The sequence below is a fragment of the Micromesistius poutassou genome (genome assembly GCF_964030765.1).
Source record: "Micromesistius poutassou genome assembly, chromosome: 14".
Classification (NCBI taxonomy): Eukaryota; Metazoa; Chordata; class Actinopteri; order Gadiformes; family Gadidae; genus Micromesistius; species Micromesistius poutassou.
In genome coordinates, this window is record NC_140284.1 from 1,003,093 (window position 1) to 1,075,181 (window position 72,089).

General features: G+C 47.3%; 1 protein-coding gene across 1 annotated transcript; it reads right to left on the minus strand.

Moving 5' to 3' along the window:
• Positions 1-1,276: 1,276 nt before the first annotated feature.
• col18a1a (collagen type XVIII alpha 1 chain a) lies at positions 1,277-59,198 on the minus strand (the record flags this gene model as incomplete). Its single annotated transcript, XM_084478853.1, has 43 exons — positions 1,277-1,518; positions 2,979-3,094; positions 3,863-4,060; positions 4,480-4,857; positions 5,428-5,460; positions 5,882-6,010; positions 6,603-6,667; positions 7,784-7,943; positions 9,532-9,654; positions 10,139-10,173; positions 10,270-10,314; positions 10,686-10,713; positions 11,647-11,712; positions 12,074-12,145; positions 12,330-12,383; positions 12,594-12,629; positions 12,781-12,858; positions 13,320-13,379; positions 13,972-14,007; positions 15,283-15,312; positions 16,093-16,182; positions 16,326-16,361; positions 16,472-16,570; positions 17,971-17,997; positions 18,563-18,634; positions 18,973-19,104; positions 19,994-20,038; positions 20,248-20,310; positions 20,404-20,535; positions 20,628-20,678; positions 20,918-20,995; positions 21,443-21,505; positions 21,585-21,611; positions 21,963-22,169; positions 23,533-23,559; positions 24,312-24,445; positions 27,012-27,090; positions 31,192-31,242; positions 31,987-32,070; positions 34,503-35,044; positions 43,559-44,071; positions 44,759-45,250; positions 59,096-59,198. 43 exons carry the CDS (start codon positions 59,196-59,198, stop codon positions 1,305-1,307), a joined length of 5,103 nt encoding a protein of 1,700 aa, XP_084334979.1. The 3' UTR covers positions 1,277-1,304.
• Between the last annotated feature and the right edge of the window lie 12,891 nt (positions 59,199-72,089).

The following is a 72,089-nucleotide window of genomic DNA, read 5'->3' on the forward strand; positions in this document are numbered from 1 at the left end:
TTCGTGCTGTGTTGGATTAAGTAAAAAAAAACATAGACACTATATAATAACATACTTGAGAGTGGTCCTGTGGAGAATTAGTGTATGAATTAGGGTAATTCGATTTATTTTGTTGCTAATTTTCCAAATAAAATATTATGTCCTTACATAACTTCATTTAAAAATAAATATCTATTTGCTTCTTTCATTTTTAAAATAGTATTTAAATCTTGTTCTACCCCAAAGTAAACCCACAATTCTTAAATGAAATTAAAACACAAAATGAAATAAAGAAATTTGAAAAACTTACAAAGGAATCATCAAAAGTTAAAAACAGCATCGTAACAGGAAGGATATGCAACAATTCAAAAAGTTATAACATTTATAACATTGAGGAATACAAAGAAAAATGAAACAACAAACATAATATACAGAATACAAAAAATGGATACAATTTGAAAATGTAGTTACGTTTTCTCTCTCTTTTGTGACAACCCTGGGAGTGAAAAACAAAACAAAAAACTGAATGAAATAAACAGAAAAAGAACAGAAAATGTGCCAATGTCCCCTGGACCAGGGGGCCCTTCTGCTAGACCAGTCTCTTTGGCATTCATGGAAGGGTCAGAACAAAAGAGACGCTGAACTACGTTAACGTTGGACCAGCAGTCCCTGGCCCCGTTTAGACGGACGCCACACTTTCTCACGGCTCATTTTCAGGGTACAAAAAAAACAAAAAAAATGAACAAAGATTTAATTTTAATGAGGTGCCTGCTCAAACTTGTCGTCCTATTTTTAAACCAAGATCAAAACGTAAAAAAAAAAAAAAAAACTAGAAGGAACCAGGGTGGTTGTTGGACCGGAGTGGGAGTGGGGCGGTGGTGGTGGGGTGGTGGTGGTACTGGGGTGGTGGTGGTAATGATGGTGGGAGTGGGGTGGTGGTGGTGGTGGGAGTAGGGTGGTGGTGGGAGTGGGGCGGTGGTGGTGGGGTGGTGGTGGTAATGATGGTGGGAGTGGGGTGGTGGTGGTAATGATGGTGGGAGTGGGGTGGTGGGAGTGGGGCGGTGGTGGTAGTGGGAGTAGTGGGGCGGTGGTGGTAGTGGGGTGGGGCGGTGGTGGTTGTGGTGGGAGTGGGGTGGTGGTGGTTGTGGTGGGAGTGGGGTGGTGGTGGGAGTAGGGTGGTGGTGGGGTGGGGCGGTGGTGGTTGTGGTGGTGGTGGGATGGTGGTGGTTGTGGTGGGAGTGGGGTGGTGGTGGGACTGGGGCGGTGGTGGTGGTGGTTGGGGTGGTAGTGGGGCGGTGGTGGTAGTGGTGGTTGGAGTGGAGTGTCTATTTAGCGGAGTGGGGGATGTAGCTGTTCTCGATGCAGAGGACGATGTAGGAGCTGGAGCAGCTGCTGGGGCCCTGCTGGGTGAGAGAGCCGCTCTGCAGCGAGGACGCCAGGCCGGTCACCGCGCGGTCGCTCGCCCGCCACGTCTCACAGTAGTTGTCCGTCTGCCGGTGGCCCTTGGTGCTAGAGCCATGCCACACCATCTTATCAGGCCTGGAGAGAGAGAGAGAGAGAGAGAGAGAGAGAGAGAGAGAGAGGGAGAGGGGGAGAGGGGGGGAGAGGGAGAGGTTAATATTAACCAGGTAAATAAAGCGTAACCGCTTTTTAAGTAACCAGTAGAGTGGTTAACCAGTAAAGCAGTTAACCAGTAAAGCGGTCAACGTGCGATGCGCTTGTAGCGTCTGCTTGGCCAGCCGTACCACTGTGACCGACTGGTACATGGTACTGTAACAGACTGGTACATGGTGATGTAACGGGACTGGTACATGGTGATGTAACAGACTGGTACATGGTGATGTAACGGACTGGTACATGGTACTGTAACGGACTGGTACATGGTGATGTAACGGACTGGTACATGGTGATGTAACGGACTGGTACATGGTACTGTAACAGACTGGTACATGGTACTGTAACAGACTGGTACATGGTGATGTAACGGACTGGTACATGGTACTGTAACGGACTGGTACATGGTGATGTAACGGACTGGTACATGGTGATGTAACGGACTGGTACATGGTGATGTAACGGACTGGTACATGGTGATGTAACGGACTGGTACATGGTGATGTAACGGACTGGTACATGGTGATGTAACGGACTGGTACATGGTGATGTAACGGACTGGTACATGGTGATGTAACAGACTGGTACATGGTGATGTAACAGACTGGTACATGGTGATGTAACGGACTGGTACATGGTGATGTAACGGACTGGTACATGGTACTGTAACAGACTGGTACATGGTGATGTAACGGACTGGTACATGGTGATGTAACGGACTGGTACATGGTGATGTAACGGGACTGGTACATGGTGATGTAACGGGACTGGTACATGGTACTGTAACAGACTGGTACATGGTGATGTAACGGACTGGTACATGGTGATGTAACAGACTGGTACATGGTAACGGGACTGGTACATGGTGATGTAACGGGACTGGTACATGGTGATGTAACGGGACTGGTACATGGTGATGTAAGGGGACTGGTACATGGTAACGGACTGGTACATGGTAACGGACTGGTACATGGTAACAGACTGGTACATGGTGATGTCTAGTGTTGACACAGTTTCCCCCTTTTCACTAAAAATCCAAACTTTCGCCCAGGTCTACGCTGACCTCTCAAAGGGCGTCCAATCAGATCACAGCTTTGTTTGATGTTCTAGAAACGGATCCAAACCCCAGCGGCCTCCTCCATCATTAGACCTCAGTGCACGCCTGGTGAGCTAGTGGGCCCCCGGCCGTTAGCCTAGCGCCCTCGGAGCAGCCAGCGCCCTCCTCTCACTTCCTCCTGGCTGCTCCTCATGTGTTGATTGCTTGCGGCTGGCGGCCCGGCGCGTGGAGGGGATTGTTTAATTGAATGAGATGATGCAATCAGGTGTCTGCGGACTGAAACATGTTCTCCGCTGTTCTCCAGACGACGCAGAGGAGCGGGACCCACCATGCGCTGTCTCTGAGGATGTCTCTGCCGTCGAAGGAGTAGAGGGGAACGCCGGACCGCATGGTGCCCGCCACGTCCCCGAACAGAGCGTCCCAGCTGCTGAACAGCTCCTGGTCCTAGGGGGGGAGAGAGCAGCATCAGGCCCCCTGCTGCTACAGGACCAGCCACGCGCTGAGCTAACGCTGCTGCTGCTGGGACACTTTGGGAACCATTCTTTTTTTTTTTTTGGGATCCATTTAGAAGACATTTTAATGCAAAATGAATCTCGGTATATGAATCTCTCTCTTATGTCATCTCGCTCAGGGATGCCTACAGGTAATAATTAGAATAATAATTATACTAATTAAAAACTAACGCTTTTGTAAATAGTCAAGCACTTCACACAGAACATACAGAGTAACACTGTTTGAAATGGAAATGTATAAATATAAGACAGTTAGGTAGGACCAATGCATTGGTGTTTGAGCCCAACCTATTCAGATGGAGGGTCATCCACCACCTAACCACTGACTAGCCCACCCTAAAGGCCATGAACACAACCTCCCATCACTTCATAACACATCTCCTTATTTCTATGATAAACATGTGCTATTGTCAACGTGCTGTGTACACATGACCTCAGTGATGACTCTTCACCGTCATCACTGTGTACACATGACCTCAGTGATGACTCTTCATCGTCATCACTGTGTACATATGACCTCAGTGATGACTCTTCATCGTCATCACTGTGTACATATGACCTCAGTGATGACTCTTCATCGTCATCACTGTGTACATATGACCTCAGTGATGACTCTTCATCGTCATCACTGTGTACATATGACCTCAGTGATGACTCTTCATCGTCTGGCCCTCGTCCCTTTGAGCAGCAGCAGACCCACCTTGAGGTTGACGATGGGCAGGCCGCCCCTGTCCGACTTGCGGACGATGCTGTACAGGTCCTGCAGCTTGGAGGACAGGAACGCCCGGAAGGTTCCCTTCAGGCCCACGGCCCGGGCCTGCTGGAAGCACAGGAAGTCGGAGCCGCGGATCCCTCGCATGTTGCCGGTCTGCGGCGCGTTCAGGGCGATGAGGTGGAGCTGGAGAGGAGGGAGTGAAAGAAGAAGTGTCCTTTAAAACACCACAACTAAAGGAGGGCTCTGATATTATGGTTGAATTTTCACAACTTGTCATTTGTGCCACAGGAGCAGGCGGCGACGGGGCGTCTGTCTCAAGGACTCCTGCTGGTCCCTGGCTGTGAGTGGAACACCCAGCGACTGTTAACTCTATCCAGCCCATGTCCGGGTAGGGGTAAGGGGGCCAGGGCGTGGTGCTGATCCCTTACAGGTAGACAGCTGACATTGGGAGGTCGACCCCAGAACCTTCCGGCTGTGGAGTCAACCCCCCCCCCCCCCCCCTGTGCTAACAGGCTCCCCCTAGTGTATGAATGAAGGTACTGCACTCAGAAGCGGAGCTCCAGAACCAGAAGCTGTCTCCCGGGTTCTCCTCACACACTCACCCCGGGTCCTGAGGTGTGCACGTGAGCGGCGGGCTTGGGGGCGGCGGGGGGGGCGTGGGGCCTCCGGGGGGTGACCGGGGGGTGCCGGACCTCAGGCTGCTGGGGCGGCGGCGGCGGCGGGGGGGGGTGGGCCCGCTCGGCCGTCTGACCGGGGTACCTCTGGTCGGGGAAGCGGGGGTCGTAGTGCGGGGGGTAGCGGGGGTCGGGCTGGTGGTGCTGGTGGTGGTGGGGGTGGTGGGCCGGCGGCGGCGGCGGTGGGTCCACGGGCCGCGTGTCGGCCCCGCCCTGGGAGTAGTGGCCGGCCCCGTTGACCGACTGGTCCTGGGACGGCGTGTAGATGACCACGGGCGGGGGCTGCACCTCCGCCACCTCGTTCTCCTGGAGAGCCCCGAAGAAGAAGAAGAGGAGGAGGAGGAGGAGAGGAGAGGAGAGGAGGAGAGGAGGAGGAGAGGAGAGGAGGAAGAGAGGAGGAGGAGGAGGAGGAGAGAGGAGAGGAGAGGAGGAGAGGAGAGGAGAGGAGGAGGAGAGGAGAGGAGAGAAGAGGAGGAGAGGAGAGGAGAGGAGAGGAGGAGGAGAGAGGAGAGGAGAGGAGGAGGAGGAGAGGAGAGGAGGAGAGGAGGAGAGGAGAGGAGAGGAGAGGAGAGGAGGAGAGGAGAGGGTTTAGTGGTGCTGGTGAAGGGGTGAGGATGAGGATGAGGAGTGGTTTTGGTGGTGCTGGTGAAGGGGTGAGGATGAGGATGAGGAGTGGTTTTAGTGGTGCTGGTGAAGGGGTGAGGATGAGGATGAGGAGTGGTTATAGTGGTGCTGGTGAAGGGGTGAGGATGAGGGTGAGGAGTGGTTTTAGTGGTGCTGGTGAAGGGGTGAGGATGAGGATGAGGAGTGGTTTTAGTGGTGCTGGTGAAGGGGTGAGGATGAGGGTTGGATCAGTGATTGGTTTCATCAACGTACCGAGTCTCTGTAGAAGGGATTGTATTCTCCGAGCTGTGGAAGAAATGGATACATTATAAAGATGAAACATTATGAAGTGTGTACACCAGGAGGACGTGTATCACTAGATGTAACAGGCAAACAGCATAATGATTGTATTTTACCGATTCGATACAAATTCAGACTTTTTGCCGTTTTTTACGCTCTCAAAATAAACACACACACAGGAACATGAAGCACATCGGTCGTTTTCATCTTTCTTATCTCTATCTACATCTCCTTCTTTCTATTTGAAAAGAGATAAGACCGCTCTCTAGGCTGGCAACACGGGTAGACCTTTACCGAGAGATAAGAACAGTCAACATGCGGCACCGTGGTTGATCCACAACATGAATACGTATCTATGTGTACATATATCTATGAATACGTAACGTCGGGCCGCGCGGCGCGGGGCACCAGTCATCATCAGCCGTACCATGACTTGGCGCAGGCCGTGGCGGACGCGGAGGTAGAGGTCGGCCTTGTCGATGACGTAGATGAGGCTGCCCTCGGCCTGGCGCCGGGCTTGGGCCAGCATGGTGTCGTAGGACTTCAGCACCGTCACCTGGAGGAGCAGCACCATCAGAGCTCACAGCCTCCTCACGCAGCACGCACCTGGCACCGCGCGGAGCTCCACCGGTCCACGTGGAAGCCATGAGACAGCGACCAGTGGGGTCAAACCGAATGGGTTGGTAGGACTTGTATTTTGCGATATGAATATTGTGAATGTTGGTCCGATTTGTATATTAACGTGTAAACCAGGTGATTAAAAGAAATAATACTTTAAATACTACATTCACAACATAAACATTTCCTTATCTACCCACGTCGGTGGCCGGTAGTGTAGCTGCATCCCTGACACCAAGGTCACTAAGGACACCAAGGTCACTAAGGACACTAAGCACACTAAGGACACCAAGGTCACTAAGGACACCAAGGTCACTAAGGTCACTAAGGACACTAAGCACACTAAGGACACCAAATACACTAAGGACACCAAGGTCACTAAGGACACCAAGGTCACTAAGGACACCAAGGTCACTAAGGACACCAAGGTCACTAAGGACACTAAGCACACTAAGGACACTAAGCACACTAAGGACACTAAGGACACTGAGTACATTGAGGTCCGGCTTCACGGCGTTGGTCACACCTACCCCAGAGGAGTGGCCCGAGGCTCCTGGGGGGCCGGGGGGCCCCGGGGGTCCGGGGACATGGAGGGCTGCACATGGTTAACAGAAACAACAGTGAGACAGAGTGAAGCAGTCCCCAGGTCGACCCTTCATCGCCACAGTAAAGGTTAGCCGCGTGCGCGCGTGTTCAGCTTTTAGCGCCCGGTCCTCGTGTGTGAGTGGGGGCCCATCGAAACCTCGTGAAGCCCCTGGAGAGACCACCGCCGCCGCCGCCATGAAGGACGCTATAAATACACTCCTCTTGATCCTCCTTGACACCCCAACGCCTGCCGCTAAAGACCTTCGCCGCGCGCCCCGCTCTGAAGCCCGCTCTGACAGGAGCCGCGCGGACCTTCCCTGAGCCGCGGTACGGCGGGTCAAGGGCGCCCGCATGGAGCTAGCTCTGGGCGCTGTCCGCTACGCTAGCCTGCTGGGACCGGACCTCCAGTAGAGGAGAGCCCTCTCTCTCTCTCTCGCGCGCTCACGAATCATAACGCCGCACGCCGGGTCAGCCCACGACCGCAGCTGGAGGCTGCAGAAAGAAAAAAAGACCAAAAGAAAAAATGACCTGTCGCTGATGTTGCTATGGCGATTCTTTGGTGGCGCGGTTCAGACAAAAAAAAAAGAGGAAACGCGTCAGCGATTCCATTACTGTTATTCGTGTTGAATAACAAAAAATCAATTATCTGAGAATGCGTCGTTGTGCTCTGAGATCCTCCGACACGCTCCACTCACTCCCATTACCTCCCGGAATTTATTACCAAGGTGTACGGCGTGGATGGAGTCGGACCGGGCCTTCCCCCTGTCCGTTAGAAACATCCCGGAGACAAACAAACGTTTCAGTGGTGGAGCGACAGAACCCAAACCCTTTTTTAATTTGAAACAGAAACAGTGTGTGGCTGCGGCGGACCGGGGCCTGTAGGAAGGCACCATCACGCAGATGACATTCACATGGAGTCATTTGGAATACGCTTGTATCCAAAGTGACTTACAAGTCACCTGAGGGGGCTAGGGCCCGGGCGGTGGACTGGTCGGCTGTGGCGTTTTGTGAAGAAGTAGAGAAATTCATTCAAAGACAACTAAAGCATACAAGTAATGAAGTAGGTTATAAAGACAGTAGTTTGAGAGAGTAGTGATGAGATGAGGGGCGAGGGCTCTGTGCTCACAGTGGTTGGGCCTGTAGGCCCCTGGCAGAGAGGGGGATCCAGCGGGTCCGGGAGGTCCTGGGGGGCCAGGGGCTCCGGGACGGCCGTCGTACCCGATACCCGTTGGTCCGGGGGGGCCCTGGGGTCCGGGGGGGCCCATGATGGAGTCTCCCTTCGGACCCTGGAGGCAAAGGGGTGGGGAAGACCAGCGCTGAGGAGAAACTGTGTGTGGAGTAAAGGCGCTGAGTCCTTGATGAATTAGAAACAACGTTTCTCTCAGTAATTCATAAAAACCGCTGTACAGCACTGAAGCATTAGTGAACAATGACCCGTTTTAACAGTTACAACACACTCACGACAAGTGGTAAAGTGGTGTTCTTATCGTTTCTCTCCTAACGATTAACACTGGGCACCTAAATGTTTTTTTAATGTTTATTTTATTCAGAAAAATGCATCACATTACGAGCTCCTCGAATGGCACTAGCTTATGGAGTCCATTGAAAGGACTATTTAGAAACCCTCTGCACCACAAGCTTCCACTACGGCGATATGCCTCAGCCCTCAGCCCTCAGCCCTCTCTCACAGCCTGGGACTCTTCAGAGAGAGGTCTGGATTGACGTGCAGGAATGACGAATCACCGTCTGTTCGCCAGGGAATAGTACTTTGACCAAAACAGACCTGGCATGATTTTTTTTTATAAATATCTATATTTATTACACATTTCCATACATTATCCCTTACATATATACCGGCCGACTGAATGAGTTGATGTATAAACCTGTTTGGGAAGCGCCGGAATCCTTTCGGAAGTGCAGGGGCGAAAAAGTAAAGGTTCTTTCTCCTTTGAATGCTTCTCTATTCAACACAGTGAGTGAGCCTATATAAGCAATATTACCCACTAGTCAGTTCTGTCTACTTGAGGTTGAATCATCTTTGAAGTTGAATTATTTAAAATAAAAAGAATCACATAAAGATAAACAGAATAAGCTATTTATAAAAATAAAAAAAATTTGTGGAAAGACTAGGCTGTCAACAGAAGCCCATAACTCTAGGCAGTAAGGCTGTTGTTTCACAAGCCAGAGGGAGAGTGAGCAAGAGAGTGAGAGAGAGTGAGAGTGAGGGAGAGTGAGAGTGAGGGAGAGTGAGAGTGAGCCAGAGTGAGAGTGAGCAAGAGAGAGAGAGAGTGAGATTGAAAGCGAGAAGCTATCGTACTAATTAATTATTCACGTGACTAGCCCCGCCCCCCACGATCTGTCAAATCCATTGATTTCTGTTGGAAGACTCATTGCTCGTTGACCAGAAACTGAAAGAGGGGCTGGTCGTAGTCTTTTCGCTGAGTTCTAGCCCTACTGTTGATACGGAGAACTGAGTGAAAAGACTACAAACAAACGTAGACAGCCCCATTTACGGTTCCAGTTTCGGTCCGGTTTCCGTTTCAATGGGATTTACAAAAGGCCAAATAAAACACGACAGAAACTGTATTCGGCTACGATACTTGATTTGGACCATCAACGAACACCACTCACCACTCGGTGAGTTGCACATTTCTGAAAACAAACATTTAGGGTTGTTTTAAGGACAGGTTTGTGAATGCTCATAGACAGCCATGTAGCCTGAAGCAGGCAGGGCGATTCTAAAGAGACAAATACCAGAGAGAGGACCAGTGGTCAACAGGTCGGTGTCCACCGCTCTATTACAACCTAGACAACCCAGAGAGGGGCTCAGTGTTCGCCGGACTTGTCCTTTAAATGAGTGAAGCTGGGTCTGACCTGGGGGCCCGGGCTGCCAGCGGCTCCTTGAACGCCACCGAAGCGAGGGTCATAGAAGCCTGCGGCCGGCTCGCCCTTCTCGCCCTTCACCCCGCGGTCGCCGCGCTCCCCCTTCAGCTCGCTCTGCGGACGCAACACACGGCGTCACACCGCAGTGAACGCCACGTCTACAGCTACGAGTCAAACCACCACCTGGTGTGGTGTGATCAGCCGCTACCAGCCGTTTGGAAAATCTGTCTGTTAGGACATCACAGGATGTGTGACGGACAGATGAGCAGCGTCTGCTACGGTCCACTGGGTCGGCCGGTGGACTGACCTATCAGCACACATCTAGGTGGACACGCCCACTTGTGATGTCACAAGAGGCAGATTTTCAAAACGGCTTGTACCGGCTAATCACACTCGCACCTGGTGGCGTGTCATGGGACCTTTAAGTTTTTGATCGACACGATTTATAAAGGTACAAAACGACACAATAAACATATAAAATAATTGATTAATTCACAATAAGGGATAATATAAAAACAGTGGCGATGATAATTACTATTAAATGAATCATAACAGGAATATCTATACAAAACTTGTTTGGATTCGTTAAAACTCTCACCTTGAATGCGTATAGGTCCAAGTTAGACGATGTGCCTGTAAAAGAAACAAAGGCAGATATTAACACGATGACAATGTGGGGATGTTGAGTGAAACTAGGACTGGGTGAAGCTGGGTAAGACTGGGCCTTACCTGGCAACCCGCGGTCTCCCTGCATCCCCTTCTCTCCTTTGGTCGCTGTGGAAACATAAAGAAATGGTCTATAAGTCTCCCATCCTGGTATCTGCATATCCCTCACTAAACCTGTGTTTTAAGAAGCACAGAAACTGACTCAACTCTGAACAAAAGACACTCTATCCTCTTAAAACTAAAGCTGCCAGAAACCCAAACTGATAAAAACTCCTTGGCTTCCTCACAGATAACTCTAATCTCTCTTTTTTGATTCACAAGTTGACTTTAATTTTAATCCTTCCTACTAAACAACAGAAAAGTACCATTAAGTTCCATTAACTTTGATGTATTAATTTGTTTTTTACACTATTTAAAAATAAGACACATCAGTGTGTGTGTGTGTGTGTGTGTGTGTGTGTGTGTGTGAAACTCCATACCTGGGTAGTCCACTGAAGTGTCGTAGCGCTGGTTGAACAAATGAATAACAGAGCGTTAGGACGCCGTCTGCAACACGTCAAACTCAACCATCCAGTGAATATTTTCTCATTTTAAAACAGAGGGAGCGGTATAACCCTAACTCAACAAATGAGGAAATAATACCTACTACAGAACACTTAACAGTGTGTGAGCTGTAGACCTAAATCACTCATATAGTACTGAAGCATTAGTATACAGTAATGACACACTACTGTACATCTGATCAGTTCCTTTATTCCTCTATGCTATGTAGTGGATCTGTGTGTTCCTTTATTCCTCTATGCTATGTAGTGGACCTGTGTGTTCCTTTATTCCTCTATGCTACGTAGTGGACCTGTGCGTTCCTTTATTCCTCTATGCTATGTAGTGGACCTGTGTGGATCAGTTCCTTTATTCCTCTATGCTATGTAGTGGACCCGTGTGTTCCTTTATTCCTCTATGCTATGTAGTGGACCCGTGTGTTCCTTTATTCCTCTATGCTATGTAGTGGACCCGTGTGTTCCTTTATTCCTCTATGCTATGTAGTGGACCTGTGTGTTCCTTTATTCCTCTATGCTATGTAGTGGACCTGTGTGTTCCTTTATTCCTCTATGCTATGTAGTGGACCTGTGTGTTCCTTTATTCCTCTATGCTATGTAGTGGACCCGTGTGTTCCTTTATTCCTCTATGCTATGTAGTGGACCCGTGTGTTCCTTTATTCCTCTATGCTATGTAGTGGACCCGTGTGTTCCTTTATTCCTCTATGCTATGTAGTGGACCCGTGTGTTCCTTTATTCCTCTATGCTATGTAGTGGACCTGTGTGGATCCGTTCAGTGGGCAGCGGGGCCGTGTGTCGCTGCTCATCACACAGAGCAGCTGTACACATGGCTCCTGCACCGACTGCCTCGTGTTGGACGTTGTAAAGTGTTCTCTGGACTTACGTTGAAGCGGTCCAGAGGCGTGGGCAGGCCGGGGGGCCCCGGCGGCCCAGGGGGTCCTGCGGGCCCCTGTTGAACACAAAGACCACTCAGTACAGGAGACGTGTGTGTAGGATGTGACAAACTGAATGAATACCGGACTGGCTGTGGGGGACACAGGCGCCTGCCTACAGGACATTAAACAAATACCAAGATACACAAGATACAAAACAAATACATATACACACATCATATCAGCAGTATCAATTAAATGTAGGCGCATATACGAACATATACAAATACAAATGCAAACATTATTCGAGGACGGGCGTTATTAAATATGCGGGGTGTGTGTAGGACGCCTATGAGCGTCACGGTGTGTGTGTGTATTGAGTGTGTGAGCGTTACGGTGTGTGTGTGTGTATTGAGTGTGTGCCGTGTGCGGGCGTACCGGGTAGCTGTATCCTGTCCCTCCCCCTGCGTCTCCCTTCTCTCCCTTGTATCCGTTGACACCGGGCCGGCCCTCCAGAGACACAAAGCACACGTTGAGAAATACTTCTGATTTAAAAAGTGAAGTCGTTAATTAGATTTCACAAGTGACACGGGACAAGACTTAAACAAACAAACACGCACAAACAGTTCAAACATTTCATTTGTTCAATTGTTCTACGGCCATAGATGCGTCTTAAGAGGTGGATTATACTTACAGGTCTTCCAGGCATTCCCATTTCCCCCTTGTATCCAGGAGCGCCGTAGGGCCCCTGTGGAGAAGCAGCAGTAGGTCAGACCGCTCCGTTATGTATTCACGTGACGTTCCCTTCAGGGATAAATCACCGGGCTCACTCATTGATTTGATTGGTCTCCACAACATCACCACTTTATAAACAAAAGGGCACGTTGTTTATTTGATATAAAGCTAAAAAGATTGAACAATTCCGTTTGAAAGGGTATGATATTATAAGTATACTTACGGCAGGCCCAACGGGGCCGTTGGCTCCGACGTCACCCTGTGCAGAGAGAGGGCGGGGTACACGTGAATTAACCATTAGTATGTACCACAAAGTCATAGTTAAGCTATAGTAACACTTATTATCAAAGTCATGCAACAAGATGAAGGCTAACACTGAATGCTAACGCTAGTGAGTAGCAGAGACCCACCTTGGGGCCGGCCATCCCCCCCAGGGGCAGGGGGCTTCCGTCGGGTCCGACCACCAGCCCTGCCTCCCCCTTCTCCCCCTGAGCAGCACCAGAACACACGGAGAACCACAGCCTTTAACATCAACCCCCGGCCACAACTGTAGTGTTTGTTCTTTCATTTTGATTATTCCTGGTTTTGTACGATATTGGATTAATACCAGCCAGGACAGTATGGTATTACAGCACAAAGTACAGGACTGGAATAGGGAGAGTAAGAACTAGAAAACCTAAACAGAATATATACAGTATACACACACACAGTATGAGTAGTAGCAACAATGCAAATGCCCCAAAAATATTATAAATGTAAATAAATGTAAACCTTGTGGACAGAAAGGTGGCTTTAGAGCCTTTATAAGGAGGACAGCAGACAGACAGGAAACGGAGAACGAGTGAAGCATCAAAATGGAGACCAGTGGTCATTACGAGGCGTGTGGCCGACTTGTTTAAAGCACTTGACGGTTGGGCCAGCACAGTGTTCTTTATTAAGGTTTGATTACCTTCACACCGTAGCCTGGCAGACCTGGGTCCCCACTGTCTCCTTTGGGTCCAATCGGGCCCTTTGTGGTCAGGGAGAAACTCAGTTAAAACATGTGAGACATGAACACAACAACCACAGTAACACAAGGGGGGGGTAGGAGGAAACTGTACATAATGTTTCACTGCAGAGCGAGCATGGTTACTCAAGCTGCACGGTCGCCATGTGCCATTTGTTTCCCGTTTCTGTTTTCAGAACTGCTGAGCGGGGCGTTTTTAACCCAGCTGGCCCCCCCCCCACCCCCCCACCCCCCGGTCCTCCGTACAGCTACCTGAAGCTGTGAAGGTGGAGGGGTGACCTAGATGTACACGCTTACCATATCCAGTATGCTCACAGAGCAGGTAAGTCATGGCTGAGTGAACCAAACTCAACTGGCTATGGAGAGGTTTGGTTGAGATGTTGTAGTGGGGGAACAAACATGTTCACCATTAACTCATGCTGGGTTGTGGTGCTTGGGGAACTCCAAATGGAGTTTGTCTGGTTTTCTGCATGTTGTTAACCCAGGTTGGAGGACAACTGAACATGGACAATTATGTGATAGAATATCAATCTTTTATTATAATATAACGTTAACGTGGTTATGATTAGACGTTGTAGAAAGATTTCTGACTTACAGGGAATCCAGCCTGGCCAGGCGATCCGTGAGGTCCCTGTTGAGGACAGAGGACAGAGGACATGGTGAGTATGGATTCAGTGGTATTGTCGACTATGTAATACATTTAGAACAAAACACTAAAGTACCTCAACTAGATTCCAACAATTGCATAATAAGTGCATTTTCATGTTAACACATTTTTGTACATAATATTCAGATCTTTACTGACATCCACGATAATACATCTGGTGCCGCAGCAAATATTTATTACATGATGCACTACAGCTACGTGAGTATAGAGGTGGAACCTGTGCAGGTAACAGGTTTAGTCAGGGCCAAATGGGCGTTTCTAAGGTATAAAAAAAAGGCTTTCCGTCTACAACAATTTCCATTCCGTGTGGAGTGAAGGTATGTCACTGACATTAATAACACATTAGAATGGAAACAGATGTTCTGCTACCATATACTTTAAAGGGGCTCGTAAGAATTCAGACATTGGCTTCATCCAACGGTGTCAGAGAGCCTTAAATCAATCTGGTAGTAAAGGTTGCTTCTAAATATGTGTTCTTGTATCAAATTAAATTATTGGCAATGTTCCATCATGCTCACCCCATTGTCAAGCTGAGTGCCTAGAATTACTAAACAAAACTGTAATTATATTATTCTTATACATTTTAAACAGTCCACTAGCGAATAATATTATTATTAAAAGTTGGCAAATTCATTCTTACAAAACAATAAAATGTAACATTTTCATATTTCTAGAAAGCCAGAATAGGACCATAAGTGAATAACTAATCCATTGGGTTGTGCCCCTTTTGTTTACAAATACAAAGGCCTAAGCATGAATAAACGAGGAGTGTTCAGCATAAGACGGTATTAACACGCTCCGTTGATCCCCTGAGGAAGTCTTCCATTAGCACAGTGTGGACATGGCCACGCCCCCCGTGGAGAAGGGAGATAGAGATCTCTCCCCCGACATCTAAAGGTGGGATTATACTTTGTGGGATAGCTGCCGTAGGTACTCAGTGGGTCTCCACGTGTCTGTTGCTAAAAGTCACACATTCAGATCTGGTGATCTGAGTGAAGGCGACGTTCTACAAACGAACATGCATGGGTCAGCCTGTACCAGCCCCTTCCACTAGTCCCTCTGGGAGCAGGGGCCACCTGTCGGCCTGACCGACTCTGGCGGTTTGAACACGTAACCCACATGGCAGCGACTTCACAGTCGACACAGCCCGTGGCGGTTATTGGAAGCAGAAGAATAACTTAGCGTTATGGCGTGGTATCGTACGATCTGTGTTTCACGTGTGACAGAGCGAGCCCTCACCTGAGGCCCAACCACTCCGGTCGTGCCGTCCTGCGGTGAAAGGAAAACAGATTTAAACATGCGTGTTACTAACATGATAACGGAGGTTCAAGGTTATCTGTTCACTTTGTTGTACTGTTTGAATTGCTTCTAAACCCTTCCAATATTGGCAATATATATATAAATATAAATAAACAGGAATATGAATATAATATTATCGATGTGTTGTAGAATGTGTTTCTCAAGGGCAACTCTAAATCAACTCTGGATTTCCTCTAAAGTCTGTTATTAACTGCTGACTGTGGCTGTCAATCTTCAGTCCCAATGCTTACGCAAGCACTTGTTTTTCTTCTCTCAAAATAATCAAAAATAAAGAAATAAATCACTACCGATACATTTTTAGAGCAAAAATGTCACTTGTCATCATACAAACTGCCGGTCCAAAAAAAAGCAGTTTTGTCTATTGAAAAGGAAAGTGAGAAACGCCGCTCATACCTAAACCCCGAACCCTAATATAGTTAACTAAGCAGATACAGCTAAACGCGCTCACACAGCTAATAAGGGCTAACTCAGCCTAAACCACTAACACAGCTCTAACACAGCTGGTTAAGAGGGCTTTCTGATGCCGTATCGGTCACTAAACCACTAACACAGCTCTAACACAGCTGGTTAAGAGGGCTTTCTGATGCCGTATCGGTCACTAAACCACTAACACAGCTCTAACACAGCTGGTTAAGAGGGCTTTCTGATGCCGTATCGGTCACTAAACCACTAACACAGCTCTAACGCAGCTGGTTAAGAAGGCTTTCTGATGCCGTATCGGTCACTAACGTTTCCAGGTGTTTGGTAGATGATCTGCCCGGGCGCTCCGGGTGGGCCCGGAGGTCCAGGGAGTCCAGTGCCATCTCTGCCCGCATGACCCTAAGAGAAGAAGGACACCTTCAACAAGACGCACCTCATAGACACTCTATTGTCATAGACACTGTATTCTATATTCTGATGATGCAGCAAGAAAGAAAGAAATAAAGAATAAACAGCGATAGACAGTAAATAAAGAAACTGACCATCTCTCCTTTGTCGCCGAGGGCACCCTTTGGTCCCTACGATATACCAACAAAGAAACACAAAGAAGCATTATTGAGTTAAGTACAATACTATGTCAGATAATAATTAACGTAAGTAAGACCAACAGATGAAAGTGAGTTTGTACCTGAGGGCCAGGGAAACCGTCCAGTCCTGGCTTCCCATCTCGTCCTTGAGCTCCTTCACTGCCCTTCTGCCCGTGGATGCCCGGGAGACCAGCCCTACCCTGCAACGCACCGTTTATATCACTTACACATGGTACAATTAAGGCCCTTCAACACAATGTTACTGGTACAGTAAGGTCCCTTCAACATCATGTTACTGGTACAGTAAGGTCCCTTCAACATCATGTTACTGGTACAGTAAGGTCCCTTCAACATCATGTTACTGGTACAGTAAGGTCCCTTCAACATCATGTTACTGGTACAGTAAGGTCCCTTCAACATCATGTTACTGTTACAGTAAGGTCCCTTCAACATCATGTTACTGGTACAGTAAGGTCCCTTCAACATCATGTTACTGGTACAGTAAGGTCCCTTCAACATCATGTTACTGGTACAGTAAGGTCCCTTCAACATCATGTTACTGGTACAGTAAGGTCCCTTCAACATCATGTTACTGGTACAGTAAGGTCCCTTCAACATCATGTTACTGGTACAGTAAGGTCCCTTCAACATCATGTTACTGGTACAGTAAGGTCCCTTCAACATCATGTTACTGGTACAGTAAGGTCCCTTCAACATCATGTTACTGGTACAGTAAGGTCCCTTCAACATCATGTTACTGGTACAGTAAGGTCCCTTCAACATCATGTTACTGTTACAGTAAGGTCCCTTCAACATCATGTTACTGGTACAGTAAGGTCCCTTCAACATCATGTTACTGGTACAGTAAGGTCCCTTCAACATCATGTTACTGGTACAGCAAGGTCCCTTCAACATCATGTTACTGGTACAGTAAGGTCCCTTCAACATCATGTTACTGGTACAGTAAGGTCCCTTCAACATCATGTTACTGGTACAGTAAGGTCCCTTCAACATCATGTTACTGGTACAGTAAGGTCCCTTCAACATCATGTTACTGGTACAGTAAGGTCCCTTCAACATCATGTTACTGGTACAGTAAGGTCCCTTCAACATCATGTTACTGGTACAGTAAGGTCCCTTCAACATCATGTTACCGGTACAGTAAGGTCCCTTCAACATCATGTTACCGGTACAGTAAGGTCCCTTCAACATCATGTTACCGGTACAGTAAGGTCCCTTCAAGATTTCGGTCACTTCCACGTGATATTATCGGTAGATTCACCTCACCCTGATGTTTATGGTACATATAGGTCCCAACATTAGGTTAGCTGTACATTTACTGGTGCATTAAGGTAATTTCAAACACAATACCGTAATAGGCAATTAAGTAGCAATTTCAGTTCACTATTCGGGAGTATTGGGAAAAATTGCTGCGGTTATTTACAATAAGTTCTTGAAGCGATCTTCAGCAATATCCCCACGTAAACCAGGGTTATGAAAGTTACAATTAACAGGGGAAAATATATATAAATCGACTTGAAACAATTGGTAAATAACTTAATCACTATAAATACATAGAGAAGGACTCTTTAATACTTACAGGGAAACCAGGTACACCAGCCGGCCCCTGTGAACAACACACCTTGGTTATAGACAAGCTCAGAAATGTCAAGGGCATACATTTATAGAAACAAAGTATAACTGATATCCTGTTACGAGGAACCTTTTACATTTGGCAACAACCACATATCATATGGACTATTTCTATCATAACAACGGACACTCTGCATTCTCGCTACATGACTGCCACGATTTGCAACAGAGAACAATATTTTTCAACCTGATGAATTGTTGACACTCCTGTTTTTCTGTGGAAATCGCAGCATTTTTGTGTGGAACTGCTGAATGGCCACATATAAGTTGGGCTTTAGGCAAGCCTGCTTCCGAATCCCTGCTGTGAATTAGCTATTGGCTTAGTGCATTATACCCTGCATGAAATATCTGTCAAATGTAATCTAAGGCGGGCGTATAAATAGAAAATATGACATATGTATGAGCTACAAGGGACACACATCATGTTTTTTGGAGCACAGGAATTAAAAACCAAATGAATTGGTACAGAGGCCGACAGCCTCAGTGAAGCACAACGGATGTTCCTCACAAAGTCGTCATCGTTCAGAACTCTCACTAACCTGTCTTCCTTCAGGTCCGCTAACGCCCGGAAGTCCATTGGACATGATTCCACCTGAACCCTCCATGTCGTCCTTTGAAAGGGTGCAACGATATTAGAACCAACACGCACATATATGTACACATATCCTAAAACCTCTTACTGTTAAACACCATTTTCCCAAACAAACATCTCTCATGTTATAATGAATAAGGATATAATAGAATTTTAATTATTAGTTTCATTATTGAATCATATTATATCATTTTTGAATCGTGTTATAGTATACTCCTTCCTATTATATTCTAATTCCTTCCTATTATAATTCCTTCCTATTGTATGATTCTTCCAATTGAAACATAACTTTATCCATCCCAGGTTCTGCCGATGCTTCTACGACCAGAGCATAAACATCATGAGAGAAGAACTCACAAATCCAACTCGACCAGCACCACCGGGGGGCCCCGGGGGCCCGGGCTGTCCCACCGGTCCCATTGGCCCAGGCAGGCCGGCGAATCCGCCTTCCCCTGGTTGGCCCGGCAACCCTGGCTGTCCTGCAGAACCCTGTGGGGGGGGGGGGAGGGGGGGGGGCACCAGAGGGGAGGAGGACAGGTCTGTTTATATGGACCACAGACACGACCGTCTTCAGAGGGAGGGATTGAGCCGAGCTACTGTACGGCCGTGAGGACCAGCGGCCAAAGGGTCACAGCAGAGTGTGTTTCTTACACACTTTGCAACGCTGGTTAAAACCAAAAATGCCATGCTTCCCTTTATATTGATAGCAAGTTCTGCTAAAAGTGTGTCTTATTTCCACATTGACATTCAATGTGGAACAACGCTGATTGATTCAACAAAACAAACCCAGGTAGAAGGACAGAAGAGGAGCTCTCCATTAATCGTTATGCTACTCAATTCACAAGCGTGAACAAATTAACAAATACACACACACACACACACATGCAAATGATTCATATTCTATATTAGCGTCAAGTGGGGAACGACAGCATGTGGTTTAGCATTGAGCTAAAGAGCACTAATCCAGCTGATGGAAGCATGATGAAGGAGAGTTACCTGCAGGTGGGCAAGCTTAGAGAGGGAAGCAGAAGAGGAAGAGAGAGGCAGCAGATTGGAGAGAAAGGAGAAGAAAGAGAGTGGCTGGAGGAGTGAAGGGAGAAGGTAGAGGCTTTAGATCAGCGCCCGGCCTTCATTAGTCCCTCACTAATGCAGGATGAGATACGGTTCACATCTTCAGACTACTTTAAAGTGGGAAAAGATTTGGAGGGATATAGGAATGGAATGGATCTTGTGATGATAGCCAAGCTTCATAAAATAGGCCATTACTTTAGAAAGGGGAGTATGCAGTGAGACTGAAGCTGGATTGGACGTTGTTGATTTCAATGGGTTAGGGTCAGGGTTAGGTGGTTAGGGTTAGGGTTAGGTGGTGAAACATTACCTTCTCTCCGATCGCTCCGGGAAGACCCAACTCGCCGGGTTCTCCCTGTAGTGGAAGAGGGACGATCAAAACAAAGAATGTGAACCAGATCAAAGCTCAACAGATCTCACGGCACATTGGAATGTTTTTTTTTTTAGATCTCATCAAGTCATTTTATAATTATAAGTTTGTACTTCCCACTGATTACACAAAACAAGTTCAGTTTGGCACATCAACCACATAGTTAGGATGAAAGACCCTTCGCACGACGGTACCTTAGCTCCCAGCGGACCGGGAGGCCCTGCCACGCCATCCGTACCCGGGAGTCCAGGAAGTCCCTGTGGGTCAAAGGTCAGAAGATTTGCTCAAAACAATGACTTTGAATTTTGGTAGTAGTAGTGGTTTTAGTGGTTTAAGTAGTGGTCACGTACAGATTTACCGGGTGCTCCATCCTTTCCTGGGGGTCCAAAGGCCCCGGAGCTTGTGGCTGTTCCCGCACCGACATCTGTAGAGGGCCCTGGAGGTCCAGGGGGCCCTGGGGGGCCAGGTATTCCAGGCATACCCTGATATCAAGGAAAAAATATATAAGAATTCAAGTTGGGTTCATGCATTTGTAGGCCTTTAGATTTGCCCTTTAAAGAACCCCCTCACTCACCCGGATAGAGTCCAGGTCGGTAAAACCTGAGCCTTCCATGTCCACAAAGGTCTGAGAGACAAACAGAAACATGTATGTAAGAAAACACAAGCAAATACAGGGCATGGAGCCTGACCAGCGCAACGCTGCTCTGTGAGGGGAAAGCTTCCATCCAAAGGGACCTACAGTGCAGTCAGATACATATCGTTATGAGCTGTGAGGTTGGTGAGGGCAACGTTTCTGGGGTCCGTACACACACACACACACACACGTTGTGGTCTATACAGTAGAGGGTGAAGGGTCAGACTTACTGATCTGGATCCGATTGCTGGTGGGCCAGGGGGTCCGGGGGGTCCCCTTGGACCAGGGACAGCCTCTCCACGGTCTCCCTTTGTGGGATAGCACACATCATGTTCACACACATTCTTTATAAACACACACTTTTAAATATCCTGTGGTGAAGAGTCTACGAGAGGCTGTTGATCGTATCTCCAGGTCACATACCCCTGTGCTGCAAGCAACAGAATTGTATATTGTTCACCTTTGTTGAAACAATTCAGTCCCCCTGCAAGATTCACTCATTTTTCTTCACCCTTTGTCATTCTTTATGCAAGGACTTCTCAAACTGTGTTCAATAGTGGAGGGGGAGACCTTGGGCCCTCTAGTGGTCATGCATATATGAATGCCCCTTTAACAATTAATTATACAACTTTACAATATATATATTTTGATGTTCCCCCCTCTATTGAAGGTTCATTTGAATAATGAATCGATGATAAACACATGGTGCTTATTTAACTGTTCTAAAGTCTAAAGTCGTGGTTGGTATGTCGTACCTTTTCTCCTTTAACTCCCGCATCACCAGGGGTTCCTGGAAATCCTGAAGGTCCAACAGGGCCCTAGAATCAAACAACAAGTTTAAAATATGTACCAACAAATACAGCCCATAATAAACAGCAGACAGAAAAAAACACGTACTGCCTTGCCGTCTTCACCAGGGTCACCCTATGGGACACAAATAAAATCAATCGTTAAAGAAAATAGAGAAAGAGAGATATACTTTATATGACTATATTCCAATGCTAGTGTGTTTACTTAAGGAGGGAAATCCCATTTTAAGACGGACACTTGCAAATAATTTAAAAAAGGCCGGACTGGATGAATAGATGTATGACTAATTCTTTAATATCTCATCAGACCAATGACAATGAAGTATTCATCCAGACCATGTTATAATTAGATATACATGGTGTCTTAATCTCATGTGGTCATTAGCAGATGCTTTTATTCTGAGTGACTCTCAATAAAAAAATCAACACCGTATTTTAGTTGGTTTGTTTTTGTTGTTTTGCTCACCGGTTCTCCATCGGTTCCTGCGGGTCCCTGGGCCCCTGAGGGCCCCGGGGGCCCAGCGGGCCCCGGCGGGCCGGCCCCCCGCTCCACCACAGAGCCGGGGGTGCGCTCCAGCAGCTCGGCCGTGGGGCCGGCGGCCCCGGCGGGGCCCGGCGGCCCGGGGGGCCCGCTGTCGCCCTTCTTCCCCGGGTAGCCGAACCCGGCACTGCCCTGGAGGAGAGGGAGCGGGTCAGAGCGGTGGAGGAGAGGGAGCGGGTCAGAGCGGTGGAGGAGAGGGAGCGGGTCAGAGCGGTGGAGGAGAGGGAGCGGGTCAGAGCGGTGGAGGAGAGGGAGCGGGTCAGAGCGGTGGAGGAGAGGGAGCGGGTCAGAGCGGCGGAGGAGAGGGAGCGGGTCAGAGCGGTGGAGGAGAGGGAGCGGGTCAGAGCGGTGGAGGAGAGGGAGCGGGTCAGAGCGGCGGAGGAGAGGGAGCGGGTCAGAGCGGTGGAGGAGAGGGAGCGGGTCAGAGCGGTGGAGGAGAGGGAGCGGGTCAGAGCGGTGGAGGAGAGGGAGCGGGTCAGAGCGGTGGAGGAGAGGGAGCGGGTCAGAGCGGTGGAGGAGAGGGAGCGGGTCAGAGCGGTGGAGGAGAGGGAGCGGGTCAGAGCGGTGGAGGAGAGGGAGCGGGTCAGAGCGGTGGAGGAGAGGGAGCGGGTCAGAGCGGTGGAGGAGAGGGAGCGGGTCAGAGCGGTGGAGGAGAGGGAGCGGGTCAGAGCGGTGGAGGAGAGGGAGCGGGTCAGAGCGGTGGAGGAGAGGGAGCGGGTCAGAGCGGTGGAGGAGAGGGAGCGGGTCAGAGCGGTGGAGGAGAGGGAGCGGGTCAGAGCGGTGGAGGAGAGGGAGCGGGTCAGAGCGGTGGAGGAGAGGGAGCGGGTCAGAGCGGTGGAGGAGAGGGAGCGGGTCAGAGCGGTGGAGGAGAGGGAGCGGGTCAGAGCGGTGGAGGAGAGGGAGCGGGTCAGAGCGGCGGAGGAGAGGGAGCGGGTCAGAGCGGTGGAGGAGAGGGAGCGGGTCAGAGCGGTGGAGGAGAGGGAGCGGGTCAGAGCGGTGGAGGAGAGGGAGCGGGTCAGAGCGCGGCTCCTGATGCTTGACTCAAATAGATTATAACTGTCATTTATTCACCTTACTGTTAATGTCAGAATATAGGAAGAAAATAGGACTGAAAGTGCATTAACCCTCAACGTACGGCCCTCTGAGAATCCCCCCCAAAATATGAATGTGATTAAGTGGCATCCATTCTGGCAAATGATGAGGTAATCCGGCAGAGTTTCTCATTTATTATTTAAAAGACAAACGGGGAAATGTATGTAATTGACATGTATTTGTGAATCACCTGTGAATTGGGGCTTCAAACAAACGTAGCAAAAACGAATTAGATGAGGATTTAAAGATTGAATGCGTGTTGGCTATTCTGCCCAAGGATCATGTAGCCTACTGCATAAACACACACTGCTTATGAAGCTAAAAGAAAACATATTTCAAGAAAACAAACACAGCAATATGAATTCATGAATAATTTAATAATAGCAAGACATGTTTTCCTTACCTTGAGTCCTTTCTCTCCTGGTTCTCCCTGGAAAAGAAGTCAATAAGATCAATAAACCTTTTTGTTCAATGAATAAGTTGATATTAACCGTGGCTGAATTGAACCAGAGACGATGAAACGGACCATGCTTTATGGCGGTGCCGCTTTGAGCAACTAAAGAAATTAATTTATAATAAATCTCTGGCAGATATTATATGGATGATGAATATTACAGCCAAACCTGGGCTGTTCTGTTGCACGTTATTAAATGCTCCATACTTGCAACAGTAGATAGAACATAAATACGTGCCTTATATGAAAATGAAAGATTTGCCTCAAGAAAATAGTACTTAAATAAATATTTTCATTTGTATTCCTGTAGCACAACAGATTGATACAGTAATGCAAAGAAGGCTGGCTTTTGACTGTATTTGAGTACACCGCCCTCTGGTGGTGAAATCCCCCAACTGTTTAAACTGGCTTTGGCAACACTGGGAGGTTGCACCTTCTCTTGACCCTACGATCTATCTAAATATTCCTCTTTCTTAGCCAGAACCTAGATACATATGGTTCATCTCTCCTACATCTCTGTGTTTACCTACAGGGCCACACCGGTCTAGATAAGAATCATTACAGGAAAAACAGACCTCTCCATTACCACAAAGAAACCCTTAAGTCTCCTATCTTGTGTGTATAGCTCAGCCAGTGACAACAGCTCTGAATCAGCCCTGTGTGGGCACTCGACCCTTTGACCCCTGGGGTCAGATCACATGTCACAGTCTGAGGAAAAGGGTCCAGACCTTCTCTCCCCGCACTCCTCCTCGCGAGCTGCTGGAGCCGGATCCCTGCTCGCCCTGGGGCCCGATGGGGCCCCTGTCGCCCTTCTCCCCCTGGTCCCCGCGCTCACCTTTCACCCCCCTGCTGCCGCCGGAGCCTGGCAAGGAGACACAGAAGAAGAGGAGGAGGAGGAGGAGGAGGAGGGGAGGAGGAGGAGAGGAGGAGGGGAGGAAGAGGAGGAGGAGGAGAGGAGGAGGAGAGGAGGAGGGGGAGGAGGAGAGGGGAGGAGGAGGAGGACGAGGAGGAGAGGGGGAGAGGGGAGGAGGAGAGGAGGAGGATGAGGGGAGGAGGGGGAGGAGGGGAGGAGGATGAGGGGAGGAGGGGAGGAGGATGAGGGGAGGAGGGGAGGAGGAGGGGAGGAGGGGAGGAGGAGGAGGAGGAGGAGAGGAGGAGGATGAGGGAGGAGGAGGAGGAGGGGAGGAGGGGGAGGAGGGGGAGGAGGAGGGGAGGAGGGGGAGGAGGAGGAGAGGAGGAGGAGGAGGAGGAGGAGAGGAGGAGGGGAGGAGGGGAGGAGGGGGAGGAGGGGAGGAGGAGGAGGAGGGGGAGGAGGGGAGGAGGATGAGGGGAGGAGGGGAGGAGGATGAGGGGAGGAGGGGAGGAGGAGGGGAGGAGGGGAGGAGGAGGAGGAGGAGGAGAGGAGGAGGATGAGGGAGGAGGAGGAGGAGGGGAGGAGGGGGAGGAGGGGGAGGAGGAGGGGAGGAGGGGGAGGAGGAGGAGAGGAGGAGGAGGAGGAGGAGGAGAGGAGGAGGGGAGGAGGGGAGGAGGGGGAGGAGGGGAGGAGGAGGAGGAGGAGAGGAGGAGGAGGAGGAGGAGGAGGAGGAGGGGAGGAGGGGAGGAGGGGAGGCGTTAGTAAGAGATTCCATTCAAATGATGGACGACCAGCATCATGAATCCAGCAGAACAGCACCAGGACCCGCGGCCCCTGAGGAATAAGGAAATGGCTCTTTTGTTGTTGTTGTTGTTTGCCGAGGAGAGAGATGGAGAGAAAGCCCAGAGTTTGGCGGTGGAAATTTATCGTCAGGAGAAGACTTGGAGGTCAAAGCTATTATTACATCCCCGCTCGCACACCTGCATGCACCGGGCTGCACAGACAAAGCTCCCCCACTCGTTTTCCCGCTTCTCCACGGAAAACTCCACAGCTGCACACAAGCCGGTGTCAGAGCTTAAGAGGACCAGCAGCGCTGTGATTCACATCCTATGCAGATCAGTCAATTATCTCAAGATCCAATCACGTTTACTCGACATGCGAAAGTCAATTTGCACCTGGAAGTACTTTGGTTCAAGAACCGCCTTCCCAACTGTAATGTGTTACAAACTATGTATTTGGTATTTTAATTCAGCTGTCTAATGTCCTATTTTCCGGTATATCGAAACCATATTGTTGCTGCAATGTTATTTATATTTGATCTCATGGCCACCTGCTGAAACCCAACGAGGCAGAGGAGAGTAGAAGAGAGCATATTGGGACTACAAGCGCTCCGTATAGGAAGGGCATGAAACCAGTAGGGTGAGGACAGACAAGCAGAGCACAGGGATGCAGCCTCGCTGGTCTTTTCTCTACATGGTCTCTTCATCACCCACCTGCGGTTCCAGGGAGATGTGCGCTGGAGGCAGCCTGCACCAGGTGGGAGTCACTCGCTACACACAGCACATGGATTTATAGTTTTATATATATATATATATATATATATATACGTATTTACATATGTCAAGCATTGTGATGTTATTAAAATATTTTCTGAGGTTATTTGGTTGTGTTTCCGGGTTGTACAAATTAGGAATCCAAAATCTGCGTTGTATTTTTGCCATGATGGTTTTGCATAAAAATTCAAAGAAAATAAACCTTTTGCGGAGGTAAAGGGTCTATTGGTGGATGATAGGGTGAGGAGATTGACGGCAGATGAAACGCTTGTTTTTAACTTTTTTACTCAATGTATATTATTGTAATTTAAGGTATGAGGTAGTTTTGGTCAAAGTTGTGCTTTTTGTTAAATATACTGTATGCATTAAGTATTATCAATACCATACTATAGTGATGTTGGGGTTACATTAAATGAACACAGAGGAACATTCAACATTTGGAAGAAACAATGGAAATCATCCAAAATCACACGGTTTGCTTTGTTCACACCTGCCATGGCAGTAAGGATCATTCAGTATACTATAACTGAAGTTGTCCACTAGATGGTGCCACACGCACGCACGCACGCGCACACACACACACACACACACACACACACACACACACACACACACACACACACACACACACACAGACACACACACACACACACACACACACACACACACACACACACACACACACACACACACACACACACACACATTTTATAATCCAAAATTAAGCCTTTTTTCAGACTTTCTCATGGGTAAACATTCATCAAATAGGCCATGTAATAACAGTCATGTGTACTGTGTGTGTGTGTGTGTGTGTGCGTGCGTGCGTGCGTGCGTGCGTGCGTGCGTGCGTGCATGCGTGTGTGCGTGTGTGTGTGTGTGTGTGCGTGCCTGTGTGTGTGCAGATAATGCACACACAGGTACAGTATAGAGTGTAGATCTATATATTTTCTGTCAGTTTGTTGTCTTTGGTTGATCAGCTATACAAACACCAGCGTTTGTCATTTTGACGTTGATTCACTCACCGGTCTGTCTCTCTACCAACACCTCCTGTTGCCTAGTGACGGGGGGCTGCTGGATGGGGACGGAGGCCGGCGGGGTGGCCTGGAGGAAAGAACCAAATATACACACAAACAAGACGGAGAAAAACTATTAGCTTAAACACCAAGAAATGGGATTTTCTATTGGACCCTATTTCACATAAACAACAGGGTCTCTAAACACAGCAAAGTGTCTACATTCCGGCATTTTATTACGCACTTGTACCTAGTGTGACGTCCAGAGTTAAACTCATGTGCAATGTGGCCTGAGGACATTTGCACTGAAGTCTGAAGTCTGCAGTCTGGGTTCACTAACCCACACTGTTACTTTTTGTTCTTCAACCACTTTCGTAACTAATGAATATGCATCTCTCTGCGGTTTAAATCTGCCCTAGCGCCCAATAGTCTGTTTGTCGTTTTGTCTGAATGAACATGTGCAATAAAACCAACCCAGCATGCATTGAGGGAAGCAACACTTGAATGTGTGGATTAGTTATTGGTCCTCAGCTCTCGTTGGGCTCATCGCTGGCAGACCCCTTAGCTCCCCCGCCCCAGTGTGTGACTTCCCTTTGTCTGCATGACTTTGACAGGCTCCTTAGGAACAAATGACATTGATGAACACACATACATATATATATACTGTATATATTAATATATATATATATATATGTATATATAAATCTCTGTGCTAGAACTTGACTAATCGAAAAAAGCAACTCCCGAAAAAAGTGCATCCAAGTTTTCATGTGGGTCACATGATGTCAGGCGTCAGGAAAGGGACGGGGGGTTCTGTGTGTGTGTGCGTGGGTGTGTTTGTGTGTGGCTGTCCACGGTCTCAAAGAAAGACAAACAAATCAGATGACATTCAGCCATAACAAAAAAACACAGCTGGAGAGACAGCATGAGAAAGAGAATGAGAGAGAGAGAGAGAAAAAAACAGTTACTCGTGACTTTGTGAATTAACTCATGAATGAATGAATGAATGAATGAATGATTGAAGGAGGAGAAGGAGGAGGAGGGGTGACCCTGGTGGGAGAAGGGGGAGGGGCCACGCATAACCCCCTTGTTGACCTCATTCCCCAGCGACCCACCTCTCTTTGTTACCTGAGGAATCTCGGACTGGGGGGGGGAGAGTGAAATGTGAGAGGGGAGGGGGGAGAGAGAGTTAATAATTAACTAGGTCCCTCTACGGGGGAGGGGGCTCCTCGCTATTGTGTTGTGTGACCCGGACTATGCAAAGAATTTGGAGGGACCGTCCCAGGCGGACTGTGCTGGGGTGTGTGTGTGTGTGTGCGTGTGTGTGTGTTGTTGGGGGGAGCTGTGGTAACTACGGTGTCGTGATGCATTCATCCATAGATCAGAGAGGGAGAGGGATGGCACCATCCTGAATACCAAGTGTTGATGGAGTTAAACCTCTTTCATTTCTGTAACAGAAGTTGTGCTTGTTACTCGTTGGACGGTAAGGAGGTCGTTTCTAGGGAGGAATGATGTGTTTTATTTCTTTATATATTAGTAGGAAAATCTGTCGACCACTGTGACGACATTAATTGTTCATGAACAACTGTTAGGAAGACAATGTCTAGAAGATGGGAACTGTCAGCAACTGTCAGCAACACTACATAATGCCAGACAACATTCCAGTTTCACACCAGAAATGACACAAAAACAAAGATAAAGAGCTTATCATCCAGATCAGTTTGGCTCCATCGCTCGCAGGTAACATGATATTTGGGGTGTTGGATCTGCAGACCCAAACGCTCCGACAGCTGATTTGAGGCTGAGGTGAATAACACCTTTGTGTTCTTACCTCCCTCTGAGATTAAAAGATATTTCTAATATAAAAAAAATATTTCTAATATGATCAAATATAAAATACACGATGAACTATTGATCAAATGCCATGTTGACATGTACTGACACTTTAACAGCTTCACAAAACCTTTAATTAGTGTATTTCCCTGGACTCCCCTAATCCCCTCAGTATGTGGATCATCCCCTGCTCTAGCGTCCCCTCCCAGGTGGAGGGCTGCCAGTGGAAAGATAAGACACTCAGGACGGTCCTGTCCGTCACCACCGCCTCCCCTTGTGGCTACAGCACACTGACGAACCCTCTCCCAGGGGACTCTGCCCGGACCTGCCTTCAGAGCGCAGCCACTACAGACCTGCTCAGCCCGTGGGTCTGATCCCCCCCGGGCCACAAAACACCGTGAGAGGGAAACAGGAGATAGCTGGTTGTTGGATTCCAGCTGTTTCCTGTTTACAGCGCTGTTTTCAGATGCCCTAAATGTCTGTGGTGGGAAGATGGAAAGTCCTGTTGAATGACGTGATGGAGCTGATGGCCCCCCCTCCTGTGGGTGTAATAAGGTTAGAACTTTCCTGTACCCTTTTCGTTCCGTGCGTTCAGTCTCGTCTCCGCTCTATCGGGGGTTATCCTTGAGGTAAGGAGCTGCTACTGGCTGTTAACGCCACCGAGCCCAGCGCCCCGTCATCACTCGTGATTCATTGGCCAGGTGTGCTCCGATATGTTGGACGGTGGTTTGATGGTGATTGGAGAAACAGCGAAGTGAATACAATTAAGGAAACAGATTTGAAACGCTGGCCACAGGCCTGGCTTGGATAGACTGTAAGCCAAACCCCACTGAACCTCCGTTTTAACCCAATGTACGGACGATATAGTCATCTAACAGATGCCTTTATACAAGATGCCCTGTTAGGGGATTTATTTTGAACCATACAGGTAGGGGTAGGGGTTTGTGCAGCTTGCTAAAGGATGCCTACAGCTTACTGTGGACAGTGGGCTTCAAACCCAGAACCCTTCCACCCTAGCCACTACAGTATTCTGCCTTCTAGTCGACAGAACACAGGCCAAGAGTTCTCCTGTTGGATGGAAACGGCAACAGGCCTCACTAACAATCTGTTTAGGGACGCCAAGGAAAAGAAGAGAGTAAATGGAAATAGGAAAAAATTAAATCAGTGGGAAGTTAAACAGATGACGAACAAAGAGGAAGATTAGGAGATAGAAGGTACAGAGGAGGAGGAGCTATATGCTAGAGACGCACGATGGCCTTTCATCCGTACGGTGAGAAACATGCTAGGCATCTGGCAGCGTCATAGAATAAGTCCCGCCGTGTGATTGGTCCTTATCATGGTCGGTCTAAACGTCTCGCTCACCACAGAACCCCCCCTAACAGCCCATACCTTCCACTGAACTTCCTTTCATCGTGTGTTATAATTGTGTCTATATATGGCGTCAGTCACATGCCTCAGGGTAATGTGGTCATACAGCGTTCCTCTAGTCTGTCTGCTGGGCTTCACTCCAGCTCTTCAGAAGATCACCGTGATCTATAGACAGCTTCTCACTCATTGACCAATCACAACAAAACCCATGTGTGAAAACTTTATCTTGACATTAATTAGTATTTTAATATAGAAGTTCTCTAGATATATTAAGAGTAGATTTAGCTTAAGGTTGGCCCCAGCTGCTGAGGGTCAAGCACTACTGGGCCCTGGCTGAAAGTTTTACAAAGGCCGCCAAATATGAAACACAGATAAGTGCACACACACACACACACACACACACACACACACACACACAATGAAGGTACAAAGTGTCTGTTCAATGTCTAGCGAGGTTCCCTGCGTTCCTCAAGCGGCGGGGCCGTTTCCTACGGAGGATGTCAAGGGGATACTCTTTGCAACTCTCAGGGATAATTTCTGCCTACTTGCATATGAACCAGATCCGTTTTTCACTGTTCCAGACATCCACACGCAGCGCTTTCTAATCCCCTTGGAGGCCGGGGAGATCGGGCGCAGGGTAAGTCATGTTCCCAAGTGTCCCCATGTCCTCAAATTAATTCAACTGTCATGTTGATGGAATACAAAGAGCTGATTTATAAACGGTGTGTGTGTTTGTTGTGTCTGTTTCCAAAATGTTGCAACAAACATTGAGCAAGCAATGCTAATGACCTGTCTCAAAGGGACAATTAATATCAATTCAAAATGATGTCTTGAAAAGTAGCATATCCCCAATGATTTGGTCAAATGATTACAGATGTGAATGTTATGTGAACTGATAATATATTTATATATATATATTTTTATTATTATTATTTTTTTTTGCAAACTGCAAACTTAATATCAATTTGTATATAACATGGGTTCCTACCGTTGGGGAACTTCTTTCAGCCTCTCCGTAGCCACTTCCAAACCCTGAAGCCTGAGAACAAGAAACAACAGTTTTAGCATTTAAAAACGGTGTATATGATGCTACGATGGTGCTATGCTAAACACACAATATACAGTCCATATAGCCTAGAAAACCAGCGTGGATAACGACATGAATTAAGATTTAAGGGGCATGACCCTTAATGTTTCTTCTGCTTTTTAATAAAAACAGCTTGTGCAGATCACGATGTGGAGAAAGGTCCAACATCGTTAGACTTTGATCAGTTAGTCATGAAGGCCTTCTGGTGTTGGGCGGGTTTAGCGGCCGACAGCTGCTGGGCTAAGCTTTGTGGAGTCAACTGTTGTTGTTTGGTGCACCTGTGTTTGCTTGTAATTGTGTCTTTGTGTTTGGAGTGGACTTTTTTTTATTTCAGTAGACTGTTTTTCTTTTCTTCATTTTTTGTGTGTTTATCCATGTATATATATATATATATATATATATATATATATATAGGAGATTCAACTGTAACCTAATGTTTCACGATTACTCTAGAGGACGTGATGATGGATTGAATGTGACATGTCTCTATTTGTACCCCTCTAGTTCACATACTGTATATTTTGGAGTGTGACAATGACATTATTGGATACAAAACGTTGAGTTGTTTTTGCAGAACTATTTTTCTGATTCAACACCATTTATATTCAGTTAATATTTGTGCACAATATGTGCCCCCAGTATCACATGATAAACCTGTAATCTGTAATCTGTCAGTTCAGCCTTCAGACCACTCACCACGTCCGTGTCGTCCTCGTCTTCCTCACAGAGCCTCTCGGCAGCGCGGGGGTCTCCTACCACTCGGAGCTCGCCCAGCACCCCCTGAACACACACATTATCAACAACAGAACCAACGCATTGTGAAAGATGTACAGTGGATATCACATTGCACATTCTATCCGATAACTACGCTCACACACGCACGTAGTCAATCGCTCATTCCTAACACAGACGTCTTACTGACAGTATGTACACAGTGTCTCAGGAGCACATTCCAGTGGTACATGCCTGCTACTTTGTTACTCAACACGTGGAGAGGGCTTCAGTCATGTCCACAGTTTACAGACAGAAGGCAGCGGCAGAGCCCGGGCGACGCCACAGGTCATCACTGCACAGGTTTCATGGTAGTCTCTTAACGGGAAACCCCCACGCCCAATTACATGCCTTAATGCAATCTGCCGCCCAATCAGATTGTGGACATTGTGGCGGGATGCCAATGCTTCCCAGGGTGATTAGTTGGAGCCGCTTGTCGGAGGTCATCCATGTTAACATCATGAGACAACGCTTGAAGAGGACTTTCATCATCAACAGGGAGGCCTAAATGACCCGAGTTTTCAATCATCTGACTTGGACTCAAATTCATCATTTTTTTAATTGAAGAGAAAGAATTGTGTGGTGCGATGTTCTTTATTAATCCCAGATGGGAAATGTGGGAAGTTGTAGTAGTAGGGTTGTAGTGCGAGGGGATTTACATACGCTGTTTAAAGGATGACCAGAAAAACAAATGGTCAAATGTGCTCTATTCTTTTTCTGTGCGCCAAAATAAAAGTCCTGACCGGAATGACTTGGCTTGTATAAATACAAAACATAAATATTTAGCCACGAAAAAGAACAACCTTCGGCCAGCCATGAAGTGATTAAGTGAAATTCAATTGACAAGACGTGACACAGTCCACGAGAGGAGGGCGACAGAGTTACAGCTGGACTCTGGGAGTCCTGGGAAGCTGGTCTGTGTGCTAAGCTCTGTGTTATTACGTACTGCGGGATTAAACTCCGGAACTTTGCATGAGAAAAACCTGGAAGCATGGACTCTATAGGGCACGTCGGGTCAACGAGGTTATAAACAAGAGCTAAGAGCAAACCTAATATAAAGAAGGAGATGTTGGCTCCTGCAGTTTGGTAGATCCTGTTTAGCTCTGGGGTGGGATTCAAGCAAGTTTAAAGTCCAGATGACTAATAATCACGGGTTATAGAATATTTGTAAGACAATACGAGAACAAATAAGTACCAGCATTAAATACATTTACTTTCAATCTTAAAACTACTGGTATATGTAACAGCCTCAATAATACCATTTAGTGATTAATGTGAGTTAGAGGTTAGGGATTTATTAAGTATATCTTAACTAACGAAATATTTAAAAATTACGCATATTTTTGGCATTCACACGTGAGGGGCACATGTACAGTGCTGGTGGGCACAGAGAGGTTTTAGTGCGATCACTAATTCCACCAGGGCTTTGGGGCATTCCACCAGCAACGGGCTGACATCATGGTGGGGACTATGGTACCATGGAATGGAACGAGGTTCAAACAACATAACATATCAAGGAACAGCATGCGAGTGCGCTACATGCGCAGGCAAAATAACTTTGGCATTAGTGTTGGAGCAAATACAGTTTTCACTCTACAGCTTGTAGGCATCTCATCGTCTTGGTTTCATAATACTGCTGCTTCTGTTCTACACAATCTAATTGGTTGTCTGGTTCGTTTTAGAATCCAGTCCAGTCTAACGTTACCCCGGGGGTATTCTGCCAATAGGTCTGTCCACCCAGGGGTCATGGAGCACCTGTCTCCCTGAGTTTACAACTCACAGACCAGGTCAAAGGTGGTCGGGGTCAGCTCCTGGTCTGGACAGCAGTCAGAGCAGCAGGGGATAATTGCAGCCCACACTGTGAGAGCTAGCAATTAGTTTGAGTCTACTCAAACCACTAGGAGATAGCAGCAAATCACCTTTTTTTTTTACATAGTTATCATTCAGGTGCTGGCAATTTATGAGATGAAATCCTGCATCGCTTCTTAACCACTCTGAAGACCGACAAACCGATTTATTTAACCATATACGTCCCAAAAAAGAATTTCCTTTTCCATTTTTGTTACATTCCTCTATATATACATAAACATGTATATAAAGATGTTTAGATAATATTATATCCCATATGAAACATGTCAATTTTGAACCCAATCATTTGACTATCTTTGACTCACCAACGCAAATTGGTCAATCATTAATTAATTCACATATTAAATCATTTGGATAAAACCTTTTTATCCAAAGTAATTAGTGAATAATGGTTAAGTTACATGTCCTTAAGGGGGCCGTTGGGGTAAGGGGATCCTGCTTAAGGCAGACAGAGACAGCAGACATCGGGTTGTGAACCCAGAACCTACTCAGCATCAACACCCTAACCACTAGGCCATCGAGTGCCGTCACCGCGTCGTAACCCAACACTCAAACACATTCAAACCCCGTACCAAGAACTTATCGGGGTCGGCGCCCCCGGCCTGGCCCACGAACACGCCGGCGCCGGCCTCCAGCTCCATGCCGTCGGGGGACCTCTCGAAGCGCACCACCTGGGGCTCCATGTCGCAGTTGAGGTAGAAGGTGACCTTCTCGTCCTGCACGGCCAGGGAGAAGCGCGTCCACGTGTCCCGCATGGACGCCACGGTGAAGCGGGCCGCCTCGTACGACTCCTCCGAGTCGGGCTCCGTGTAGTACAGCACCACGCTCTGCCGGCCCCCCTGCACCGCCGACAGCTTCACCCCCACGTACATGACCTGCTGCGAGGCGTCGGTGATGGAGAACACCACGCCGCCGCGCTCCGAGCTGGGCTTCAGGTGGAAGCTGAGGGAGAAGTCGCGGTAGAAGGGGCTGGGGAAGTGGGCGCGCGCCAGCTGGCCCGTGTTGGCGTCGGGGCCGAAGACGTAGCTGGGGTTGTTGTCGGGGCCCGGGACCTGGGTGATGGCGTCGGGGGGGGGGTCCCCGATGAGCTGCAGCAGGGTCACCCCGCTTTCGTCTGGAGGAGGAGGAGGAGGAGGAGCAGGAGGTGAGAACGTGGATCAGGGGGGGATCAGGGGTGATGAAGGTTTATTACAGGGAGGGCTGCATCTCAGGGAATGATGTTAGTCCCCCCGTCTGTATTAGTCTGTGGGTGTGTGAGCACTTGGGTGACTGGAGTGGGTGATTGTTGTCACAAGGTCACTGTTGTAACACAAGGTCACTGTGTATCACAAGGTCACTGTGTAACACAAGGTCACTGTTGTAACACAAGGTCACTGTGTATCACAAGGTCACTGTGTATCACAAGGTCACTGTGTAACACAAGGTCACTGTGTATCACAAGGTCACTGTGTAACACAAGGTCACTGTGTAACACAAGGTCACTGTTGTAACACAAGGTCAGGTGCAGGTCAGAAGAATGTTTTTCAAGACATTTTCTAATCAAAGGATCTGTGTTTAATCACTTGATAACCATCATGAAAAACACAAAACATAATCCACAGATATTTTTGCAACTGTGAATTCACACAGCATACAGAACAGAACAAAACAGATATGTCATGATTTGATGAACACATATGAAGTTACTTCATTACTTTTGGAAGGCTAGCCATCAGAGAAACAAAGAGGACTAAATGCAAACAGCCCAAAAAATCAGCTGACACAAAAAAACACAGTCTTGGCTATCAAACATACAAAAATGTCTCCAAACGTGGAGAAAAAACACCATGAACGATGCCTTTCCTGGGACTAACAAAAGCAGATCGCTATAGCTGGAGGTATCAATTTCATGGAAAGGAAAGGAAAAAAAACTTTTACAGCTCGTGTCTCACCTCCTCTTACCCACCCACCCGAAACCCACAGCAATGAGCCATAACTGACAAGGGAGATGAGGGGGATTCCAGCCCAGGACCGATTCAAACACAATTATCATCGTATGTAGGCTGAAAAATGCAGTTTGTTGAGCTCAAAGAACCTAGTGTTGACATTTTGCAGTGACCGCCTGATATCTGATCAAGTATGATTGCACAAGTCCCAAACACATTGAGTATACAAGTCTAGTGTAGTCCAGTCTGCAGAAATTGGCCGATTGATTTGAATTAACATGGAAATTGACTTAACTTCCACTTAACTGCTCAACATTCATGTACACTAAATACTCAATAAAAACCACTGTGACGCAATCAATTGACCTAAACATGTTACTAATAACACGCTCATGTCCATTTATAAACCGTACATGAGCCAACCGCACTACAAGGAACAACCTGTAGTAAGCCCAGCATATTCAATTCTCATGCTGCATTCCCTACAGCCTGAGTCATTGCTCTCCACGACATCTGCTGAGCGTGGTCCGTCCAGGGACACAGGGGCCAGCAGATGGGTCCCTCTGAATGCCCTCCTTGAGGCTCGGGTTACCCTGGACGACCCCTACCAAGGACCTGCTCCAAGTACTCAGAAATGTTTTGGAAATACACAGAGGACAAAGAGCCAAAGTGTAACGACAAATACTGTTGTATGGGTTTTCCATTTGTTTCAACAAAAGGACGAAACTGTCCAGGTGAAATACGTCACGGGCCTTTGAAGTGATGCTGCAGTACGATGACTGATCAAGCAGCTCAACTGCTTTGTTCAAAGCTATCGCAGACGGATGTGAGTGGTCAGATCTCCATGTGCTACAGGTGGCTTTGTTTAGAGACAAACACTCAAATATACTGACCTGGACCTGTAGGCCCGGGGGGCCTCTTTGTGAACAGCTTTAAAATAAACAGCATCAAATATTTCCTCAAGATTTCTGTACATTTTTTCGTCCCTGGGAACAGAGGGCAAACTCAAGATACATACTGAGTATATAATCTGTGTATCATAAATATAATTTTCCGACCATTATAAAAAGTAAATACTACTCCAGAAGATGCCTCTCTTCACTCTGTGGGATGTGGTAATAAATTGTGTCTTGCAGCCTTCCCACCAGATGTTGACTCCGATAAGGTAAGAATCAGGCAGCCTGGAGGGTCTTCTGACAGCTTGTAATTGGCAAGTCTACACAGGCCCCTGTGTCTTTCACCCACTCACACCCAACCACCACCCACCCACCTCCACCCCCCACAGCCTCCCCACACTCCCCTCACTCTATAATCCTGACCTGAAGAGACTTGAAAAAAAGGAAAAAGAAGACAAACTTTGACAAAAATGTAGCCACTGTCATGCGAGTCGGAAATGCCTTCCATTACGGGGAGTCATGTCCCATGCCTCGAATGTCACAGTTGACATGCCAGGCTCAACTGATCTGGAAAGAAAACGTCTGGATCAACGGTGGTTTGGTTCAACGTGTCGCAACACTGTGTGAAAACCCCGGTGAACCAACTGAACGAGAGACATCAACATCTGGATCATCTGAAATGCCAGTGCATCCCCCCCCCCCCCCTCCCCATCCGCCAAACAAACTGAAGCTGAGGCATTCTTTATAGACGCTATTACAACTGTATCTTCAGCAACACTACTAAGTCTTAACTTACTTAAGTCTTAAGTAAGTGTGACTGCTGTGTTTGTGTGTGTGAACGATTGTCTGTGTTCTAAGAATTCAAACCCACACCCCTAATTACTGAACATAGTGTACATGCTATCCAGATGTGTTGTATTGGGCTACGTTCAACATGTAATGCCTGTTGTAGGACTTCATTTAAGCGGCAATATCAAAGCAAACCAGAATAAAATGAATTAAATATTAGAGAAAGGTTTATGCCAACAAAAGACTTATACGACCTTAGTCCTCAACCTGGCACCCAGCAGGAGCTTCGAGTCTGGGGAGGAGGGGCAGGCGCAGACAGCTCTCTCTAACGTTGTGAGTTTGGACAGCAGTACCCATTGCAATTCCTCTGGGTCAATGTACCACATTGTAGCTTTGATTCATCAAAGAGCACAACGATCAAATTTGACCAGCTTCAAGACTAACAATTTTGTGGATTCCTGTGAAATTTCTTGTTGTCAAAAGTCAACAAAAGCACAACCACAAAATAACAAGTTGTTATCGACAACAAAAAAGAGTTCCAACATTAGCATTTTTAAGATCCATCTAAACTCAGCTCCTTCAAAAAGCTTTTGTTAACCAAAGACTTTCATAAAATGGTCTTCTCTGCCAATTAGAGAGAGAGGACCAAAGACGTGTCGGTGAATAGATGCTGGCTAGGTTTATGGCGCCAGCTTCTCTTGTCTGGAAAGCTATTAACCAACCAAAGAAGATATACTGCCATATTCATTCAACTCTTTGATATGTTAAGCGGTAGAGGAGTGACTTAGCTGTCTACAGAGTATAAGCAGCATAAGATATCTGACCTTGAGGCTTACTGCTGCCAAATAACTAACTTATTTTGAGCGGTATAGAAATCAGTAATCAGAAAAGAAAATCTGTAGGGCCTCCAATGCTGGCATTAGAAACGTCTGCATTGTAGGACCGGCCTTGAGAAAATGGGGAACATCTGGCGTTGGGGTGAAGGACCTGGTGGTTTGTAATGGCTAGTTGGTCACATATCAAAATGACAAGGTAAACAACAAGGGCAATAGTCCCTTCTCTGACATTAAAAGTATTGGTCTTGACCTGTGTTTCTGTGTTTTCTTTGGTGACTGTTCATTACTGCACACCAAAGTTGAATAACTATCCCATAGTTGAATAACACTTGAAACATGTGCAGTGCCCGAAGCCTGTCAGCACCTAAAACAAAGGGATTCTTTTCGAGTAGAGACCATTACGTTTAGTCACAAGATGACTTAGCTTGCTCTTGGCATGTTCCCCATTAAAATTATAAATAACATTTTTTTATCCCGCTTACAAGGTTAGGAGGAATCATCTCGATTGGGGTCAGTTGATATGGTGAAAGCCGATTAGAGCTGACCATGTTTTATAGCGTAGAGCCACAGTCAGCACTGAACACTGACCTCACTGAACTTTGGTTCTCAGGGAATCTTTCAGCACAAATATGCAGGCGGTAAACAGTCTGAACATTTTAGTAAGACTTTAAATGAATACCTTCTGTGCATGGAAGCAGGGTATTTGTTTGATTACAATTGAAGTCTCTGGATAACAATAAAAGTGTATTGAAATATCTCTATGCTTAGAAATATGAAAGTGTCTCTAATAAAACAACACAAAACAAGCAAACATAACTCAGTGTTCAAAGAGAAAATCTGTGCTGACTTTAAGCCCATCTGAGGCCTTGGAAGTGCCTTGGAAGAAAATATCCCAGCTGTGGAGATTTAATCTCAAGGACAAAGTGCTTAACTCATCTACACTCAATTTCTCCAACAATTAAGAAGTTCCACAACACACAGCCTAAACCTTCCCTCCCAAGAAGTACCAAGAAGGGCATGAAGAAGAAGGCTGTTCTACATACCAAACCAATACATATGCTTACAGATAGGCCTAGTCAGGATGAAAAGAAGCCTATGGGTGAGAACATGGTATTAATCAAACAAAGCAGCAATATAGAGACTCAAAGGAAGCTTTGTTAGGACTTATTCCTTCTCGTTCTGCCGCATTACCAAACACCAGGGAATGGAGGATTGCAATGGGTTTCTGGCCCAGAAGAACTTGAGAGTACTTTGTGTCCATAATTGGGATTGCCGGTCTGCCAACAGATTGTTTGTCTGGCAGAACTCTCCCGCAGGCGTGGCGGTGCCAGCGTGGGGTTTAGATGTCATGAGATGTAATAGCAACACTCACTCTTTGGGAGACCAGGTTGAGATAATCAGTGGTGAGGGAGTAAGTACACTGATACAAACTCACTGTGTACACTGCTTAAGACTATAACGAGACCGGCACAAGAAAGCCATGATTTTTCGCTTTACTCAATTGCTCTATTGTGTTTTTTCCAGACAGCCTGGTTGGTGCTATATTTTTTTTGCATTTCATAAACAAAGGCAGAGATTTCCTTTTGAATTCATCTCATTCCGACAGCGGGTAATGGTGCATGCTAAATAGCCCACTGTGTTTCTATTCATCACCATAATAACAGATACCCAGATGTATCCCATTACACTTCATATTTCACAGACAGGATTGGCAACCATGGATATAAGTATAAAAAAATACATAATTAAAAGGGCTATTGTCTGCTAACAATCCTCTGTCATGCCAGCAGGGTGCCCCCCGCCCCGTCCCTTCCCTATTGTAAGAGCTCAAGCATCTCAAAGACCTCTCACTAAGCACTCAATATCGTCCCCATCTTCCCACGGACAGGAACTAACCCCCGCAAATGCACATGTATATTATGGGATGTATCTGCAATGAGCCATAAAGTGCACTGGAATAGCCTTGCCATTACAAATTGTTAAATGATGGACACACATGTGGACCCTAAAAATCTTTTGAGTAAAGATTATAACTCAAGCCCAATGATTGGTGGGTCATGAATGAAGAGGTGGGATTGGTACTCAAAACATTAGGGTGGGGGTTATGCGTCATAAATAGAAAAAGACCTTTGTCCTACTCCAACATGAAGAAAATGTGACTTCAGATAGTGGAGAGAAGTGTCTGCTGAGCCATCCAAGGCATGGATCTGTGACTGGAGAAGGTTGTGTGTGTGTGTGTGTGTGCGTGGGTCACTCTATGTTCTTGTGTGTGCGCATGTGTGTGTGCGTGCGCGTGTCAGTGTATATGTGTGTGCGCGTGTGTGTGAAAGTGTATATGCTTGTGTGTGTGTGTGCGGGTGTACGTGTGCATGTGTGCATGTGTGCATGTGTGTGCGCGCGCGCACATATTCAGTTAGAAAGAGAGCTCTAGTCCTAGCCACCAAATCTCTTCAGATAACCTTACCAGGGCCTAACAGGCAGGGAGCAGAGCGAGCTCAACCCTAGACCAGAGTTGTGTGACACTTCAGCCCACTGAGCTGTGACCTCATTGGCCTGAATGCCAAACGCCCCCAGGCCCCCAAACCCATTACCACAGTTAAGAATTTACCGTTGTGGACACGGGTCGCTGCAGTTCACTGGACATTATGACCACACATCCTCTCTCTCTCCCACTCGCTCTGTTCATTACGTTAAACGGGTCACTCAAATAGAAACCCGGGCCTCTTTTTTGCATTTTTGCATGTGAATAGCCAACTTTAAAGTACAGCATGAAGTCAATCAGCAGAAGTCAATCAGTAGTTCCTGGTTTGGTCCGGTGGGTTTAATAAATCAGGGTCGTGTGAGAGACCCAAACAGAGGAGGGTAACCACGCAACAGAGTCAGGCCTGCTTGTAACAGAACACTTTGGCACTTTACCCAAAGCAGTTTTATGTCATTAAGGAGCAGATAGAGGATAGGCCTCAAGAAGGCCGACTGGGAAACCAGAAGCTGTAGGCTGGGACTCAAACCCTGTCCACCTCAATACTGGATACCTCATTAGATTTATTAGGCACAAAGTGAAACACTATAGCAGGCATAACTCATTTGTATCTCAAAATTTAGCTACACCTAAAATTGCCTCCGATGAAGAATACCAGATGTTTTAGAGTGGGTAGGTTTGTCAAATGATATGTTCGAGACTGGCGTAGCGTTTCCGTCTAGCCACCAGCGGTTTACAAGACGGATAACCAATGAATCCTTCACCTCGGTGTCACTGAGACCGAGCACCAAACCAGACGTACCGTGATGCCGCTGCTTGGTTCATTCTTAAGTACTTTCTCCCCCCAGGGGGTGAAGATAGGAACCGGAGCTCAGGACTTTCATCAGCCCCAGGGTTGGTGTGGTGTCGGGTGATGAATCTTCATCGACATTCCCAGAATGCTTCCCTTCACGCCTAGCTACTGCTCATACTGAACACGGTGGCTACAGCAGGTCATGTTCATAAGCCTTGTGTGTTCATTTACCCTTTGGTTGTATTGATATAGACCCACATACCCACTGACGTATGTCTGAGCGGCGGTTTATTTATTGTCCACGTAGGAGTGAGGGTTAGGCTTCCCCGACACCTATAGCATAATGCTACGGTGTGTGGAGCAGTTCATATACAACATCGATCACTATAACGCTCATACACTACGAAGGTACCAAAAAAGTATCACAAAGTTGGCTTGGGTGGTAACCATGGGGATAACACGCACACTTATTTTTTTTGAACCTAGAACCTTTTGACGGGAAGCCGAGCTGGAGTGGTTCCACCCGGCCTTGAAGGTGTCCTCACTGGACGAACAAACAAAGGCTACTCTTAGACTAATCTAAGAGCGATAGGGCGCGCTCTGTGGCCAGGCCATCCTAACCAGATATGGATTATCTGGTCCACTTTAAACTGTCAATAGCAGAGCGCTGTCACACAGCTCTAAAAAGACAACGTTTGTAATTCCATTGATAACACAGGACACAGAAAGACAGACAGACATCAAGACAGACAGAAAGACAGACTGAGCATCCAGGATTGGAAACTATAGCATGTGGTCGGTTATAGTTATGGTAAAGATTGTTTTTGTTTGCTTGCATCTTATGATAAACTGAATATTTCCCTTGATTGAGGCAAATGGATCTGTTTTCTCTTGCATCGTATCGCAGGGGAGGTCTTGGGAACAGAACCATAACAAACATCACAAGCCAAGGCGTTAGCTACACAACGTCATTAGCTTCAATTCAAGTCATCAATCAGACTTGTGTTTCCACTGTTTACATAGTAAACCACAAATGAAAACATGAATATAATCAATTCATTACAATCAACAAGAAAACGTTTACAAAGGCAAGGCAAACCATTGTCATTGAGATATGAACACTTCCATGCCAAAGGAGAGGAGATAGTGTGTAGGAAACATAAACACATCTGTCAAATAACTACTAATGTCCACATGTGCTTTTTTCTGAATAAATCATTTCCTTTTAAAGAGGCACATATATTTTGGTTCGAAAGGGGTTAACCAATTTGTTTGGAATTCCAGGGCTGCTTAACGTAATCAATTATTCAATTATTCAATTCACATCCATGAGTGCCAGGGAAAATCTGAAACGTTACCTTACTTTAAAAAGCTGCTGTCAACAAACCAACTCTCTCCACTACGGACAGCAGTAGACGCTTCTATGCATTAAAAAAATCATTCCATGCTTAGTTGAAGTAAAGCAGCATGAAATCTAGAGTCTCGATTTCATGTGTGCGTGTGTGCGTGTGTGTGCGTGTGCGTGTGCGTGTGTGTGTGTGTGTGTAAAATCGATCACGTGCAGCAAGGGAAGTACAAGGGAAACATTGACATGCTCTGAGGGTAGCCAGTGAGCACCGCAGGTAGCGCTTAGGCCATGCTTGTTAAGCTGATGTATTTTGCTCCATAAGAATGAAATACAAATGCAAAGCGTTCCCGTCTCGCCATGCAGGGAAACCCGGCTAAGAAGTATCAACTTGTGACGTTTTGGTGGGGATGAAGGAGCCGGGTGACAGAGCCAGACAAACCGGGGAGGTGTTTTTTTGGGGGTGTTTTTAGGCTTGGGGGTTGAGCGACAAACTGGTTAAACAACCTGGTTCAGAACGGACCCCTGCTCCGGACACAGGGGATCCACCCCGCCCGCGGGTTACCTTTCTGGTTACTAAGGGACAGACACCGGGACTCGGGGTCCCGGTCGTCGGGCAGAGTGTGGCACTCCACCGGGAGCCGCCCCTCGTCCAGGATGGTCCAGCAACTGTCCCGCAACACTTCACAGGAGCTCCTGCAGGGCCGTCGGGCCCCGGGGCCGCACTGCGGCACCAGCAGCAGGCAAAAGAACCACTCCAAGCTCTGGTGGCAGCGGGAGCGCAGCAGCCACGCCCAGCGGCTGACGTGGGCTCGGACCTCCTCTACGGAGCTATGGTTGAAGTGATTGGGCACTGCAAAGCTGTCCCGGCCATTGAAGGAGCAGAAAGGAAGGGTGGTTTCTGGGAACAAGCAGTGCTGGGGCGCCCCCCCCCCCGCCCCCACCGCCCCCAGCGGTGTCTCAGTCGCAGGTTTTTTGCTTTCAAGAGGAGCCAGGCTGGATACGGCTGTTGGGCTAGCAACAGGTTTCTGAGCGGCTAGGCTACGCTGGTGGCCGGTCTTTGGTGTGTGGATAGCGTCTAAAAAGGGATCGACTGAGTATGATTGATTGGTCACCAATGCCCCGCTAGTGACTGATGCCTGGGTGGGCCGTGGCGAAGGGGTCGTTCTGGATACTGGGGTTGTTATTGATCTGTCTTTAGCTTCTGTGGGTTGAAGGTTTAAGTGATTAGTTTCAGAGGTAATTGGAGTTTGATTTGTCAACATTATCTGACTGGCTTGGCTAGCACCATGTTGTTGAGAGGATGGAGATGGACTAGGAGTTAACTGAAAGGTTTGCTCTATGTGATCTACATTTTTTGTGTTGCTTGCTGTTGAGTTTTGATTCATAATTTGGGTTAGTAAATCATTAAAGACAGTGTTTTCGGTTGAGTCAATTTGGCTGATATTCAGACTAGATTGAGTTTTGTTTTTGCTAACTATTACAACATTGTTGAATTCTTCAAGAGACAGATTGTAATATTGATGGTTCCCTACTGAATCATTACGCTGTCGCTTACGTCTTTTACTGCTAATTTTTCGAGGGTCCAATTGTACAGCATTTCTCCCAGCAAGTGCACTGCCATAACTCTCAACTACAGACTCTTTATGGTAAGCAGGCATTTCCTCTCTCTGTTGTATTCTCTGTAAATCAGATTCCACTTCAGACTCATATGCAGAGGGCTTTCCTGAAAAGGTCAAAGGATCAGATGCTCCAAAACCCATACCTTCAGGTGATGAGGAACCATTACCCAGTTTCTCTGAGTCTGTTGGAACGCCAGAGGTGACATTTTCAGATCCTCCATCCTCTGGTTGAGATATCCCATCCTCTGGTTGGGAATCCTTATCCTGTGGCTGGGAAGCCTCTTTCTCCGGCTGGGAAGCCTCTTCCTGTGGTAGGGGCGTGGGCCTCACGGTGGTCAGCTGAAGCGCTTCCGTCGTCGGCTCCCAAGTCGCCACCAGTTTACGGATCCCATTTGCGACGTCGGCCACCTCTGCTCCGACACCTGTAGCGCTCTCCTCCGTTGGCTGCTCTGGTTCTTCGGTCCCGGTGGGGTTGGCAGCAGAACCCTCTGGAGGATCCAGCGTGGTGGCCGGCAGTGTGGCTGGCTCAGGCTCATTCCAGAACCACGCGTGGCCGCCGGCCGTCCACAGGGCCGCCAGCAGCAGCGCCTGGAGCTCCAGCCTCATCTCAGACGTGCTGGAACGGATCCTACCGGCTTAATGAGCAACGGGAGTGGACTCTGAACACAGCCACAAGGCCACTGCCTCTCCACACCATGCACCGGCACACACACACACACACACACACCAACACACACACGCGCACACACTTTATCCCAGCTGAGCTACAGAGTCCCGTTCTCTCCAGCACACACACACACACACACATTCACAGGGGCTCAGACACACATGCACCCGGGCCAGGCAGGGAGTAAAAGTGAAGAGGTTCTTCATTCAGGGAGAGTAGAGGAGGCACTGGGGGGGAGGTGCCCTCCTTTTGGGCTCTCCCCAGTAATATATTTTTTTCCTCCGACTCCTCCTCCTCCTCCTCCCTGATTCTCCTTTTGTCACAGCGCTGAAAAGAAGGGCTTCTTCTTCCCTTTGACTGTTTTACAGAGAGAGCAGGAGGGGGCTGTGGGCAGTTGGTTCTCCTTGACTTATTCAGTGAGTTCAAACATGATTAGAAACAAGACCCCTAGAGGGAGGAGGGCCCCGGGATCCGCATGGAGCTCTGCTCCACACACACTGAGACGGGAACCCGAGGGAATGAAGAACAAAGATAAGAAGTCACGATCGATAAGGCACAGAGCGCTGTGATGTCTGTGTCGGGGTTGGGAATGTGGAGAAATACACACAAAAGCGTTGAACAATGTTTTGCCTTCACCCCGGTGTAGACAAAACGCCCTCCCTGGGGTGGTGTCTCTCCGCCCTGGGGTGGTGTCTCTCTCCCCCAGACCGCACGGCCCTTTCATCAAATCTTTACACTTCCTCCGCACACTTCATTTTGTAGCCTGTTTGCTGTGGGCTCTCCCCCGTCTGTGGTCGGAGCGGACCATAATCCAGGGCTCAGTGTCTTGTCCCGGCGGGCTTTTCTACGCAGACCGGTTGACAGAGACCCTCGACGTCTGCTGATGGCTCGGCTTAGTGATAAAAGGACCAGGGGTCGGCGGCGAGCCGTCCTCTGATATCAGTGGGCTTAAAGAGAAAGGCCGGCGCGGTCCATCTGCGACGGCACCTGTTGATGGACAGCTTCTCTCAGTTCATTTGTGGTGGTGGTGGAGGAGGGGTGTTTAAACAGAGATGTTTCTTTGGTTCAACGGGGGGGGGGTCGGGGGTAGGGGGGGGTACGACCAGGGGGGGGTCCTCCTTTGCATAGTGTAGGGGTCACTGGGGGTCCCGGTGACCCCATTCGGAAAGATGTGGTTGTTTGTTTGGATGTCAAAGGGGAGGAGGACGAGAACATTTAGAATCAAGAACGGGAAGCTTTGGGGCGTCAGGCCCTGTGCTTTTGTTTGTAGTACAAAAGATGAAGAGCGAAATGGATGGAGAAAAGCTATGTTTAAAATGAGGCTATAGTATAATGCTATTATACTACCAGCATAAGTAGAATAATACAAAACAATACAGTGCATCGTTTTGTCAGCGAGCCAATGCCATACCAGCCAGTAATAGCTGGTTCTTGCTGCCGTTGCAGGTGAGATGTACCAGGGGAGTTGAGGAAACATCCTGCTCCAGCCGGCCCTCCCTTCTGCATCTCCGGTGGAGAGTCCCCCCCCGCACCCTGAACCCATCCCTCCTCCCTCACCCTGAACCCATCCCTCCTCCCTCACCGTGTTCCTTTCCCTCTAGTCTTTAAGTACTCGTGATATTTCAAACGCCTAACAACCCATAAAAACCAGTAATCAAAGACACTGAGTCGACGGTAAACAACAACCACCACGGCAGGCACAGGAACCGCATCATCTGGGGATTTCAACAACAGTGACAAACACAAATGAGTTATTTTGAAGAAAGGAAAAAGTCCCTGAGGGTGTCTGGGTGGAATGGAAGTCAATGAGGGGGGTAATGTTTACAGAGGTAGGCAATCTGTCAGAAAAGATTTGGGTGGCCAGGAATATCCCCACCTCGCTCTTGTCACCATGTCAAAGGAGGAGCACCAGGAAGAGGCTTGACTGTCTGTAGGAAAACCTGACAAGGGGATTGACACAAATTGGACCAGGATGGATGCTCTTTCATCTCTGTGACTTGAGTGACAAAGTCTTGGCCATTTTGACACAGCAAATCTGCTAGGATCACAATGCTGAGAAAATACCTCACAGTGTTAGGCCTCAATGTGGCATTTCATCGACCGAGCGCCCCAGCTTAACCACGGGCCCTGTGAACCTCAGGAAACACACAGACAGAGAGACAGGTCCCCGGTTTTAAACTAGCAATTACAGTCAAGACCCCTGGAAGGTATGCACACTTCACAGTGTTAAACGTATCGAAACACAAGTGATTGTACTGCAACATAGCCAACCTCTCCTTCTCTTGGTGGTTCTTGATATCCATTGTGTTACGAACACACTTCATTAAAAGCCCAGACCAGTAAACACAATGAGTTTAAGAGTTCACACACACTTAGCTCAATCGTACAGGTTGAGAGTTTGAGGCGAAATCAAAGATCTTACATGACTGTTGGCTACCGTAATGCACCCGTTGAAATCCAATGGGAACAAAAGTACCCTGAATAGAACCTGTGCACTCGATGGAAGGGTTGGCACTTCAGTGCAGGCACTCCTCTGACAAATGTATTTCTATCCATTACCCGCTTCAAATGCCAGCATACCCAATCAGTCCTTCGTTTATGCTCATTTTGTTTTATTGAAAAGATGCCAGCCACATTCTGTCCACTTGTTCATCAGCATTTAAGCCCTCGTTATCTTCTGCACTTAAGACCCTACCAACCCCCCCAGTCACCCAACACGACCTCTTGGACACACACACACACACACACACACACACACCAACCCACCCATCCCCCCAGACAGACATGCACGCATGCATGCACGCACACACACAAACCCACGTGCACAGCCACCCACACAAGGCTCCTGTGGAGGCCACTCTTTGCAGTAGTGTGTTTCTGCTGAGAGGGGACATGTCTTTATAACAAAGACCCTGCTCCGTCACATCCGTGTGCCACCCCCACAGGTCTCTGTACCTGTGTGCTCAATACAGTGATAAACAGCAGCGGTACGGAAGCTGTATCGTTTAGTACATCAGCAGAACTCCATGATGCATACTGCAGGAACCCGTTGATGGAAAATAATGTCGATGCTATAGTTACAAAAATGTGTATACCCGTAGGAATACACTGCTAGTGGTTAGGGGCGGGCGTTTAAATCTCTGCCATGGGGCAATGGGTTCAAAGCCACTTATCAGGTCTACCAGTTAGGTCTCATACAGGTAGTCTACCTAAAAATAAATAGAGACATCTTCAGTGGACGCACTGGTTAAAAGTGTTCCAAAAAGTAAATACTAGCAGTAATGTTGACAGAAAGGCGTGACGTTTATGTCATAAATAAGGTTTAAGTTAAGTTAAGGCATGAGGTTTTCGTTAAGAACAGACTAGGATTCCAGCGCCACCCTCTCCACCTCGCCACCCTGGACAACAAAAGCCAGGTAACAGAAGCCCAGGTGGACAGACTGAGAACAGTGGTCATCGTGTACAGGAAGGCTGCTGCCCAACGACAACACAGGCATTAGGCACGGAGCCTAAAGCCTCAGCTTTCTGCCCTCACTCACATGTCTCATGCTTTGTACAAGGGGGTCTCCCTTCCATTAACGTTAAATATAGCCTTTAGTACACAATCATTTATGACTGACATAGACAAGTCACATCATCCTAGTTACACATCCAGCTAGGTAGGGGGTAGGTGAATCCGGTCATACGTGAAAAGGGATTCAGACAGGCTTTTTGGGTAATTTGCTGTGTGTGTGTGTGTGTGTGTGTGTGTGTGTGTGTGTGTGTGTGTGTGTGTGTGTGTGTGTGTGTGCTCACATAGTTGTACACCTCTTGGTCATCAATTAGTGTATTAACAACTGGCAGTGGAAGTGTTCCCAGTAGCAGCCTCTAGTGGCCGTATCAGTAACTGGCATTGGAGATTTTCCGAAGGTGGAATTCCCAGGACGGATTGACTCGTGGGTTGGCGAGTTCCGACCGGCTTTCTGTCGTAGAAAGTTCCATCGTTCCATCGGGGTCCTTAAGACACGACCTTCAGGCCCAACACTGGACGGTGAAGCCTGTGGACCTGCGGCAGCGTGCGAACGGAAATGGACCTGGAGTGAACGAGAGGGGGAGGGGGCTTCTCTAGGGACCCTTCAAACAGCCAGCGGAGGTGGTGCTGCTGGTGCTGGTGCTGCTGGTGCTGGTGGTGCTGGTGGTGCTGGTGGTGCTGGTGCTGGTGGTGCTGGTGGTGGTAGGGAGGGGAAGGTGGGGGGAGGGCGGGGGCTGATGTCCTGTTGTTATTCCAGCTAGTGAGGTCGCTGACCTCTGTGTCTGAGACATAGTGTAGCCACGGTCTGGTTAAGATCAACAATCCTTAAGCTACAAGCACTCAGGGAATGGAGGGTTGGGATGTCCCCCATGCATTGACACCCCCAATAAACACACACACACACACACACACACACACACACACACACACACAGACACACACACACACACACACACACACACACACACACACACACACACACACACAGGCACACACACACACACACCTGTATCAAGTTGGAGAAAATGCACAACTTGATAATACACATATACAGCTGCACACAGATATGCGTGCACATGACCTACTAAACACACACACACACACACACACACACACATACACACACACACACACACACACACACACACACAGGACAGCATTGATGACACAGCTGAAATGCACTGTAAGCAAAGTCCCAGAGACCCAAACAGGTGTTTGATCCCACACTAGCCTGTAGCGCTGCACAGCATTGGACGCACATACACACATACAAGTACACACACATACTGGGCACGGAGGGATAGACCATCACTGAGGAAGAGAGAGAGAGAGAGAGAGAGACATACACACACACACATACAGACTGTTGATAAAGAGCTTGAAGAAAACTTATGCAAACAAAAGCCTTTGACACGGTCTGAAAGATTATACTGATAAATGCAGCGAAGAATGGTGCCTGATTCTTCAAAAGCCCTTATCTCTCCCTCCCTCTCTTTCTTCCTCTTCATGTCTCTATCTCTATCTCTTCTCTCTCAGATATGAGTGAGTGTGAGATGGGAGATGTTTTGGCTGATTTCGTTTTTTTAAGACATACCAAAACTAGAACAGCTTTGTCAGTCACATCGGTCCTGTTTTCTGATCTGACTGATTGTTCACGGGACCCAAACAATAGTGGTCTTTTTTTTTATTGCACTCAAAACGAAACTTGTTGTAGTACTTCAGTATACCAGCAGAGGACACTAAAACTTTACCTCACAAACATGAGTGACAGTAGCGGTAATAATTTGACCACGTCCACTTTAATGTTTCAAACACACGACCCAAACGACCATTAGTGATAAAAAATATGACACAAAGTAAATAAAAATTTGCCTTAAGAATTTTTATATTGTTTATTCTATTGATAAAGTGGCTTTCAGGCAGTGACGGACTGGGCGGTCTAGCATTCTGGCAAATGCTAGAGGGGCGGCGGGCTCTGGTGGGCCTTTTCAGTGACATGACTGTCACAGCCGCACGGCCCTTTCATCACAAACGGCCCCATAACATCTCGGCCCACTTTCAAGCGTCAATCATTTTCTACGACCATCCGACAGCCAAGTCCCTCCAAGTCCCTCACCTCCCTCACTGTTTCCATGAATAAAGATGAGTGTTTATACCAGAGATATGGGTCTCTATCACAGTCATGGTTACCCTCAACCTTTACATCGGTCTACATTGATTTGTAGCCACATTTCTTATTCAGATGTTAAAAAAAAATGTTTGAAATAAAACAAATGTACCTGCATTTTCGTTATTTGATTATTTGTTTGTAAAAGTTTAAATTAAGCAACGGCTTCTGGGAATTTCAAGACCGAATGGAGTAGGCCAGACCGCGTCTGCGTGATTGGGTTGGAAGTTGGAAGATACTGTGGAAGTTGGAAGTTGGAAGCTCTCCTGACGGAGAAAGAGGTCCTTATGAACTTGGATTCGATGACGTGATAGTCAGGGTTTAGCAGACGCCCCGTGGGCCGCTGCTGGGTGCCAGGGCCGTTTTTGATCCCAGTCCGTCACTGCTTTCAGGTTTGGATTGCAACAACGTCAAAAAAACTTTTCACATTTTTGTAATCGTCATTTCGAGACGTGAGTACATTTTGGTGTCTGGAGTCAAAGTGGGAACCGTAGCATACAGTACAACATGTAAAAACACGGCCATGGACACAGGCACACAGGATGAGGAGGACAGACACACGGACAGACAGAACGACAGAAGCCTGCAGCTCTGGGGGCTAGCCTGCTCAGGCAAGCAGAGACCGTCCGCCCCCGACATGAGACGCATTCCTGGGAGCAGCCTGTGGTGCCCAAACCAGACGCGTGCGTACGTATCAACGCATGCTGTGTGTGTCTGTACGGAAGGCGCGCTGATACACGTACTTACACGTATAACATGTTACATAGATGTGACAGGTGATGCAGGGTCATGGAGCATTGACGCAGGCGGTACGGATAGTTATACAGACGTGCACATTGCATGCATAGGACATGCATATACACACGCACACACGTGCACGGCCACACGCAAGCACGCACACACACACTTCATTACTTCACCTCAATCAAAGACCAAAGCTATGAATACAACTTCATATCTAATCCATTCCACCACACCACACAGTCACTGGCGTTAGTAGTCCCAATTAAAATGACGAATATGGAAAAATATTCTTAATAGACTAAACATTGTTGAGTTCAAACAGCCGTACTTGTGCTTTATGGTGGGATGCTTTGACTGGCGTTACCCATGATGAGCTGACTCAACAGTAAGTCAGGTCAAGTCGGAGTATCTGGACTCTTCCGCTGGGCTGAAGGTGGTCTGAGACGTCTGGGGGGGCTCCAGCCCACCGCTGTGACTCCAGCCCAGATGGGATGTTTATTTCGACGTATGAACATGTGACTAATCCTGCTTAGACTACTCCATTTTATCCAATTCATCTTTGGTTCAACTGTTGCGCTATAAATACAAAAACACACAAACACTACCTCATCGCTCTGATTACCAGAACTACTCCATCCTACCGATTCGCCCGCTTGCCAACGGACTGACAGGTTTTATGGAGAGATGACATCACTGCGGTGCTCCAGAAAGGAGTCGTTAAATAATAATAATGACACAGTGAGATGTTTCCACTGTTCCAGATTACCTCCAGGATACAGCTTCCCTTTCCTGTCTGTGGATCCCATCCATGTCAATGTACCCCCGTGTGTGTGTGTGTGTGTGTGTGTGTGTGTGTGTGTACGTACGTGTGTGGAAGGGTGTGTGTGGGTGTGTGTGTGGGTGTGTGTGTGTGTGTGTGTGTGTGTGTGTGTGTGTACGTACGTGTGTGTGGGTGTGTGTGTGTGTGTGTGTGTACGTACGTGTGTGGAAGGGTGTGTGTGGGTGTGTGTGTGTGTGTGTGTCTATGCGTGTCGGTGTATGTGTGTGTGTGTGTTAACGTGTGTATTAAGTGTGTGCTGATGCAGGGCCCATCAGTTAGGGCACCTGCACTGTAGGCCAAGGACGGCCACTTCTGGAGACTATTCTACACAACTGGAAGAATATCAACAAAGATGCACACACATTAACACCATGACAACACATTAACACCATGGCAACACATTAACACCATGGCAACACATTAACACACACATTAACACCATGGCAACACATTAACACCATGGCAACAAATTAACACCATGGCAACACATTAACACCATGGCAACACATTAACACCATGGCAACACATTAACACCATGACAACACATTAACACCATGACAACACATTAACACCATGGCAACACATTAACACCATGGCAACACATTAACACCATGACAACACATTAACACCATGACAACACATTAACACCATGGCAACACATTAACACCATGGCAACACATTAACACCATGGCAACAGCCCCCTGATGAGAGACTTCAGCACTAATGACCTAACTGATAAGCACGTCCAGTAACAACGACAGCAACAACAACAGCATCTGCACTGAAGAGCAGCACAAAGCCTGGACCGCCAAGTTCATATGAAGGCAAAAGAAAAAAACAATTTAATTTAATTTGGGTAAAATCCTTTGATCTAATATCAGATCAAAATGTGAATATTCCAAACGTCCGATCTGTCAAATATTTGTACAGCTACAGAGACGATACAGTTGGTTATCAAAGACACATGATGTCTAGACATCATAGAACTAGAAAAAAAACGACACAGTAAAGTGCGTTTCAGATAACAATCCCCCCCCACCCCCCCCACCCCCCCCGCCCGCCCCCCCCCGCCCGCCCCTATTTCCTGCGTTCTAGGCCAACAACGTGTCAGTGAAAAGCAAACACTTTGATACATGCAGAAAGACCATCTGTGACCGAGCAAACATGCTGTGTGTATTCAAAAGGCTGTACAACAGCCCAGAGCCCAGCACCTGCCTGCCCCCCCGGACGGCCCCCAGACGGGCCCCGGGCGGGCCCCGTGCGGGGGGGACAAACAGCCATACGTGCGCCGCCACCAATCACCACTTCCTGACATCAACGGTTCACTTAATCACCACTGAGGCGTTCAGCAGACGCCTTTATCCAGAGCGCCTTACAGTCAAATGAGCAGCTATCACTGAGGAGCAGGTAGGGGTTAGGCACCACTGAGACAGGCGGGGATCGAACCCAGTACCTTTTGGCTGGGAGCCTAACCCCATCACATTTCACGTTTCAAAATGTAGTGAATACAAACATTTCAGGGTGCTCACCAGTGCACACCAGGGCACCAACACGTCTCCCATGGGGCTTCCTGAGCGCTGAATCCCCCACCCATCAAGTCCTTATCTGACTCACTCCTTTGACCTTTTTTTTTTTCTTTTATTGTGCTTGAGATAACTTGCGGGAAAATATTCATGGCTTAGAAGCGTTCTCCTCCTCGCCAAGATGCTAGTTTCTCTTCTTGTGTCTCTGTTGAATGCCAATGCATATTGATGACGACGGGCTGAGACCTGTAGAGGTCTCAGCCCGTCGGTTGTTAACATGTTATTGTCTATGGGTGAAAGTGCAGGGATCTGTGTACATAATTACAAGTCCTCCATCGTTGTAATGCACCGTTTCGGCCAATAGAGGGAGACACTAGCTAGCACCAGGATACATCTTTGTTTATTTATGTTTGGGTAGGGAAGAAGTGTTTGTGTGTGTGTGCGCGTGTGCGTGTGCGCATGCGGGTGTGCGTGTGTGTGTGTGTGTGTGTCAGTGAGAGAGTGTGTGTTTAAAAATGTGTGTGTGTGTGTGTGTGTGTGTGTGTGTGTGTGTGTGTGGACTGGAGGGATGACCTTATTCAATTTCAGATGAGCGAATAAGATGACTATAAGGAGATCATTACAAGAGTTACACAGATATAGACATGAGCAGACAGGCAGGCAGACAGGCAGACAGGCAGGCAGACAGAGACATACAGACCCAGACAGAGAGAAACACAGACAGACAGACGAAACACAGACACAGACAGACAAACACAGACAGACAGACGAAACACAGACACAGACAGACAAACACAGGCAGACAGACAGGGAAACACAGACAGACAGACAGAAACACAGACAGACAGACAGACAGACAAACACAGGCAAGCAGACAGACAAACAAAAAGAGTCAGGAGCAGTGGACATACGGACAGAGAGTGTGAGTCAGAGACAGGCAAGCGGACAGACAAAAACACAGACAGAAAAACAGACACGCACCAGCATGCTCACCTTGAAACACACCAATAAGGCTTCACCTAGGCCTCGTTTTCCACATCGCCTCCATGGCAACAGAAACTCAGCGCCACTGGGAGTAATCCCGGGTATCACCAATAACTGACCTGCCCCCCAGACCCAAGCAGAGGACACTCCCACCGCTGGAATCCGGACAGCGATGAGCGGGCGGGGGGGGGGGGGGGGGTTAGCTACATATTGACTACCCAGAGAGGATATGAAGCTCGTTAGCAGAGCTGGTGACCGGAGGGCAGGGGAAGTGTTCCGTCTAACCGTGAACACATGGCCGGGCCGGGGCGTGCGGTCCACCGCTCCATGCGAGCGGGAAATCTGTGTTTTAGCAAACTGTTTTTTGTTTTTTGTATTCCAGGGTTAGATGTGGGAAAAAAATCTGCAAATACCTTGATCACTTGATAGAGGCAGGATGTTGTGGTTTTGAGGTTTTAATGAATGCTTTCTCTGTCGTTTTTGTGCCATGTTGACAGTTACGGGGGTGAGGAAGGTGAAAAATGCTGTCAATACCTTCAGGTTTACAACCGTAGCAATAATTACCAGTTCCTCCGCCAACTGGAGAAATACCATGAGCCAGGTACCAGTAGTGTATGCTGTGCCAGTTCCCATCGACAGCTCATCGTGTGTGTATGTGTGTTAGCATGTGCATGTACATGTGTGTGCGTGTGTGGTGTATGTGCACGCGCGCGCGTGTGTGTGTGTGTGTGTGTGTGCGTGTGTCTCTGTGTGTATATGCTGTATGTGTGTGCATGTGTGTGTGTGTGTGTGTGTGTGTGTGTGTGTGTGTGTGTGTGTGTGGTTGTGTGTGTGTGTGTGTGTGTGTGTGTGTGTGTGTGTGTGTGTGTGTGTGTGTGTGTGTGTGTGTGTGGTTGTGTGTGTGTGTGTGTGTGCGTGTGTGTGTGTGTGTGTGTGTGTGTGTGTGTGTGTGTGTGTGTGGCTCCACCAGGTGTGCGGTCTGGGTAACCCTCAGCTCACCTTTAGCCCAGCGTGCCTTTAGCCTCCAGAAGGTCTCAGTTATTTATTGTTGCTGAACAACAAAGTGAAGCCTAGAAGAAACATTTGTTGCTTTGGGGACAAACAGCGTGAACATGGAATCCCTGGGGGTCAAAGGCCAGGGGTGAGTGTTGGGACAGGACGCGCTGAGACCACTTCACTTTCACTTCTGCTCCGTCACCACAGAAACAGCCGTTAACTGCAGAGTGCAACGTGTCCATTTTGAATAAATGGACGGTGTACGTTTATTGATTAACTTTTCCGCAATATCCTGAATTCCTGTCTGAGATCTATACAGTTTATCTTATGTTATTAACAAAGCCCGACGGTGAATCCAAGGAACAAAGTCCTCCACTTTCAAACAGAACGACTGCCGGTGCAAAATCTATGATCGGCACAATGCCCATATTTAGCATTTCTGCTTAAAGATGGACTACAGCCATTGTGTGTGTAATCACATTCAGCATTACTGGCCAAATAAGAACACAAATACGCAAGGAATTCAACTCCAGTAGGGCACTCTCAGTAAACAACATGATTGGAAAAAATATACAAATACATTTTAAACAGTAATAAGGAAGAGTGGTATTATCAATATTTACATTCACAGAGCTTGATGAAATAAAACATGAGAGGTGTGTGTGTGTGTGTGTGTGTGTGTGTGTGTGTGTGTTTGTGTGCGTGTGTGTGTGTGTCCCCTCATCCCTTCAGGAGAACAAGTCCAGGCAGTTCCCCTCAGATGTTTGCCTCACAGAACCGGCGGGTCTCGGGTCAGGGCTGAACGCTCTGCTGGCTCCCAGAGGAATGTGGACCATCCCAACCACCACCACGTCCTCACCAAGACCACCAAGACCACCACGACCTCACCAAGACCACCACGACCCCACCAAGACCACCACGACCTCACCAAGACCACCACGACCTCACCAAGACCACCACGACCTCACCAAGACCACCACGTCCCCACCAAGACCACCACGTCCTCACCAAGACCACCACGTCCTCACCAAGACCACCACGACCCCCCAAGACCACCAAGACCACCACGACCTCACCAAGACCACCACGACCCCACCAAGACCACCACGACCTCACCAAGACCACCACGACCTCACCAAGACCACCACGACCTCACCAAGACCACCACGTCCCCACCAAGACCACCACGTCCTCACCAAGACCACCACGTCCTCACCAAGACCACCACGACCCCCCAAGACCACCAAGACCACCACGTCCTCACCAAGACCACCACGTCCTCACCAAGACCACCACGACCCCCCAAGACCACCAAGACCACCACGACCTCACCAAGACCACCACGTCCCCACCAAGACCACCACGTCCCCACCAAGACCACCACGTCCCCACCAAGACCACCACGTCCCCACCAAGACCACCACGACCCCCCAAGACCACCACGACCTCACCAAGACCACCACGACCTCACCAAGACCACCACGTCCTCACCAAGACCACCACGTCCTCACCAAGACCACCACGACCACCACGTCCCCACCAAGACCACCACGACCTCACCAAGACCACCACGACCTCACCAAGACCACCACGACCACCAAGACCACCACGACCTCACCAAGACCACCACGTCCTCACCAAGACCACCACGTCCCCACCAAGACCACCACGACCACCAAGACCACCACGACCTCACCAAGACCACCACGACCTCACCAAGACCACCACGACCTCACCAAGACCACCACGACCTCACCAAGACCACCACGACCTCACCAAGACCACCACGTCCTCACCAAGACCACCACGACCTCACCAAGACCACCACGTCCTCCCCAAGACCACCACGACCTCACCAAGACCACCACGTCCTCCCCAAGACCACCACGACCTCACCAAGACCACCACGTCCTCCCCAAGACCACCACGACCTCACCAAGACCACCAAGACCACCACGACACGCGTCCACACCAAGACCACCACGACCACCACGACCACCACGACCTCACCAAGACCACCAAGACCACCACGACCTCACCAAGACCCCCCAAGACCACCACGACACGCGTCCACACCATATCCACCACATGAGCCCCACAGTGAGACCACCACCACGCCTCAACCCCACCGTGACCAAACCACAGCCACACCACAACCATAAAATAACCAGACCATAACCAGACCATAACCACAGCGTGAATCACAGCCACACCACAACCGTAAAAGAATAACTAGCCCATAACCACCATATAAACACCCCAGTATGACCGCCATAACCACACCGCGACCATATCACAACACAACCGTAAAATAACAGTCTACTACATCACAACCACAACACAAGGTTCGTGACAAAATGCTCACTTATAATTTGACTGTTGATAATGGAACTGAACTTCACCACGCCCACAGCAAAAAAAAACACTGAGGAATCCATCAAAAGTTTGTGAAATGTTCTGTTGAAGCGTTGAGGAGACAAACGAAGAGACCTGCTAAAAGTCAGCATGTCAAACAGAGCCGGGAGGGGCCCTCATAAACACACCAGGCTCACACACTTTTGACTGATGGATGGAAACACACACACACACACACACACACACACACACACACACACACACACACACACACACAGATGATGTCATTGCTTCCTGAAGATGCATGAAGAAGGAAACTGAGTTAGCAAGGGCCAACAACAAGAGTGGAGTTTTAAACACCATTAGTTCTAAGGATTAGGACACCATTAGTTCTAAGGATTAGGACACCATTAGTTATGTAGGCTGTTGACTCCCGGCTGAAAGGTTCTGTGTTTGAACCCCAATGTCACAATGCAGTCTACCTTGAGGCTTCCCTTGAGCACGACCCCTACCTTCAATGAATCGACCCATACCTTCACTGTGAGTCACTATGGAGACAAGCCTTAACTAGGTAAGAGAGGAACTCCATCGAGAGGAAGAGCGATGACAACATGGCCACCGGTCGACTCCTTCCTCTCCTTCATCCTCAGGTCCAGGACAGGAGGGGGAGACGACGGGGGGAGGTGACGAGCTGAGGGGATTAGTCTCCATACCGTGGGCGGGCGAGGCGGGGGCGGGCCCAGAGGCCTCTGGGAGAGCACCCCGGAAGAACGAAGACAAGTGAGAGCTGAGGCTGACGGGGAAGCGACCTGACATCCTCTGCATAAGCCCTTGACCCTTTCCTCCAGACTGTCACATCCGTTCCTTTTGACACCTCGTCCTCGAGTGTATACGGAAACTCTCCCCGGGGACCCTGTCATGTACATATTTATTTTCTGTTGCTATTTTTCCCACCAGATATGGAAAAAGGGGCATGAGAAGTCCTGTTGTGACCTGGCTCCAGCGCCTCTCGCTCCATCAGAACTAAACTGCTTACTTACTGTAAGCCAGCAGCCTGCAGCTTTCTCTCAGCTAGGTTTGAATCCTGACGTGAAGGAGGCAACGATGCGTTTGGGCTGTAAGTCTGGTGGAATCAACAAAACACGCTGTAATTTAAAACAGCTGTCCAATAGCCGAAGATTACTTTAGGCTCATTGGCCAATAAACTGTATTTCCTTTAACTTTTTTTCCATTACTACAGATTATCAATTGATAGCAAAGCTGTGTGCACAATAAACTCAAAACAGTGAATGTGTGCCCAGATTCACGGTTTCATTGTTGTAATAGCAAATTAATGAAATACCAACACTTATCATTGAAGACCTGCTAGTCTTATTGTCAGTGTTATGATTACCCTAAGGAAGGAAATCATGGAGCTATACTGCTCCCATTACCATGGCCAGCCAGTTCTGCTGATTAGTGATGGGTCGTTTGCGAATGAATCAGTTGAATGAACGACTCGCGACTCAGCTGAGAACCGTCATTCACCTCTACCGGAAACGTGACTGAACGAACGAACAAACAAACAATTCTGAACGATTCTTCTTGGCGAACTGACCGGCGCGAACTGAATCAAGCAAACGAATCATGAAACCCACCCTGATATGTTGAGACATGAATTTACAAGTGTTGCCTCCTCTGGGGCCTCAGAGGGAGGGGAGCTTCACTTCATGGATGGCTCCCCCTGCTTGCGGCTGGACCACCTATCTCCCTCAATGATTCACAGCTCATTTGTCTGGAGTGCATGACTTTTTTTGACAGGCCAAAAAAAAAAGGCACCTTACAGAATACTGAAGGGTGCTGACTCTTCAAGAAATTCCCTTTTGAAGGAATGTCCAATCGTCGAGTTATAACCTCACCCAGGTCACACTGGGTTTATATTTATCGGCTCCGCAGATTCCCTGTGCAGATTTCCTTGATTACCGCAATGATCACATTTGCTTTCAGAGGGTTTGATTTCATTTGCTTTCAGAGGGTTTGATTTCATTTGCTTTCAGAGGGTTTGATTCCCAAAATCTGCAGCCTACCTGCATCAAAAGCAAGATGCCCCAATGCCTGCATTGCTCATTAATGATAAATATATGGACTCTGTGCACTCTTTGGATAAAGGAGCCTGCTAAAACACTACTTAGTAACAGTAAATAGATAATAGGTACAAGATTCAGGCTTAATAATTGCTAGGTGTTTTACAGGATGTGTGGGAAGGCTGATACTAAAGGATGTTCAGAGAATATTAGTTTTGGGAGGGGGTGGGAATCTTTTGGTGCCTTCTACTGGCAAAGAGGTTTAGCTGCAGAGCGATGCGCGGATACAGCTGAGGCTTAACGAGTGTTTTAATTAGTTCTGGAGCAGCGCACCACCTCTAACACTGACGGTGGGAAAGCATGAGTCATAACACGTGAGAACGAAGGGACGTCCTGAGAACAGACGATGGGAAACTCCAGACTCAAGGCTGGCATGCTGGCCCGCCCCCACAACAACAACAACTAGCACCACCGCCGCATGCAAAGCGCTGCATGCGAGAGCAGCTCTTTGGACAAACATTTATACCTTCCTTGTGCGGGGATGTTTAAAGTAGGCGGCACTTTTTTTTTCGCCTCTTTTCACATCCTTATAGGGAAGAATAAGAGATGGCCATACATGGATATTGTGTTGGGGACTGTAGAATAAAAACAACTTATCCTGGGAAAGGCCTTGGTTAAAGAGTGTGTCTGTGTATGTGTCTGTGTGTGTGTGTGTGTGTGTGTGTGTGTGTGTGTGTGTGTGTGTGTGTTCTTTCAATTCAAATAAAGGAAGAGTTAAACCTCAGACAATTCAAATCATTGGGTCATTCCAGCAGAGGTCAGCCAGGCCAACTCCTCACCCTCTTAATCCGGAGAAATGAGAGCTAATTCTAAAAGCATGTGTTTAAGCATCAAAAGGCTCTGGCGCATTGCAGCTCCAGGGTGTTCTTCTGTGACCAGGCGGGTGAAAGGGAGTCATTTGCAGATGCTTTATTCCACCGTTTCCTGGCCAAGTGGTCTGGATTGGTCGTCCGGCCAGAGTCCTTTCCCATTTAGGCTTTGTAAAGATGACCAACCATTTGTAATTATAAGAAAAATACTAATGTTGTTCAATGACAGTGTCTTCATTCACTCATCATTGAATTTCATTCACTTCAAAGTCATTCAGTGTCTTTAAAGACGTGTTGGATTCGCTATCATATTACATGGAAAGGAGTGAACGTACCAAGTTTTGTTTTGTAAACAGAGTACAGCTGTATTAATCAATCACAGCATGTCGCAAGCAATGGTGAGGCCCCGGCATAGAGCCCTGGGGTACACCGCCTTGGCCTTACACAACAGAGAACATGATCTAAAAACATCAGTGCAACCAAAAAAATAGAGATCAAGGTTTGGTTTGCCAGACTTGTTCAGAACAGAATTTTGGAAAGGAAGGACTGGGATGAGAAGAGGAAATGATGTGGCTTTTAATGTTCACTGGAACTTTATAAAACCCCATAATTCACCGTAGACAAAGTCTTTGTTTGGATTAGAAGAAAGAGTAGTGCAAGACAGAACAATGCGAGCATGCAAAGGAAGCGATTTAGGCAGATCTTGCATCTTCATGACTCACAAAAGGAGCCAACCAATGGCCCATATACCAAAACATTTATTGGGGGAAGATGTAGACCATGGGCTAACAATGTCAGACACAGACGGTTGAAACTGTGGAGCTGTGATTGATGTCCCAAATTTCCAACAAGATGTTATTTCACACGAAAACAAAGCAACATTGTTCCTACAGAATGGAGGACACGGACATTGCGGCCACCCTAGGCTCAGTCCAAGACCACCAAGGTTTGACAATAAACAAATCCCATTGTTTAGAATTTAAAAAGTAATAAAAGTACATACAGCACAAATCTTCAATTAGGCTTCACAACCAATAAGAACATGATTGGCTGAGCAATTCGGGGTCACCTTTTCTTTCTAAAACAATGGAAAGGTTTTGGCAAGCTCCCAAGGTTTCTACACCTCCTTTTTTTAATCAGTCCATCCATATTTACATTATTCCATTGGAACAAAAGCGCCACGCTTTTCCCCCAAAAGAACGAGAGTAAAAGAATTCCGTTCATGTTTATTCATGCAGGACATTAAGTACTGTGTGTGAAAGACGACCGGCACACAAGAGTAGTGAAGGAGAGCAGAGGTGGTGGGGGGCCGTCGGCTCCTAGCTACAGACTCCTGGAAGCAACGGGCCATGACTCAGGGTCCCTCCGACTCACAACACTTTTGTTTATTTTTTTAGCTTCCCAAGTGTGCCCTTTGGTTTTCATTCCACCGGATGAAATATTGAGTGTTTCTGTAATAAAGTTAAGTTAAGTTCATGCACAGTTGGTGATGAGTCAAGGACTTTCAATTTGCAATAAGCCTGAAAATATAATAATCAAAAACAATATGATAATTTGTAACTGAAGATAAAAGTATCCAAGAAATCAAACATGAACTTCTTATTATCTCTTCATTAAATAATATATATTTAATTTCAATGTATTTGGGTACAATGTAGGCCTGGGAAATAAAACAATAAATTATCGTATCATGATAGACTTTTGATCAATATCAATATAAAACATGTTCAATATATATCGATAAGAGACTGGACCACCGAATCTAGCAGCTGGGTTTGTTACACAAACACGGTTCCATACTTATTGACAATATCTGAGTGTTTATCATTGTTGTATCGACATTGGAGTATTGATCAATGAAGAACAGTGGAAGGTCGTATTAAGTGTTAAACAGAAGTGTTTACATCCAGCATGGTAATTCCTAGTCTTTTTAGGTCATTAAAATTATCAACAGTTATCGATATTGATCAATATGGTCAAGTTATATTGTGATATGTCTTTTAGCCATATCGCCCAGGCCTAGTACAATGTATATTTATTTAAACATATTGTATTGATGACTCATATCAAAGATGCAGAAATGAAGGTAGGCGGTAGGAATAACACAGTAATTGATAAAGCATGACCAGAACATCTGGGGGTGGATGGGGGTTTCTGAAAGGAAAAAAGAAATGCTGACAAATCTCCTGGCAATTTGAATATAATGGTCCATTATCCTTATAACAGATGGACGGGAAGTGGCCCATAATGGATGCTCGTTTTTGACTTGATTTGGTCAAGAGTTAACACATGAGCATTTAAGTCGTAGTAGAATTAGGACAAGAACCGCAGTCTGATTTATTGAACCAACTGATGGGATTGTGGTGCACATTACAGTGCAGAGGTGGTCATGTCAATAGTGACCAGATAGCTCAGACCAGGGAATATGAGCATGTGTCCGTCCCTGAGCCCCAGCGGCTGGCCTCTCTCTTGGCCTGCGCAGCAACAGGATATTGTATCAAGCAATCTTATCCTTCATATCACAAAACGCTACAAAAGACCCTGAGGGGGTCCCCCTAGGGTGTTGAATTCCGGTTGAATTCTTGTGATGTGTGCGTGTTTGTGCGCACTCGCAGACACCAAAATAATGGCTCTGAACAGACTGTGGCTATAGGCTTGCTGGTAAGGTGTTTTAACAGGCCTCAGTTCAGACAAAGAATGGAGGAGAGACAATTGGGGAAGTTTGGAGGAAGACACCTAAATGCAACGCTGTGTTTCCCAGGTTTTGGGTGGAGCGTACCTGTCCGTCAATCTATTTGAATACATGCATTCTCTCCTGTATCTTCTCCTCTGTCTCAAGTTCACTTTTATGGCAGTCCCACGTGCCAACGCTAGCCGAAAGGGGCGTGGCCTTATATAAACCGGCAGAGGAGGTCCTTGTAGAGGGCGAAGAAAACAAAGATTTGCCAAATCTTTGGAGGCCTTTATAGAGATAGTGGTAATCAACTTGACATGGTTATCCATGTTCAAACTATCCCGGTTGGTGTGTATCAGCTGCTCTGGTGAGTTAAAGAAACACCCAATGTCTTGCCATGGACCATGCCAACTTACCATCTGAGCTGTCTCAGTGGACACTACGATGCGATACGATAATACTTTATTGTCAGAGCAAGTCTGAAATTTGTCTTGCATTGCTTGCTTGACTGAAAACAACAAAACGATTGTGGCAGAAGCATTACACGCAGCGCCCCGACTGTTCACTTCGTAAACTGGTGTGCGTGTGAGTGTGAGAGAGTGTGTGTTTGAAGGACAAGCAGAACGAAACACGAAAACAAAACATTGCTTTGATATCAGCCGATGAGTTTATGGTAATTTAGGCTGAATGGAGAGAAGCGATGAAGAAGGAGAATTAGAAGACAGAAAAATAGGGATTGGTAGGGTCTCTGAAAAAAAAGAGGAACAATGCATTTAAGCAGACAGGGCAAAAATGAAGGTCTGTTCTAATCTTCTGAAGCAAACCGGAATGGATTTGGGAGGATTTGTGGGTAGTAACCACTTGTAGTCTGTGTTTTTTGTCTCTCATGAACAAAGAATCATTCATCTGATCAGACACAAACACAAAACAGTAGAAACACAACAACAGTTTCTGTCAATGGGGTCATTGCTAAATGATCATGAAAAAAGTATTCCAAATGTTCATGACCATGTTGAATTCCCCACAGAATTATGAAAAAGGACCGGATATGAATATGAAAGCTGCTCATTTTAAAACCTCTACCAAAGTCTTAGACCAAACAAGGAAGGCAAAACGACAGCAAGTCTGCAATAACGGGTAGTGGACCTCCTGGGAATCTTTCTTCCCCGGGAACTCTCCACACTAATACCATTCAACAGCTCTTCTCAGGAGCTCAAATTGCTTTATGCTCCTGAACTGGAATTTTATAATCAACATTTTCATTGAATTCCCAACCTGAAGATCATTGTATTTGCTCAACATTCTTCCCCTGTAAGTCAAGGAGAGAGTCATCAAGCTCTTTTTTATTGAATATACTCCCAGACAAGGGGATTTTATTTTGAAAGATCTACGTCCCAGCATGTAAGTCAGGGCTTGTTATAATTTGATGATTGTTATTTTCCCCCTGCCTGTCCTTTGATGTCGCCCGGCACCTACAACAGGATATGTTGTCCTGGAAAGTAGATTTGACAATGATCAACTTTCCTTCTCGGGGGGTGGGGGGGGGGGGGCACCACACCTGCCTTTTATCCACTCAGATATGTTCAGCCTTTAATTTGCTGTTCCCATCTGCAGCGGAGTGAGTGGATCACCTGAAGAGGAAGGTTCCAGGCCTTTTGCTTCTTAATAAGGAGCGCCTGGCTGCCATCATGTCACTTGTGGAGCTCAGATCAGTGCTATTGGGTAACACAGTAACCCAATAGGACCCCTTCGCTTGGAGGTATGACCCGCGGAATGCCTGCTCGGAATGCATCCAAATACCTGGGCTTTGGCTGGATGGAGGCGAAGGATAAGGACAGAGGTCGTTGGGTTGGAAGAATAATACAAATCACGTCATTAATTCACCACTGTTTGTATTTCCCTGTTTTGTTTAAGCTTTCGTTCACCATTCCCTGTCAATAATAACTCTGAAAACCAAATGAAACCCCACCAACCAATCCACAATGCATCACCCCTCCTCCCCAGGAGAAATCCGGTGTCACATTGGCCATCTCGTCGATGCGTCACACTCTGTCTCCCACGCTGGCTCCATTAAAGAGCCCTTCAGCCAGCTTCCATCCCCTTGTGAATTACAAATGTCTAAAACTGCTGGAGAGAGAGCGAGCGGTGGGGGCAGGGGGACGGCCCACCACCCACCCCCCTCCTCCGGCCATCCCAGCCCTTCCCCGTGGGGCCTGAGACGCTAGACGGGAGCCCCAGGCCGGGATTAGGGCCCGTGGGCCAGGGGGACGTGGTGGCGGAGGAGCCAGGGAGTTCAGCGTGGCCTCAGGCTACGCATTCCCCCACCGGGGGTCTGGGAGGGGCATTCTAAAACCATCCATCAAGGGATGGTTGGGACACAGCTGTGCACATTTGGGGAGGTTTACACTAAAGCAATTCTGTAGTGCAACCCTCACCTCACTAATGCTAATCACTAATCACTAATCACTAATGGAAACACACACACACACACACACACACACACACACACACACACACACACACACACACACGTGTTTGTATGGATTAAGGATACATCATTGTCTTGTAAACAGTCTTGTAAACAATTTGTATATTAAACATAATGCCTTGCAAAAGATTAAAGCAATGCATCAGAATACATTAGATTAGATTAGAAATACAGAGATACATAGATAGATTGATTGATGCAAAGATATCGTTGGACACACTTACAGTTTGTATTTATCTCTACATCTCTCTCTATCTCTATCTCTATCTCTACAAGTGCTTTTCACTCATTTCTAGGCCTTAGGCAGAGTGCAAGACCCTACAGTAGCATACCGACCACAGACACATATTCAGCATGAGACTTTTCGGTGGGTTTGTAAAGCCACAGACAAGTCACAGCCTGTTAAATAACTCGACTCAAGATGCTATAACCCAGTCGAAGCCTTCCACCGTTTGTTTCTGTTACCGTTGTCAAAGAGATGCCCTGGCTCTCAAAGCTGTATTGTTTATAAAGGAGTTATATGAGTCAAAGATTAAGGAAACTTTAAGGAAACACTGGCTTTTACAAAAACAATGCCACAATTTTCCTTAGAAATTTCCGTTCCAGTTCAGAACATTTGTTTCTGTTTTGGCCTTTTTGTTAATTATTTACTCCAAGCACCCTGGGAGGCCAGATATGAAACAAATTGGCACATAACCCCAGTGTGCTGCAGCCATGGAAGCAGGCAAACTAACTGGATGAACTGAGATAGTACTAGATTCTACAAAACATTAACAGCCTGGTCCCCTTCAAACAAGCTCCATGACCGGAGCCCTGACCATCTACGTAGCCCTGCTACGTTCATCTTGGAGTAAAGGGCCTGGAAGTATTTCAAGATGGATGCCACAGCTGGTTTATAATTTGCAATACACAAACACATTGCAAATTTCAACATTAGCTGATCAGCTTACAGTTTATGTCACGTCATCTCTTGTCGTAGTCAAAGTAAAATAAGTGCACCCTTCTCAAAATCTAACGTTGAGTTGGGCTCTTCTTGCGCTTGTGTTATTTTAAAGGCTTGTGTCAATGCTATACATTTGACCTTTTACAGATAGTAAATCGACTTAATAAGATTCCGTTCTTCCTAAACTATCATTTAAAAAGTCATGAGAGCTTTAATAACTCACATTTACAAGTGGTCTAATGATCCCCCAGTGCCCATTAAAGAAAAGTATGTAAAATAAGAAAGTATGTTAAAAACAGCAGGTTGTATTTTTTTGGAGGCTTCAGTTTAAAGGGGGGGTGGGGGGGTTTGGGGCTGTTGTGTTGATCTCCTCAGCAGATAGGGGGTTTGGGAACAGACCCGGCCATTGTCAATTTCCAGCAGAGCAGACTAATTACTGGCCTAAGCCTTGCCACCAGACCAGGTGAAGTCACTGGCACTTGTGAGGCCACAGAATTTTGAGCAGCTGAAAATGAAAACCTGTCTGCGATGACTGTCAATCAAACAATCTAGCGAGAAATAGACTCCAGCAGCGGATAAAGGTGGAGGTGTTCGTTGTGCTTTACAATTAACCTCTCTTCTATAATATGTTCAGAAGGCTATGCAATATGTTACCACAATCGTACTATAACCTTATCAACACCCACCCGGCCTAACCTACAGTGCATCCCCAAATGTTGCTGCTTCGAAACCAGGACGGCTAATCAATTAGCCCTGCTCTAGCCCTAGCCTTTGAGAACTCTCCTCCAGCCGTTACTGTTGCATGTGTGGCCGGCTGAGAATCTACACATCACGGCCACATTCCAAGAAGCATTCATATCTAATAAAGTAAGGGGCCCACCTCTCTGGCTTTCACGGGCTGTCCACTGACAAACTGTCCGGGCAATCAGCATTCTTCACATTCTCATGTCAATCACACGGGACAATTCATTTGATTGGACAGTCTCAAAGCAACCTCTTATCAATCTTATCTCAATACATGGTCATTGTTTATTCAATTTGTATGAAATGTGTAAAACAAAAAGTTTTCAATAAAATGTAGTACTCAATTCCGAGCCCCGACTGCACTTGTCTAGTTTTCCACACCTGTATCACTCTAAGATGAGAGCCCTTTCTGTCCTGCAAAACCTTTACTGGGGTCCTATACTTTACTTTAACGGCAGCCTTTTGACTCTGGCTTTGACTGATATGGTACTCAAAAAAGGTGCACGCCTTTGAAAAGACACTCTTCATTTGTAATTTGGGAGTAAAACTAAGTAGGTAAGAGGTGTCAGAATTGAAATACTTCTAATTGACACCCAAAGCTCTAATTAATAGTAAAACAGGAAGCATAGTAGGTTCAATCCACACTTCGCACACCACACTACAGTAATTAACTCCTACTTACTCCTTAATGACGTTGACAAATTCACTGTAAGTAGCTTAGCATAAAAAGTGTCTCTGACCTTTCCTCCTCCCCAACCAAACCAGAGAGTTGGAGAATTGCCCGATGCATCACTGAAGCACTGGAAGCTGACATTCATCCCAAATGTACATATTCAACCTGTCTATGCAGGTCTTACATATCACCAATTAGCCGGCATAATTTGGCAAACATACAATTGTATGCACATCCTCTCTCAACATCGGGCCAACAGCCAGATTGAGGTATTTCAGGTTTTTTTTTTTCATTCCCTGCGATATCCCTGAACGCATGAGTAAATAAGATACGATAGTCTCCAGAAGAAGAGTGAGAGGAATGTGCATGCAGGCGTTCTTTTTCTTCTTCTATGTCAAGGTTCAGTCGGAGTGGGAGGCTTTCAGAGCCGTCAGTTGGTCAAGCCAGGCTCTTTGTCCTCCCCTCCCCACGTTTCTTTGAACCTATAGGAGGCTTCACCCTTGGGTTTAGGTTGCAGCGCGTCGTCGCAGATCAGCACTTTGACAGTGAATGTGACCATGAAAGAGGGATAACTTTTTTTTTGATACACTCAAAACACAAGGGGAAAACTCTCCCTGTCACCACGTCTGGGCACTGTGTGGGAATGAACCGTGGGCCGGCTCCCCTCAACATCTGAGGGAGCGCTAAGCTGGTATGAATTCCACACTGGGAAAAATCAGGAAATAGAACAAAAGATCAGAGTATCCTACTCCTACGCTTCTTCAAATCAAGTCTCACATCTCTCTGTGTAGGTCAGGTGGGCATGTCAACCGGTTTCAAGTGGACCGTCTACTGTGTCTGTGCGGCAATTTCTCCAAAATAGCAAAGGATGGGTGTCACTGTGTCCCTCCCTTGTCCCAAATACTTGTAGTTGCTTGGTTACCAAGAGAACCACGGGAAATGTAATACAAGCAGATAAACGACGACCGCAAACTCTGTCAGCCTTTTTCTCAGATGACCTCTACTGGTTCTCAATAAGTCTGACAGTCTCCCTTCCTCCCACCCACCCTGAGCTGGGTGGGGGTGTTGACGGAGACCGCACCTCTACTAGCTTCTAGACACTGGAACCTTTGAAAAGTAAAGAAATACCCTAGAGTGAATGACATCACCAAGCTCCTACACCACCTTCAGCTGACATTTTAATCCTCTAATAAAGGCAGGAAGTGGCTGCGAGGGCATGACGTTAGGCCCGTGGAGATACATTGGAGAGGGGGGAGGGGGGTGGTGGGATGAGCGGGACAAAGAGGGCTTTCATGGACAAGACAATATACAGGGAACCTCAATTAGTACAGGCTCGGTCCAGCGAGGGTGCCAGCGCTCTGGAGTTTCTCCAACTGGGCCGTTTAACAGGTCATGCTCTTCCCCTCTGTTCCAGCCAAAGGCATGTTAATCCATGAGCTGGTGTTCCGACTTGATCCGAACACCAAGTGAACCTGGTGAACTGTAAAAGCAGGTCTTTTTGAGAGTGAGACATGCGGACTGAACCAACTATGAGTCAAATGGAATCTGGCGTGGTTCAGATCGATGCTATAGCTAGGCCTTTTGTCAGCTCTCATTTGGTTTCCTGGAAAACCCCAACGTTAAAACAACATCTTGAACCCAAACTGTCCTGACAGCAGTTGACGAACGAGTGGGGAAACATCTCGTGTTGAAAAGGGAAAACAGACAAAGGTTGAAGTTCAAAATTGCTCACATATATGGATACACTTCTTTGTAAACGATGCTGCTAGGCCCAGATACATTCCGTAGTTATTCAGCCCCTTAGGCGGAGTTGTAGAAGCGAGATAGTGAGCAGAACAGGCAGGCAGGGAAAAGCAAAAGGTGCAGGTTGCATTGCTTATGGGAGGGAAAAAAAGAAAACACTTTACACCTTTGAGAGAACGCCGGAGACTGAAACACTAGCCAGAGGGTGTGGGTAAGGAAGGAAAGAGCTGGCAGTCAGGTTAACTCATCCTCTATGGCCTGCAAGCCAATTACCTCGTCATTAAGATCAAACGGTGAGGTGTGAATAGACTGTATGGTGAAATATGTCCTCCTTCCCCTCGGGGGAAAAAGGGGAGAGATTTAGATTTGACGAGGGGACCGCTATAGGATTTTAAATGGTCAATGTGTGGGCGAAATTTGCAGAGTGCCGAAAGGTGATCCTTCTGCAGAATCTATTACCATGTTATTTTGAAAACCCTGTATGTATCATCCAACATGTGCTCAAGTATTCAGCTGAAGCCATGAGTCAACTCCTCTTTTTAATGAGAATAAATATTTTTGATGGTTTCAAACAAAGCCCCTTTGCCCTTTTTGTATAACAGATACTGAGACCCGTATTACAGCTGTGGAATCCTTACTTTCTATATATTCACATTATTTTCAAAATGCTACACACTTTGGCATACAGTACAATTGCCATCCCAGCTGTTATTGTTAAAAGCATTTGGAGAATGGAACAGTTTAAGATGCTCTATCCCTCTTGTGGGAATGTGGGATGATCCGTACAATAGTACATACATTTAGGCAATAAATGCGAAATTACCTCAAATCCCTTGACTATTGTAGCTCTTAAAATTCAGAAATGAAAGAGACCTATTTAAGACAGGAAACCAAACGCCACTAAAAGCTTTAACGCACGTCAGTGTATTGGTTGCACTGCTGTTGCTAACAATGGACGACACATCTTGTTAAAATCTACATTTTCAAGCCCACATAATGCAGTCATAAACCTGCGTTGTTAAAGAGAGCCTTCTGTAGGTACAGCGACAACCTACACAAGTCAGATCGGACAGTAAATGAAGCATGGGGGGGGGGGCTGTTACTGGCACTAGGCGCCCCGCGGTGAAGGCCAGCAGCGGCGGCTCTTCTGCAGATCCAGCCTGGCCCGTCTATCACTGGCCCTCTAAATGTTTTTAACGACCCCGTGCTCGGCTTCCATTCCTTTCTCCATGGATGGCACGCTGCCCACCGTGGAGGCCCAGAGAAAAGAGGATGCGTTTATTGTGCCACCCTGCTCATGATTCACGGAACAATTAGCAGACTCAAAAGCTAAGGGCAGCTAAAGGCTCGGCTGGACAACAAACAGCTCAGACTAGAATATTTCCCCAAAGCGACCAGGACTGCTGTACAATAGGCTGTTTGGAGCGGTCTGGGATACTTTGAGGTTTGAGGTTTGTGTGGACGAGTTAGCGGAAGGGCAGAATGGAGGCAGTGTAAGTGCATTCACACT